At 43.6% G+C, this 60443-nt stretch overlaps 15 protein-coding genes across 15 annotated transcripts; 7 read left to right on the top strand and 8 right to left on the bottom strand.

The window, feature by feature from the left end:
- Positions 1-13163: 13163 nt before the first annotated feature.
- Positions 13164-14324, top strand: PG994_014491 (uncharacterized protein; the record flags this gene model as incomplete). Its single annotated transcript, XM_066865900.1, has 1 exon — positions 13164-14324. One exon carries the CDS (start codon positions 13164-13166, stop codon positions 14322-14324), a length of 1161 nt encoding a protein of 386 aa, XP_066709029.1.
- A 1326-nt stretch (positions 14325-15650) lies between these two features.
- Positions 15651-15929, top strand: PG994_014490 (uncharacterized protein; the record flags this gene model as incomplete). The annotated part of the gene is made up of 1 exon (XM_066865899.1): positions 15651-15929. One exon carries the CDS (start codon positions 15651-15653, stop codon positions 15927-15929), a length of 279 nt encoding a protein of 92 aa, XP_066709028.1.
- A 932-nt stretch (positions 15930-16861) lies between these two features.
- On the top strand, positions 16862-17587 carry PG994_014489 (uncharacterized protein; the record flags this gene model as incomplete). The annotated part of the gene is made up of 1 exon (XM_066865898.1): positions 16862-17587. One exon carries the CDS (start codon positions 16862-16864, stop codon positions 17585-17587), a length of 726 nt encoding a protein of 241 aa, XP_066709027.1.
- A 936-nt stretch (positions 17588-18523) lies between these two features.
- PG994_014488 (uncharacterized protein) lies at positions 18524-18814 on the top strand (the record flags this gene model as incomplete). Its single annotated transcript, XM_066865897.1, has 1 exon — positions 18524-18814. The coding sequence occupies one exon, from the start codon at positions 18524-18526 to the stop codon at positions 18812-18814; it is 291 nt and encodes a 96-aa protein (XP_066709026.1).
- A 2255-nt stretch (positions 18815-21069) lies between these two features.
- PG994_014487 (major facilitator superfamily transporter) lies at positions 21070-23065 on the bottom strand (the record flags this gene model as incomplete). Its single annotated transcript, XM_066865896.1, has 3 exons — positions 21070-21951; positions 22022-22771; positions 22844-23065. 3 exons carry the CDS (start codon positions 23063-23065, stop codon positions 21070-21072), a joined length of 1854 nt encoding a protein of 617 aa, XP_066709025.1.
- A 2782-nt stretch (positions 23066-25847) lies between these two features.
- On the bottom strand, positions 25848-26889 carry PG994_014486 (uncharacterized protein; the record flags this gene model as incomplete). The annotated part of the gene is made up of 3 exons (XM_066865895.1): positions 25848-25932; positions 26147-26174; positions 26511-26889. The coding sequence occupies 3 exons, from the start codon at positions 26887-26889 to the stop codon at positions 25848-25850; spliced, it is 492 nt and encodes a 163-aa protein (XP_066709024.1).
- A 3212-nt stretch (positions 26890-30101) lies between these two features.
- Positions 30102-32413, top strand: PG994_014485 (Vacuolar membrane amino acid uptake transporter fnx2; the record flags this gene model as incomplete). Its single annotated transcript, XM_066865894.1, has 7 exons — positions 30102-30171; positions 30247-30512; positions 30562-30656; positions 30749-31355; positions 31414-31742; positions 31832-32177; positions 32240-32413. The coding sequence occupies 7 exons, from the start codon at positions 30102-30104 to the stop codon at positions 32411-32413; spliced, it is 1887 nt and encodes a 628-aa protein (XP_066709023.1).
- Positions 32414-32537: 124 nt separating this feature from the next.
- On the bottom strand, positions 32538-33508 carry PG994_014484 (uncharacterized protein; the record flags this gene model as incomplete). Its single annotated transcript, XM_066865893.1, has 3 exons — positions 32538-32997; positions 33122-33239; positions 33304-33508. 3 exons carry the CDS (start codon positions 33506-33508, stop codon positions 32538-32540), a joined length of 783 nt encoding a protein of 260 aa, XP_066709022.1.
- Positions 33509-33580: 72 nt separating this feature from the next.
- PG994_014483 (uncharacterized protein) lies at positions 33581-33916 on the bottom strand (the record flags this gene model as incomplete). The annotated part of the gene is made up of 1 exon (XM_066865892.1): positions 33581-33916. One exon carries the CDS (start codon positions 33914-33916, stop codon positions 33581-33583), a length of 336 nt encoding a protein of 111 aa, XP_066709021.1.
- Positions 33917-36831: 2915 nt separating this feature from the next.
- On the bottom strand, positions 36832-39911 carry PG994_014482 (non-ribosomal peptide synthetase; the record flags this gene model as incomplete). The annotated part of the gene is made up of 2 exons (XM_066865891.1): positions 36832-38879; positions 38921-39911. 2 exons carry the CDS (start codon positions 39909-39911, stop codon positions 36832-36834), a joined length of 3039 nt encoding a protein of 1012 aa, XP_066709020.1.
- A 5833-nt stretch (positions 39912-45744) lies between these two features.
- On the top strand, positions 45745-47384 carry PG994_014481 (signal recognition particle protein SRP54; the record flags this gene model as incomplete). The annotated part of the gene is given in 3 exon segments (XM_066865890.1): positions 45745-45822; positions 45913-46357; positions 46369-47384. The coding sequence occupies 3 exon segments, from the start codon at positions 45745-45747 to the stop codon at positions 47382-47384; spliced, it is 1539 nt and encodes a 512-aa protein (XP_066709019.1).
- A 549-nt stretch (positions 47385-47933) lies between these two features.
- On the top strand, positions 47934-48326 carry PG994_014480 (uncharacterized protein; the record flags this gene model as incomplete). Its single annotated transcript, XM_066865889.1, has 1 exon — positions 47934-48326. One exon carries the CDS (start codon positions 47934-47936, stop codon positions 48324-48326), a length of 393 nt encoding a protein of 130 aa, XP_066709018.1.
- A 26-nt stretch (positions 48327-48352) lies between these two features.
- Positions 48353-48715, bottom strand: PG994_014479 (uncharacterized protein; the record flags this gene model as incomplete). Its single annotated transcript, XM_066865888.1, has 1 exon — positions 48353-48715. The coding sequence occupies one exon, from the start codon at positions 48713-48715 to the stop codon at positions 48353-48355; it is 363 nt and encodes a 120-aa protein (XP_066709017.1).
- Positions 48716-48808: 93 nt separating this feature from the next.
- On the bottom strand, positions 48809-49208 carry PG994_014478 (uncharacterized protein; the record flags this gene model as incomplete). Its single annotated transcript, XM_066865887.1, has 2 exons — positions 48809-48981; positions 49199-49208. The coding sequence occupies 2 exons, from the start codon at positions 49206-49208 to the stop codon at positions 48809-48811; spliced, it is 183 nt and encodes a 60-aa protein (XP_066709016.1).
- A 4010-nt stretch (positions 49209-53218) lies between these two features.
- On the bottom strand, positions 53219-53440 carry PG994_014477 (uncharacterized protein; the record flags this gene model as incomplete). Its single annotated transcript, XM_066865886.1, has 1 exon — positions 53219-53440. One exon carries the CDS (start codon positions 53438-53440, stop codon positions 53219-53221), a length of 222 nt encoding a protein of 73 aa, XP_066709015.1.
- Between the last annotated feature and the right edge of the window lie 7003 nt (positions 53441-60443).

The following is a 60443-nucleotide window of genomic DNA, read 5'->3' as shown; positions in this document are numbered from 1 at the left end:
TTAAAACCGGAATTATTATACGTACGAGAGCTTATTTAATATTAATTAATAGTTACCCGTAGCGATTATAAATTAATAAGAGTAAAGAGACGGTTTTACGCCTTTATTAACGTAAAGGCGACCGTATTAAGGAGCCCCGAGAATTTCCGCCCGTTAGAAATTTAAAGGAAGAGCCGAACTAAATTAACCGTACGAAGAGGAACCCCTTTTCCCGAGTATATATTATAAGAAGGAGACCAGGTTCCGAATTATATGCGAAACTAATTAAGCTATATATAATTATATATTTAAATAATTTTATTATACGATTTATAAAATAATAACCCTTATTAAAATAGAATTAATTACGGTTAGCGAATCGAAATCGAGCCCGAATATACCGAACTTAAATAAACCGACGACCTTAAACCCCGAACCGCTTATATACGAAAAAGTATTTTAAAATACGGGAATCTTTTTAATAATTTAAAAAAGAAATATTAACCTCGCTTTTTAAAAACTCGAACTTTTAAATATACTTTTTAAAAAAATAATACCCGAACTACTTATAACGTACTTTATATAATACTTTTTAAAATATTATATATTAAAAATAAAAAAGATTTCCCTTAAAAAGTTATTTATTATAAAATTTAACGAATAAACCGAATATTAGTTTAATTAAATTAATTATATATTTTAAAAAAAGCTCTTTAATTACTTTAAAAAACACGGAATCGATATATTAACGAATAAATCTTTTAAAACTAAACTTATAAGTTTAATATTACCGGCCAATCCTATATATTAATAAAATCGACCGGTAGAACCGACTTCGGAAACCCGAAAAGAGGATATTCCACACTCTTCCCGAGAATAGATAATCGAAGAACCGCCGCCTAAGCGAAAGATACCCGGTTTCCGTACGGAGTAATCGTTCGCGATATTATAGGGTACTTTAAGACCGACGTTTAATCCCGGAGTTTTAAATATTTTAGGCCCGACGTCTAACCCTAGATTCCTAAGCACCTAAACGTCGCAAGATATTATCCTTTTTCCTTCTCCGACTCCGATACCGCCGGACTAGACGGCACGATTATCTGGTTTAGTATATATTACGGAATACGATATCCCTTTAAGCCGAGTTATTTATAACGGTAAAATTAATTAAAATAAAGTCGTTACTTTCTTAAAAGTATAAAAAAAGGAAAAGAATTATACCGGTAAGCCGTACAACATCTTTTACGACAAAGTACGGATATTTATCGGAATATACCGATAGCTAGATATACTAAAAAACTAATACTATACAGTTTTTTTAAATATTTTTTCCGGCCGTACGGAGGTATTCTATTTTAATTATATCAGACTTAAAAAAAATAAGACGAAATATACTATTTAATAAACTCGTACTTTAATATAATAATAAATTACGTATAATACTTTACGGATTAAATAATAACTTTTTTCGCACGAGTAAAAAATAAAAACGCCGAGAAACAACTTATCGAAGCCTTAGAAATCCTATTAAATAAGCTCCAGCTCGCATAACGAGCCCTCGGAAAGGGATTCGAAGAGAGATCGCTCTCTATACCTCCGTTATAAGAGCTTATCGAAAAGTTCCGGAACTTTTATTAACCCTTATTTATTAAAAGCTAATATATAAAGCGCTATTTTCGGACCTTCGCGTATCGTTAAATATAATATCGGATTAAATATTATCGGAACGATATTTAACGAAGGAATTATATCGAAACTTAGCTATAAATATATATTTAATTAATAAACGGTTTATAAATGACCGTACGAAAAAAAACCGACCAGCCTACGGTAATAAATTACCATATAATAGCCAACCGTTAGGATAGGAAAGGATCTAGCGACCCGCCGGCACCTTTTAATTAAAATTACCGCATAAAAACCGGAAGTTTAAATAAAAAACCTACTAAATCTATTATAAACAAAGCTATTAATCGATAAACCACCTAGTCGAAAAATAATTCCAAACAAAGAACTAATATTTTTAAATATATAATAATATTAAACAAGGCCCCTTTTTTAAAATAAGTACGAAACATTTATCCGAGACTAGGAAAAAAATAAAAAAGAGCTAGAAAATAATAAAAAAAAATATAAATACCTCGATTTAAAAAATATATAATAAAGTATTACTTATTTAATAGACGCCGCGTTCTACTACCGGCTTATTAACGAGAATATTTACTTAAAAATTATTATATAAGCCGACTAATTTAACCTTAATAACCCGTATAGCTAGACTTATTAAAAAAAGCTTTAAAATACCGGCGCCGCCTTATTTTTAATAATCGGAAAGCTTTAAGCAAAGGCTTACGTACAAAAAAACCCAAACATACGAATTAATTAAACCCCGAAAAGCGCCGAAATCAAATTCAAAAACTTAAAACGTATTATAATAATATCTTTAATTTTATTATATAAAAAAATAACGAAATATTCCTTATAATTAAAAAATAAGAACACTCGTTTTTTAATACCGGCCGTACAAAAACAACGTTATATTTTATTAAAAAACAACTTTAATACCTTTATTAACGTTTTAAACACCCTTGTATAAAAAAGCTTTATACTCTTTTAAAAAACGCCGGCTACAATAATATTAACCTTATTATTCTTAACAAGATTTAAAAGTTTTATTCTTAATATTAAACATATAATCCAATATTATAAAGATTTAAATTCTTATTATAAATATTATTTATATTAATAGATAAAATATACTCCACGTAATCGATTCAAATATATCCTTTTAAACAGCTATATTCCTATATTCGCTTAGCGTATAAAATACTTAAAATACCCTCTATAAATACTAAATATATATATATTAAAAACCTCTTAATTATATCTCGTATAATCCAGGTACGCATTTTTAAAAAAAATTCGAAATTATATATAAATAATAAGAATTACTTATAAATAAATACTTATTAAAACTTATTAAATAATAAGAATTACTTATAAATAAATACTTATTAAAACTTATTAAATAATAAATAAAATCGAATAAATATATATTCCGCTATATAAAACTTTCGATATTTTATAAAAAAATCTCGGTTATTATATAAATACCGAGATAATACTCTAAATAGTAATTAAAACTTTAAACGATACGGCTAGCCCCAATAGCCTAGTTCCTACCCTGCTCGTATTCGGAACATATCCTCGTATCGACAGGAACTTACCACCGTTACTAAATATTTAAATACGAGGAGAAGCCGTACAGAAAATAATAAAGATACTTCGGAAAATACGTATAAATATTAATATCTATTAAGCTTTAAATACTCGGAATAGATTAGTTATTTATAATATTTTAATACTCCCGTTTCGAAATAAAGTCCTAGTTTAATAAAAAAAAGAAGAATAAACTAAACCATATAAAATAACAGTTATTGAAAATCGTATAATTCGAGTAAATACCTTAAACGGCTTAAAAGCTTTTCGAATAATTTAAATCAAGCCGTATTACTGGGAAGAGGCCGAAGAACCGCGTAATGAGCCGGATATATAACCAGATTCGGAATAGCCGGCAGATATCCTAAATACCGAACCGATAGCCGAGGAAATTACGGTAGCTCCTGTACGACGCGGTTAAAAACGACCTAGAAAATACCTACTCTAGAACGCTCGAGCCGCTATATTCCTTACCTAAAAAGAATAAGAGAATTATAAGTTAGTAGTTAAATTCTAACAAGACAGGGTTATTACCTCGTTCAGATACTCGTTTTAAAAGTCCGACATAGAAGAGATTAATAATCTCGCCGTATAAAAGGTTTTCGAATTTATTCGATTCGACCCGAATAAGTATACCAGCCGAAGAATTTTTAAAATACGGCTCATACGAGAGATCAAGGGTAAAACTATTAAGCCGTATGAGAAGTCTAGGCTTATAATATAGGGCTATAAAGATATAGAAAAGGAGGTTATTTTAACCTAGTTATTAATAATTTAACGAATAAGTTAAAGACTCCTTTTAGCCTTCGAACCGACCCTAATCCGAAACTTTAATATATAAAGCGAGCTATATAATATTATATAAGCGTATACTTAATCGTATAATAAATTAAACCGATTAATTTATATACGTTTATTAATAAAATTAAAAACTTAATACTTCGAAAGAACGCTATTTTAAATCGTATTACCCCTATACAGATTAATAAAATTAAAACTTTATTAATTTAAAACGTATTATAATTATTACGTATAAAATTTAAAAATAATTATATTAATATATAATACTTATTTATTATTTATTATAAAAAAACTAAATATTTTCGGCATTATAATAATATAAATTAACGATACGTTTAGCTTTATTATAGCCCCCTTTTTTAAAAAAGAGGAAAAAAAGTTAATAAAGAAATAATTCCGTATAAAATTAAAAAGTATTTTAATCGAAAATACGCCGATCGAGTTTAATAGAGGCAAGATTCGATTAAAATTATATAATATTTTTTCGAATAAAAAAAATAAACTAATTAATTAAAGCTTATCGACCCAAAAATTATTAATAAAAACTAATAATACGTTTCTTAATATACGAGAGGGGTATATTTCGCATTTATTTATTAATTAGAGGCAGCGTACGACCTATTTGCCGCCGCTTAAGTATAGACCCTAAAGGATAAAGATATCGAAAACCTAAATATACGGATTAATTAATAGATTTAGAATTAGATACGCAGCTTAAAATATATCCCGTTTAACCTTTACTATATAAAGATATATATTTTTATCGACGGCTCGTTTATAAATAATAAAAACCTAACTTCTTAACTCGGATACCTAATTTTATTAAGCTAAGAGATTTATTATACGAAAAATAAATTCTAAATTTAAAATAATATTATTTATTAAAGCTCGATTAAATATAAAAGAGTTATTAAGAGCGTATTAATTAACGAACTATATAATATAACTTCTAATATAAATAGCGGTATTATATTAAATACCACGTTTAAAAGAATCGTATAAATATTAAAATTTTAAAATATTTTAATAACTTTTTATATAAACTCGAAATTATTTTATAACTATTTAATTAAACTAAGTACGATGAATAAAAAAAGGCTTATAATTAATATTATATCCTTTTAAAAATTATATAAAAAAAAGGAGATATTAAAAGTTTATTATATCGATAGTAGAGATAATCCGGTAAATACCTTTACTAAAGTATCCCTAAATAAGGCCCTTAAATAATTAATTTTAATAAATAGCCTTACTGTATATACGAAAGCGTATATCTAGAGGCTAAACTTATACGGCGAGTAATTAAAAAAAAAGAGATATAAAAAAAAGAGATTTCTTTTATTAATCCTTCTTTATATAATTATTACCGATATATTTTATTTATTAAGTATTATATAAAAATTAAAAAAAGAACCGTAATATATTATAATTTAAACGGGTAATACGATAAAAATAACCGTATAAAAACGCTACCTATATATATATAAAAACTATTTATTTTATTTATTACTAACTTATTATTATATAATTATTATTTTAGCTTTATTACTATTTTTATTCTTATTATTATCGGAATGAAGGTTTACGAATTATAAGTTATAATACGAATACCGGTTACCGTATGAAGCTTAAACGTATAAAATATAAACGCCGTCCTAGTATCCGTCGAAATAAACATACTTACAAAACAGAATATAGAACTAAACGTACCGATTATTATAAACGCTATTAATATTATCGCGCGATTAAATAAGAACCGTATAGAAATAACCTTCATAACAAATAATACGAGCGAACAAGCGGCGAATATCGTCGTTTATCGATACGCGTATCTTGATATCGCGGCTCGGTAAGTTATAAACGCGAACTTCCTTATTTTATCATATAAAATTAATAAATATTAAAAACTAAGAAAAAATAAGATATTATACATTAATATAAAATATAAGTATAGCTTACTAATTTTAAACCGAAAAAATCGATAATATTATTTAACGTTAATTACGATTAATTACGTGAATAATAATAACGTCGAAAGGATTAATAATTTATTAATTAAATATTACGTAAATATATATATAAATATATAATTTATTTTCGCATAATATTTTAAAAAAATATATATATATATATAAAAAAAAGGAATTTATATTATATAAATTATTTATATACGAAAAATATTTATTTATAAGACTGCTCTTATTAATCCTTTATAAGGTATGACGTATTAGGATATACGACGGTCCCCCTACCACTATTACTATTTTCGGACGAACGATTAAAATAACTAGTCGAATAAACCTGCCACTTAGCTAAAACGACGTTAAGAAAATACAGCATCACCTATACGGTTTAAGCAGGTACCTAATACCGGATTAGCGTAACCCATCCATACGAGACCCTTGCGGAGGGAAGACTCGTCTTAAAAAGGGGAGCTGCCCAAGTCTATTATTAAAATAAAAACTGCTAGTATTAGAACAGCAGGAACTAAGGTTTTCTATATTACTTTAAAAAAGGGTGCTACATACCTACTCGCATAAACCCCTTTCCTATTTCATTAAGAGGGGCATACGATACCCCTCGTAACTAGTACTAGAGATAAATATAAACAATAGAATAAGAACGATTAAACCTCGATTAAAACCGGAACCACTGTACGTACGAAAGCCTATTTAATAAAAACTTTAATAAGTTATTTCTCGGCGTTTTTATTTTTTACTCGTATAAAAATAGTTATTATTTAATCCGTAAAATATTATACGTAATTTATTATTATATTAAAATACGAGTTTATAAAATAATATATTTTATTTTATCTTTTCTCAGGTCCGGTATAATTAAAATAGAATACCTTCGCAGGCCGGAAAAAATATCCGGAAAGATTATATAATTATTACCGTGTGTGTAGACTAACCACTACGCTACAAAGCAAAAGCTTCGAAAATAACTTTCGGGTCATTTCTATCCAATTCTACGCCTTAAGTGCTACCCGCGGGGGACCAACCCGCCGATCGTAATATTATACCCTTTCTTTAAAGGTATGCCCTTATGCCTAGGGCGATAAACCCTTAATACTATATAATTTATTTAAGCTCGGTATTACGATCGGCGGGTTAGTCCCCCGCGGGTAGCACTTAAGGCGTAGAATTAGACAGAAATGACCCGAAGAGTCATTTCCGAAGCTTTTGCTTTGTGGCGCAGTGGTTAGTCCACACGCACTGTAACACTCGGTATAAAGAAACTCTAAAGCTTTTATACGGGTAATTAGTTCGTACAAGGCTTTGCCTGCTTATTAACGATCTTGCCTAGGTAATTAAAAAGAGCTCTTATTTAATAAATATAAGAATCGAACCTATATCTCTTATTTAATAAGGGCGAAAAGTTATTATATTATAATATATATAGATTAATTATTACGTTATAAAGTAAAAGCTTCGAAAATAACTCTTCGGGTTATTTCTATCTAATTCTACGCTTTAAGTGCTACCCCGCGGGGGACTAACCCGCCGATTGTAATAATAATATTAGTCTTTTAATATATTTAGCTATCGATATATTTTAATAAATATCTATACTTTATTATAAAAAATATCGTACGGTTTATCGGTATAGTTTTTTTCTTTTTTTTATACTTTTAAAAAAGTAATAACTTTATTTAATCGATTTTACCGTTATAAATAACTCGGTTTAGAGAGATATCGTACTTTATAACGTACGTTAAATTAAATAATCCTACGGTCTAGTCTAGCGGTACCGGAATTAAAAAAATATATGTTTTACGACGCTTAAGTACGTATAAATACAAGGTTAAACGTTAAGCTTAAAATATCTCGTAATATCGCGGATAATTATTCCGTATAGAGACCGGGTGTTTCTCGCTAAGGCGGCGGTTGTTCGACTATTTATTTTAAGGAAGAGTGTAGAATATCCTTTTTTCGAGTATCCGAATTCGGTTTTATCGGTTAGTTCTATTAGTATATAAAAGCGGCCGGTAATACTAAGCTTACGAGCTTAGTTTTAAAAGATTCGTTTATTAATATATTAATTTCGTGTTTTTTAAAATATACGATTAATTTAACCGAACTAGTATTCGGTTTATTCGTCGAACTCGGTAATAAACGATTTTTAAAAGGAGGTCCCTTTTATTTTTAATATATAGTATTTTAAAAAGTATCGTACGAAGTACGTTATAAGTTATTCGAGCGATATTTCTTTAAAAAATATCTTTAAAGGTTCGAACTTTTAAAGATAGAGGTTAACGTTCTTTATTTAAATTATTAATAAGATTTAAGTATATTAAAATATTTCCTCCTACGTAATTAGTTCGAGGTCTAGGTTTAGGGCTAAGGTCGTCGGTTTATCTAAGTTCGGTACATTTAAGCTCGGTCTCGATTCCTCGACCGTAATTAACTTTATTTTAATAAAAGTTATCGTCTTATAAATCGTATAATAAGGTTATTTAAATATATAATTATATATAACTTAATTAATTTCGCGTATAATTTAAAACCTAATCACTATTTTATAATAAATACTCGGGAAAAGAGGTTCCTCCTCGTACGGTTAATTTAGTTCGACTCTTCCTTCGAATCTTTAACGGGCGGAAATTCTCGGGGCTCTTTAACACGGTCGCCCTTACGTCGGTAGGGGCGTAAAATCGTCTCTTTACTCTTATTAATTTATAATCGCTACGGGTAATTATTAATTAATTTTAAATAAGTTTTCGTATATACGTATTAATTCCGTGTTTAATCGAGGTTATATTATTATATTTTATTATTTATATTTATCTTTAATACGAGCTACGAGGGGTATCGTATACCCCTCTTTATAAAATAGAAAAGAGTTCGTGCGCGTAGGTACGTAGCACTTTTTTTTAAAATAGTATAGAAAACCTTAGTTCCTGCTGTTCTAATAGTATTATAAATTTAAAATATTACTTATTATAAATAAACGATTATTATAAAGTTTATAAATATAAATAATATTATTTTATTTTATTTAATTAGTTTTAAAGGCGTTTATATATAATAATAATACCTTTTAAACCGCGGCAACGATTTTTATAATTTACGTATAATTTTTTAAAACTAGTTATTAATTTATTTAAAGGGTAAATTAATACCGAGTTAGTAATAATATAATTACGTAATATTTATTTATTACAAATAAAATTAAAATATTCGAAATAAAAGCGGCTATTTATTTTTAATAGTTATAATAATTACGTATAAAAATATTTTATAACGAAATATATAATTAATAATGTTTAATTATTATATTTATTAATACATATTTTTATATATTATTATTTTTAAATTTAAGTATTAAACATTATTATATTTATTAATACATATTTTTATATATTATTATTTTTAAATTTAAGTATTTTTTTAATATTAAAACGAAAATTTTAAAAATATTTAATTTTTTATTATTAATTAACGTTTAATATTATTAAAACAGCTAGAACTAAAGCTACTTATGTTACTTTAAAAAAAGTGCTACGTACTTACGCGCACGAACCCCTTTTTTATTTTATAAAGAGGGGTATATAATGCCCCCTCGTAGCTCGTATTAAAGATAGATATAAATAATAGAATATAATAATATAACACCGCTTAAACCCCCCACTTATACGTACGTACGAAAGCTTATTTAATAAATATAAATATAAATAAAGTTAACTTTATTTAAACGTGGCACTAAGCTTAAGAGTTAGTTTTTAAATTTAAAGTAATAGTTAATAAGTAACGAGCTATTAAAATTAATTTACGAGATATTTTTAAACTTTTAAACTCTTCGTTATATAAATATAAGGAAAGCCGCGGTTAAAAAAAATAATCCTTTTAAGCTTTAAATAATTTAACGATTAATAAATACTTACTAGTTTTTAATATATATATTAAATTAAAGCTTTAATTTATAATTAAAATGTTTAGTTTCATAGTATTTATAAGAGGCTATTATTTTATAAGCTTAAAAAAACCTTGATATATTAAACGTTTAATTAATTAAAATAAAATAAAAGAGAAATAGTTTATAGGTTAAATTAAATAAAGTATATAAGTTAAAACTTTATTAAATAATTAAAAACTTAAATTATACCTTTATATTAATATAAGATATAATAATAATTAAAAATAAAATAATAAGTTAATATTATAATTTTTAAAATAAATTAAAAGAAAATGAAGCGATTTAAACTATTAACTTAAATTCAAAAAGCGATTTTAATATTATTAACTATATTAAAGTTAAAATTCATTAAAGTTATAATTTTCCGATTTCTTTTTAAATAATTCTTCATAAAATAAATTTAGGTTATAATATAGTTTAGTATTAAGTTTAGGTAGCTGCTTATGTGATAAGACGGCTAAGTGGTTAAGATGCTTATCGTGGACTTCCACCTCAGCCCTATGATTAGCCGTGCAATTCCCGGTGAATGGGTCTAGTCCACTCACACACCCACTTCCAATGTGCACGGGCGCACAAGGTATCAGCTTAGTATAGAATGGTAACAAAGGAGGCGAAATGCATGGGCATCCCAAATATCAAAGCCAGAACAAATGAGACATAAGTAAGAGTTGGGCGTTATACGTATGGTTGAGAGAAATCAATCGCTGAAGAATGCCGATGGGGATACATCCTTAGATTATATTTTGGTTTCTATTCTGGCAGCTGTAGCCTGTCTGTAGTGGCTGTGAAATCTGATCTTATGATTGTGGACTTATTTTACGCTGGCGCCGTCGAGAAGATGAGCGTCAATCACAAGGGTTTACAAGATTGACATACACAGTCCTCATCAATATCTACTTGTCAGCGATACTGATTCCTGTATGCATTCTCTAAAGGGTTGATCAAGTCACCTGAATCCTACCACTCATCACTGTTGTAAATATCGCCGGTCAGTGTGGGCAGCTCGTGCAGGTAGCCTGATACCTTATGCACAGCTGCAGCTCCTGCATTTAGATCTGTGTATAAATAGAGATATAATGTTAGAGACCCACCTTTGGGCCCCCCCTGCTTTGGGCCCCCTGTTAACTAGTTTACTTATATTAACCCCTTTAATTTAATACCGTCTTTCTAGCTTATCTTTATTATAATAACTATATAAAAACTAGCTTAATTATTATTACTATCGCTTTTTTTATTAAGACTATTTTTAGTTTTATTAACAGCTAGTTGTATACGCTATATATCTTTAATTTTTATAAACTTTAAATTTAAGTTTAAATTAACCTTCTTTCATTTCTTTAACTTTATAGCTTTTAATTAAGCTTAGAGTGTTTTAACCTACTTTTATAAAATAGTAACCTATACTTCTTTTTTATTAAATGTTTTCTAGAATTTTCGAAATAATTAACGTTATATAGTTATATATGTTTTTAATAAATTAATAAATCGTACTTATTTTTTAAACTCTTTGATTTTTTTAAAATCGATTAAATAATATTCGAATTAAGAGCAGTATTTCGAGGCGTATAAAAAGCTTTATTTTAATAAGATTAGCCGTCGTATAGCTAATATTTTCGAATAAATGCGAGCTTAATAATAGTTTTACTATATTTATTAGTTAAAGACCGGCTATTTTTTAATTACTTCGAATATTTTAACCCGAGAGTATTCTTAAACCTACTTTTTAATAATATTAAAAGAAATATCATTTATTAATTATTATTAAGTTTATTAATTAGTTTAAATTCTCGAGTACTTTTTAATATATCGATTTAAGAGCGTTAAAAACGGTTAAATCGAGAAGCTATAAGATATAAGTTATATAAAGAGGTAAAAAAAGAAGGCGAATATAATAACCGACTTATAAATATATAAAATCGGTCGTTTTATAGCTTCCGTGGCTATTTATAACGAGTAGCCGGTATTTTAAAAGGTTCTCCGGGGCGGTATTCGAGATAAAGATTTTTTCGAGCTATTCGATAGCCGTTTTATTCGTTATTTATTTATTCTTTATTACGGTAAATTACTAGCCTTTAAAAGGACTTAAATTAAAAAGAAATTATTATTATTAAACGGTTTTACCCTTAAAAGTAATTAATAAAGGTAATATATATTTTTAAATAAATACGTATTTAATAAAAGAGGTATAAGCTTTTAAACTAGGCTTTTTTTTAAATAGACCGGTTTTTAATACTTTTAAGTATTAAACCGTTCGATTCGATACCTTTTAAAACCCTTGCTTCGTTTATATTATAACGATTAGCCGGCTTAATTTCTTAGATCTTAGGTTATTCGAGCCGCTAGAACTATAACCGAATTATTTCGATAAAAGCCTTATTAATACGCTTTAAATCGATAAATCGAGCTCTTTAAGCCTTTATAGTAAAGTTCCTACGTAAAAAGGCTTGTAGCTATTTTTTACCGAGTAGTTCAAGGTCTTTTTAAGCTTAGAGAATACGCTCGGCGAATTCTTTTACTTGAGCGTGCGTTAGTAGAAGCCCTAGAGCCTATTAAGCGATAATTTATAACGATAAGTGTTTCTCTTAGTTAAGATTAAGCCTTTATAAATTTATTATACCTTTTAATCGAGAGTTTTAACCTTTAAGCCGATTTTAAAGCGTTAATTTAAAAATACCGTATTTTTAAGCAGCTTACTTAATTAAAATATTATTTATAATATAATCTAAGGCTTTTTAAAGCTCTTTTTTAAAGTATTAGTTTATAATTAAGTAGCAGTATTTTAAAAAAAAAATTTAAAAGAAAACGATAAGGAATTAATGGATGAGTTGCAAAAGTTTAAAGGGGGTGAAAAATCAGGTGGCTGGTTGACGAAAGGCCCGAAGAAGAGGGGGGCCCGAAGGTGGGTCTCCAACGTTATGTCCCTTGTGAACAGCAAGAATCTGGGTTTAGCTACAGAGAGGGTCCAGTCACCCTGGGCCAGGTGAAGATCAAACCATAGGGGCTAAACTCAAGGTTGAGTTATATGGTTGAGGGAAACCTGCTCACTTTGAGTCTTTTGTTGCGGCTAGATTGCCTGAGCAACGAATCGGAGTTAAGAAGATTTAGCATACATAATGGAGAGAGCAGGTTGAACAATTTGGCTCAGAGCTCAGACTTGGAAATAGAAAAAAAAAGCATCGGCAGAATTCTTTGGTCTCGTCACTTGAATTGCTACAGACACCCTTTTCATTATCAGTCTCATCACAATGTCCCTTATTGGAGCCTCGCGCTGTCTCGAATCCCTGCCGGTCGATGCACTGGTGGCGATTTTATCAGCCTCCAACTCTCTCTCCGACCTCCACGCATTCATCCGGGCTTCGCCATGGCTGTACCAGGTGTTCCTATCATCAAAGAGGGCTATCCTGCTAGAGATTGTTGTGAGGGAGACTGGGCCGGCTATTCGAGATTACTTCGCGTTGAGCACGTTGCCACTGCTTTATCGGGATCACCAATACCATGTTGCAGGGGCCCTCGACGCACTCCGGAAATACGAAGAGCTCCTTACCGGCGCCAAGCCAGCAATAGGCATCGCAGTCGAGCAAGTCATCGACATCATCCAGTTTAAGCGCACAGTCGACTTTTTCGTCGACGTGTACGAATACACTCGGCTCCTCCTTCTGAAGTCAATCAATCCGGCGGCAGCGACACCCTTAAGCCGCTCCGAGTACCAGCGTCTCTCTCGAGCATTCGTCCGGCACCAAATCTTTACGCGCCTCTACCCCAGGCAGTGCTTTGCAATGAACCAACTTCCGCTCGGCGAAGGGCTTTTCGGTCTGTTCGAGGCTTGGGAGATGGAGCAGATTTCCGTGGCCCACGCCTTTGTTTTCACCTTCTTTGCCGCCCTCCATCCCCCCCGTTGGGACTCGGTGTGTTTCCAAAGAGACTGTCCGACTTCCCCAGTTTGCGAATCCGTAGGGTGCTACCCCGACGACCTGACCGCGGTGCGACACCAGTTTAGCTCACTCATCTCTACCGATGCCAAGTTCATGGAGAGCTTCAAACGTATTTTCAAACACCGCGACTCCCGGCGCGGCTTAGGAGTTTGGGGCGGGTACGACACCCTCAACGCCAGCCACGGTTATAACGCACGTATTATGAGTGCAGGGGACCACCCACTAAGCCTCGACGCATTCAAAGAGGCGGAATCATTATGGTGGTCCGAGAAGGCCAAGCCGAAACTCTGCGCAGGGCTCGGGGCGGACGAGCCGCCCTTTGCGTGGGTGGATGCGATGCAGGGACTGAACTGCCGCCGTTGGGGAGAAGATTTGGACCTGTGTTTCTGCGAGGACGAATGTGCAAACTATTGCTATGGCCTCCTAGAGGACCTTGCGAAGTGGAGAAAGCTTGGGTTTGTGTTCTGGGGATAAGGACCGCATCGAGCTTCTTCAACTGCACTGCAAATCATTCAGAGCCGGCTGGCAGACCCATGGCGTGAAGAGATAAAACGTCGGGCCGAACTATTTGGCGCCGTTGAGTTGGCTAGATTATGCATCACAGAGCTTGCTCCTTCCGTCTCTCAATCTGGAGGCTCAGGAAGACAAGCCCGCATCCTCCACCATATTTAAGCAGCAGCCTCCAAACTGGAGCAGAGCTACGCTTTAAGAGGATAAGGGATTACAGGAACTGCTCTCTGTTGGGGGTTGGCATGTATCGTATACCCATACAGACTACTTATCTAATGCGACTGTAGTACCTATAGACAACATTAGCAGCTAGCCAGGTAAAATACCGTGGGAGACTTCGTCACATGTACGCACTTGATCAACCCACCTGGCAAGATATTCTGTAGCTGCAGTATGTTTGACACCAGGGTGCCTGTTAGAAAGGTTGAATGCAATGCGACAGCCGTACAGCTGAAGTGACGTATGTTTTGCTGACAAGGGTTCTGTCTTGGGGGTTAACTAAGCAGCATAAACGAAAGACGCATCTCAGGAGGCAAGGGATACATGACAAGAGGATGGAAAGTAGCACCTTTCTTCACTAAAAGAACATTTCTTGCGTCATATCTCATGCGACTCGTTCTTGAGAAACAACCTCTATGAAGAAATGTAGAACACCTCTCGTTCCCTCAACTCTCGTGTCTAGGACTAGCATAAAATGCATAATATCTTACTTCCTTTCATAAAAGGAGGTAACACATATGTCTCAACAAAGGATGCCCCCCAGGTTCAGTCAGTCTCCTAGGCGAGCGTTCGCAGTGTCCCATGTCTTCTACTTGAACTAGGGGGCTATTATGTATCATTTGATTGGTCTGCTCGTTACGTACCTTGTCTACATCCAGATGAAGTCACGTATATTTATATAGAGTAAGACCTAGTACTTCTTTCCGATCCCTGCATGAAGTTTACTCCCACAGACACCTCGGTTGGGCAAGATTTGCGTGTGCTAACATCGGGCGGCATCTAGCTTCAACCATTGGTTGGCATCCAGCCAACTATTACCAACAAACAACGGAAGAGTCTCACTAACTGAAGATGGCATAACAATACCAAAGTTTCTAGAAGATCTAAACTACAGCATTTCCTCATCATTGCTCATTAATTTCTTGAATTGAATTATATAAGATATCCCCAGAACCAAGCATAACTGAACGCATCCGAGTTGCCGTAACCGGAGGCGGCTTAGCCGGTGCCTCCCTCGTCCATCGCGCGGCCTTCCTGCGGGAGCTGCTTTCCGTTGTTCCGCCGGAGCGGATGCACCCCTCCAAGTGGCTCGAGCGTATTGCGCGGGCAGGTACCCGGGGTAGCGGGGGCGGAGATAAGGATAACGGACCCGTCATTCTCCACTTCGCCGACGGATCCACTCGTGAGTGCGACGTCCTCATCGGCGCCGACGGCATCCGCAGTACGATCCGCAAAATCGTCCTGGGCGACGACGGCCCGGCCGCGCACCCCCGGAACGCGGGTGGTGGTGCGTCATGGCCCTCATGCCGTACGAAGAGGCGCGCGCGGTTCTGGGCAGTGAGCTCGTGAATGCGGATAACAATACGTCAACTCAACCACAACTCTCTACCCCACCACAATTCTGCTGCGAACTCGGGTTTTTCTTCATCTTCCTCTCACACAAATTCGTTATCCATACTGGATCATTACTTTAATCACTGGACACAAAGCATCAACACTGCAATTGTCCCTCAACTTTTCTTTGCCATCTTCCCGGGCTCTTGGCTGGATAAATTATCAACGCTGTTGCTGTCCCTACACAACACGTTACCAACTTCGCAGAAAGGTGATTCATACAGACCATCAACTCTGCTGTTGTCCCTAAATATCCTCTACGATCTTCACAGAACCTTGCTTGGTACAAACAATCAGCCCTGTTGCTATCCCTTGACAACCCTTCATCAACTTCGCGGTACCTTGATTGGTATCGTTCAACGACGAAATGGGGAATTCCAGCCAGATAATCCCCCCTCTCCTGAGACTCCCTCGCGAGATTCGCAACCAGATATACAGTTACTTTCTGACTGTTGATCAGGTCTTCGAGGAGGAGGACTCGTCGACGTTCCAAAGTCACAAGGACGTGGCATCTGAAATTGCAAGGTTTCGGGTTAACCACCAGATCTGGGCCGAAGCGTGGGATCACCTTCTGAAGTCTAATGTGTGGGTCGGGGTGAGACCGGGTGACGGCTGGACTTCACCACTCTCATTCTTCATGGACGAGCAAATCCAACGTTGCCCGTATCTTCGGTTCTTCGGTACCCCCTGAGAATCGCTTCCAGGGAGATCCTTGAACGCGTAGATGACAATGTGGCCGTTCTTTTCAACTTGAATGGAAGCCAGCACGCCGAGGGCGTGATGTTTGCGTACCACCCTTGACATACGGCTACTTGGTCGACGCGCTCTCTAGTGCTCACCGCGGCTTCGTTACCCAAGTCTCCCTCAAAACACTAACTTGCGAAAAGATGTTCGCAAAGCTTCTGACGCCGCTGCGCGCCGCGCACGGCCATGGAGGGGCCCAGTTTGCCGTTCCGTTCAGTTTACCGACCCTGTATACCGATGACAAAGACCATCCGGCACTGCCGCTCCTAGAAATTACATCCACCATGAACCGTACCTCCCTCGGTCCCGGGTCCCTTAACGTACGAATGGACAATAAACTTTACTACCAAGCCCAAGGCCGCGCGGCGAAGCTGCAGCACCACTTCTCGGATGTCATGTGCCAGTACTGGCTCGGCATGCACTCCGATTACCTCGATTCAGCCATAGATTTCCCGGAGGGGTCTCCCGGACATAACAGTCTGGCCGCCATCATCACCCAATTGTGTATCGACTTCAGCCGTTACGCGCACCGGTACGTGGCCAGTTTGAAAGCGAGCACCGCCCAGGGGAGCGTGAACGGCGCCCACCTGGCCTGGGTCAATTATAAGGGTTGTATCATGGCCCACGAAGCGATGCAGCGGTTTGTTGGGCTCACCGACGACCAACGGCGTGAGGCACACCTCTGCCTTGCGTATAACTGCTTCTACAAAGGCGATAAGAAGAGCGCGGCGATGGTCCTGTTCTACGCCGAACAGGTCGACCCTTCACACGCCATCCGAGCCGACTTGAATGACGAGACTGACTGTGTTATATACGACGCGATAAAGAAACGGCTGGGAGGCCAGGTTTTCAAGCTAGCGGAATACTAGATTCCCCTCATTGGCACTTGGAAGGGCGACACGTTTATGTCCGAAACATGGAATCCTCATCATCGCATATTAATGCAGCTGTTTCGGCAGCGGCAGGATGAAGGGCCCGATGGCGAAGCTGGTGGTGAGCCTGAGAACCTGAGGATTAAGTACAGAATGAAGGGTATCACGTATGACGACGATGATAATGGATATGTGATGGCGAACGTGCGCCCTGACGCTTCCATGGGGAGGTCTGTGTTCTCTTGACGCAACACACATGCATAGGCCTTGTCGCATCGACTTAGGCGGAAGAGGCCGTTTTGCGACCATCTATATCGATGTCACCGTTCAGTTTTCCCCCGGAAAAAAAAGAAGAAACTGCGAAAACCGAACTTCACTTAACTGGAACTCATAAAAAATCATCCACAAATGAATTCTATTTCTGCAAGAGATAAAGAGAAATACCAGGAGGTTGAACAAGATTTGTTCGTGTTTATTCAGGCGTCCTCACAGCTAAAGCACTATCTGCAATCTCGCCGCCTGGAACTTCGCCGCCAACAGCCTCGACGCTTCCAGTCTCGTCGAGGAACAGATCGGCGACTTTCTCATTATGGGACGATCTTAGAAAGGAGAGGAAGTCGATCATTCACACTAAGCGACCGGCTTCTATACACTGCCAGACGACAAACAAGAACAGATCCGTCAGGAGTGCGAGGAGAGGTGGCGTTAAATCATCGATCACTTTTTCTTTTCCTCTTCGCCACAACAGAGGCCCTTCATGAGCACTGGAACTGTTGCCACCATTACAGGTATTCTTCAGGAGACCTCGAACTGTCTGCTTTGCACATACTGGCAGAAGTCACTGTAGTGGCGCCACCTGTAGGTACGTTAGCAGCGTGTGTCACCACTGTCATTGTGGCGAAACTAATTCAACCCCCCTTACAGCACACCGTCATGGACGACACGGAGAAGCCGACCCATTCCCTCATGTCGCCTGCAGAACTCGAAGAAGAACTGCTCCCTCCGATACTCGAACCGACACTCTTTCTTTCCGTTCTATCCTCTCCGTTCTATCATCTCCGTTACCTCATCCCGCACGGCCGCAACAGAGTATACGTGGCCACTGATGCCAAGTCGACCCGAAAAGACGCCGAGGCCGAGGCCGACACCTTGTCCGGCAAGGCTACGTCACCCAACAGGAAGAGCAACAATAAGATGGCAACACACAGTGTGTCAAATATGTGACAAGAAAAACACACGAGATCATCTTGATCATGGCCCACCACGATACGTGCTTCCCGCATACTCCGAGCATACTCCGAGCGGAGGAGATGTACGATCAACAGTGGTGATGGTAGAGCCGCAGCTTCAAGATATCTGGCAGTAGTAGCAGCTCTTGGATGCCGTGGTGATGCCAGTGGAGAAGGATCTGTACCAACAGTACTTTCAGAGATTTCATATTCTGTTTGTTGGATTACGGATACACGGACATTTTCCCCTCAATAATAGATTTCATGTGCCCCCAATTTCTCACTTTTCTCGGGTATGTGAGGAGCGCTACCACCATGAGCCCGGTGCTTCAAGCCGCTGAAGGACAATTGTGCATGCGGCGTAACCTCTTGCTTTCCATGGCGTTTCGATGCCCTGAGGAAGGAAGCTAAGCACACACCAAGCTGTGGCTTTGCACCTCATGTTTTAAGGCTGACTTTCCTGACCTTCCAAGACACGTTGGAGGATACGATTCGATGTACACAGAGCTGCGTTTCGACTTTGTCAAGAATATGATGCATGGTATGGTAGACTAGAAACTGCCTAGTCACTCTCCCAGTGCAGACTAATATGGGATACCCGCTGCGGTAACACCAACGGCAATCTTTCGTGTGCTGGTTCTCTTCATATCTCGGCCATGTAGGACTCTGTTTTCCTACCGGATTGGCATGGCCTCGATCGGGATGATCGGGTCAGCCGGCCATAGCATAACAGACAGGCGAGCTACGCCACAAGGCATACCTGAGAACCGCCAATAGCACTAGTCAAGAAACCCAGTTTGTTGTTGTTTGTGGCTGTCAGTACGTCGCTGACCTATTCAACTGACCTAGAGGAAATGCTACTTTGTATACCCTTATAACGAGGGAATTACCCCGCGGGCCATCATTGTGTCGTCGCAATATAGACAGGGACCCACCCCGGCAACGGCCATTCGGCTGAATCCTTACTGCCGCCGATCCCTGCCCAGGCGGGCCATTTTAATATCAGTGTCGCGGCTATATAACTGATACAGGCCCGTTTGCTGCCCTCCCTACCCCGATTGCCAAGCAAACACGTATCCGGTAAAGCCCGGAGGAGGAGCAAGCTTTTGCCAAGCAATCATTGGGCTGCCTCGAGATTGACTGGCTAGCTACGGAGCAATAAACTGCCGTATGCAGGTCGTGGGCCTTGCATACACTAGGTGATTCGGCTATGCACTTTCATTTATTTTTCATTAACTCAGGGCACTGTTGGTGCTTGTAAGGCTGGGTTGCTTGGAAGTGCCGTTTCAATGAACCGCACACGGTGACTTTTGTACTACCAACCAATATACCTGTGGCAGAATGGAAACATTCCATTTTCCATGAAGCTCTTTCCTCGTTATAAAGGGTGGGTGTAGTCAAGCTCAGGTGGGTTACTCTAATCCGTTCAACTCTCCCCATTCCCCTTTTCCAGCCACCGACTCCCAAGATGAAGGTAAATATCCCGCTACTAATAGTCGGGATCAACGTCGAACCTACGTGTCTAACCTGTGCCCGAAATTAGGTTACTAATATCGTCGCCAAAGTCGGCATCGCGGCAGTGATAGCCTCTGCTCCCGCATTGGCGCAAACTACACCATCAACTAGTTCAGTTTCAACCTTTACAACCTTCACCACGGCAAACTCTGCCTCTACTTCCTCCACCGCCTCCTCACCCCCGGCCGAGCCTACCCGCTGGACGAAGAAATGCGGGACCGACATCTGTAACAGTAAGTTTCGTACATGATAATACGGTGACCGGAATTTGGGTATCTGACCAGTGGGGCATTTGACCATCTAGCGTACTGTCACTGTGAAAGCGACGGGAAGATCATCTGCAGTTACGACCCGGCGAGGTGTCGGGATGTCGAGTGCGACTGCATCGCGGCTTGATTTAGGAAGACGGGACGTCAATACTCGAGCAAGGTTTCTGTGGGAGAAGAGCTGTGCCATTTGCACTGCTGGACGTTTAGCGAACATTTCCCTGTTGGATTAATGTCTCTGATCTTATTTGGTGAAGGGATGTTTGTACAGCGAGTGATGCAATCTTCTTTTTATCTAGTAATGTCAACTAATGCTACAGGTCGAAAATGTGCTCACCAAACTCCGAATGATACAGGCCACGCCCCCTAAGTTACCATACTCCGTCCCAAATGCAATTATGTGGTATCCTACCCATCAAATCAAGATCTCATTATGTGTTATCCCAAGTATCCCAAGTCAAAGTAGTTTCTATGAAGTCGGAGCAGCAGGATCGGAGTAGTTTGACGACTCTCCCACATCCGTTATCGAACTCTGTGAAGGCGACGACGTCGTGCTCGTCATCGTCCCGGACGTCGTATGCGACTCCTTCCTAGTCGCGACGGGGTGTTGGTGAGGCTCCGCGACCGCCGTAGTATTATTAGTGCGACCACCGACCAACATCCGCGACGCGCGGCTGTCCTGCAGCTTGTGCTCCGTGTCGATGGCCTTGTTCATGTCGTAGTGCCGGATGAACAGGCTGACGAAGAAGGCCAGCCCGGCCGCGGCGACGTAGACGCCCAACACGCCGTGAAAGCCATACACATAAGCACCGAGGATGCGGACCTTGTTCGGGGCGCCGTCGGGCATCTTGCGCAGCGTCCCGACAAAGGCCTCGGCGTTGTCGGCGAGCGTCAGCGGCAAACCTTCCCACTCGAGCTTGCGCGCCATGACGTTCTGGAAGGCGGAGCCGCCGATGCCGACGCCGACGGCGGTGCCGAACTGCCGCACGAAGCCGTACATGCCGGCCGCGGCCCCTTCCTCGCCGGGCTGGCACATGGCCTGGGTGGCGAAGTTCTGGGCGTTGAGGATGGCGCCGTGGCCGAGGCCGACGATGATGAGGGTGACGACCCACTGCCAGATGGGCGTGTCGAGGTTCCACAGCACCATCAGGCCCGACCCCACCGCGCACAGGACCCAGCCGAGCCAGATGGCCCAGCGGTAGTTGTTGAGGCGCGTCACGAGCGCGCCGGTGAGGATCGAGCCCGGGACCAGCGTGAACATGACGGGGAAGAGGGCGAGGCCGGCGTGGGTGGGGCTGTAGCCCTTGACGGCGAGGAAGTACAGGGGGCCATAGTAGAGCTGGCCGTAGATCTGGGATTACGTATGTTCGTTAGCATTGGGATTGAGAGACTGGCAAAATAGAAGCAAGCAGTTAACATACAACTAGACCTTGGATCGCCCCGCAAAAGTAGGTCGCGATGGAACTGAGGCGCCAGAACAGACTTCTGCGCAGGAACGGCTCCTTGGCGAAGTACGCCTCCCAGACATACGTGGCCCCCAATCCCGCCACGCCCAGGCAGAGTGGCACCAACGTGGGGACCGAATCCCAGGCGTGTTGGCTGCCGCCCCATGAGATGGCCATGAGGAAAGACGTAGCCGAGCCGGTGAAGAGCGCCGACCCAATCCAGTCGACGCGGCGGAGCTTCTCCGCAATCGTCGCCGTGCGGGGCGCAAGCGTCAGCAGGGCCGGCACCGCGATAAGCCCGAACGCGCAGAACGGGAACATGATGTAGAAGACCCAGCGCCAGGTAGTGTTCTCGGCGATGAGCCCGCCCATGATGGGACCCAAACAAGTGCCGAGGGACCAGGCGCCTAGGACGGTGCCGTACCACTTGGGCCGGTGGCGCAGCGGCACGATGTCGGTAAAGATGATCAGACTCAATACCACGATGCCGCCGCCGCCGACGCCCTGGATCGAGCGGCCGGCCAGCATGGTGCCGACGTTGTGGGCCAGGCTGCAGACGAGCGTGCCCGCGGTGAAGAAGACGAGCGCGGCGGCCAGGCAGAGGGGGCGGCCGAAGATGTCACTCAGGGACGCGATGAAGGGCATCGTGACCGCGTTCACGAGGAGGTAGGACGTGCCGATCCAGAAGCCCTGCGTTGTATCGCCGCCGAGGTCCGACACCATGGCCTGTTGAAATTTTCAGCATGATGATGCCTCTCTCCCGATAAGGGAATAGAATAGGATAGGATAGTTACTTACACTGAGTGACGTGACGATGATGCAGGCGTCCAGCGCCACCATGAGGGAGATGATGGAGAGCGTGAGCATGATGAGCAGCTCGTGCCGCGTGGGGCTCCATTCCGTCATGGGCTCCGGTGGTTGGGTGGCGGACTCGACATCGCGGTTACTGCCTGTGGTTCCTATCTTCACCAAGAAGTGCCTGCCCTTTTCGTCCCGCCTCAAGAACGATAGAGGAGCCATGGTTTTAGAGCAATGCTGGGTTTTCCTCGCGGCCAGGTTCGGTACAGGTGAGATGGGGGGCGAGCGACGATGCTGGGAGTAACGGTACTCGTTGCGATTATGACGAGAAAGGGACCACCATCAGTAAAAGAGCTGGTTGAATGGACAGGGGATGGTTCTGGGTTTTCGTCTGGGGGGGGGTTTACTCGGCTGTCGTCAGAGGGGTTGATAAATACCATGTAGAAGTAGTCAGCACATCGAAGGCAAAAAGGGTCGACGGGAGGGCGGTCAGGCCAGATATATCACCGGTGGCGTACTCGTACTGCCAGGAGGATTTCAACGTTTTTCGAACCCGTATGCCTCCGTGCCGTGATGGCAGTTAGTGGCACCACCTTCGCACCATCTTGGCAGCACCCACAGACCGACTCATGCCAGTGCTTGGTTCCAAGTCACCAACCGGATGCGGCTCTTAACCGGCAAGATGGAGCCATTGAGTTTAGGTTGGGGCAGCAGGGGCGTGGTTTGCAAACGAGCTAGATACTGCGTTGGAACCCCTGGCTTGTTCGTCCCTTCCCAACGATACGAGAACTGTTTCTTTGCTCAAAGATAGCCCTAAATTTCCCGAGTCCGCTACCTACCCGTTAGTTCTGCCAAAATCCGTTATTCGTGTTTGCGGATTATGCGACGGAATAAGCTCGCGAAGGTTCTTTCTTAGATCGCACTATGCTAAGATCGTACTCGTCCTCGTTCTTGCGACGCCAAGAGATTCTAGAATGCCAGGATAACCCGCAAGGAGGCTGAGTCGATAGTGAGCAAGCAAAGGTAGTAAGTAAGTATGCCGGTCGTCAATAGAGGAAACACATGAATACTGTGATAATACGGGTCCGATGGGGTGCGGCACCCGATAAGGGGATCTTCCGTTGGGCCGTGTGCGATAATAACTGATTCGTAACTAGGAAACGGTTCGGTCCACCTCCCACTGACGTAGTGAGTTCCTGCCAGGATCTGCCTGGCAGCGCTGCACAGACTGCTCAGCTGGCGCCACTGAACGTTCTTTTCAAAACTCCCCCGTTTTGTGTTCAGCCTCCGGGCCGCTAGCCCATGTTTTGGGCCCCCCTTAGCTTGCGCCTCACGGAAATCACGGACGAAGCAAACATCTAGCAAGAACGCCACGGCGTTCCTGGTGTAGGCTCTCAAGCCCGCCGACCTGTAACGGGGCGAACGTTCAAGAACATAAAGGGGCTGGGAAAAGGTCATGGCGGGTGCGTCAAGATTTAGTCTCTGCTGCTTCTGACGCTGCTACAGCGGACGCCTGAATGCGCCGGTTGTGCGTCGTTGCACGCTCTCGGAATGGTGCGAACGGTTGTCCCCACCGACGAAGCCTCTCCCTCACCGAGACTTTTCCTCGGGGACTCGGGGGCAATCCGGAACGGTTTAAATCTTCTGCGGCACGCGCCTGAGTATTTGCCTGCATTTCCCATCGTACGTTTTCCCCACATCGTATGTTGCTGACTCGGTCGGCAACACGGCGATGCTGAATCGTCCCGTCGTCTTGCGGAAACGGGCCGGCCTTTGGAGGGACGAAACCAATCGGCTAGTCCCGAATTAGCATGTGATCATCGCTCGTATCGAGACTATCGAGACGTTTGATGGCTGGCCAGCGAGTGCCTGGCTATTTCCGTCCGAACAATTGGCGATTGACAGTGCCTATCATCACCGCATTCATCGTCCTTGAGTAATTGCCACTTCCCCTGACAAATACCTTCATCGAGGCGAAAATGATATTAACTGCTCGACACCGCCAAGTTATAGATCGATGATCAACTGGCGCGTCCTATTCGACTCGATCCCTTTGGTCTTTCAGCTGCTGGAAGTCCCTGTTTTGTCATCGGAACCTTTGACCCGGTAATTTTGAGCCAAATTGTCTATATCTACTACTACATTCCAGATTCTTGTTAATAGGAGAATAGACCGGAAAGGTCCGTCTACATGACCTCATATTGGTGTCATGTCTGAATTGGCATCATCAGGGGCGGGACTGCCGGCAATTGCATAGCTGGGTCTTCTCGTACACTGAATCAAAGCATGTTATCAATCAAATCGTTCTCATCAAGCGACAACTGCAGCCGCCTCGTCAGTCGTGAATGGATTGCCGAAACACAGGAGAAACCCCTCACGTACAAGTGTCTAAAACCAAGGTAGGGACTGAATTCCCTGACCAAGCGGTTCACGAGATCGGACCAGGCTTTGCGCTCATCGCTATCCAAACGAGCCGCGTATGTGGCGCACAATAGCATCTGGAATGACGGGATAGCCGCTTGGTAGGCGGTGTATATGTGGCTAGACGGCGGCATGCAAAGGACATATGCTTTCCTGAAGTGAACACGGGCTGCGGAAGTCTAAGGAAAGGTAGCTAGAGCAACCGGTCTACTACTACTACCCGGCTATCTCCAGCAACGCCCGCTTCAACCCGCCACGTCCGAAGGCGCCTAATCTTCCGACGATAACATACAAAACACGGCAAGTACTGGCAATAAACTTTATTAGCCCGCTTTTCACATCGAATGACGGAAGCTAACACATCCTCTGCCCAGTGGACACTTTCTCTAGCTACGGATGGGCATCCGGATGACACAAAAGCACCTACTGTGCTTGTAGCCATGTTGTAGTTGCCACCTTTGATCCAGAGCTCCTGTACCTAGCAAAGCAATTCCATAGCTCTGGTATGTTTTCGGTTTGCCGTCGAAGGCTAATACCCCTTCAACCAATGTGTCGAGGTCCTTCGAGTTCCCGTATTATTCCGCTAGTCGACGTCGAGTTCCATGAGCCCGACGACAAGACCAGCAATGCGGCCAGCTGGGTCCCTATTCTCGGCGGGGGTCTCGCAGCTGGCAACATGGCGAAAAGGGAAAAGCTATCAAGAATGCATACCTCGGGAGCAATAGCGGAAGCGATATATAGCAAGGGGGCGCTCGTCGTGCTCAACAAAGCTAGGATAGAGGTTGACCCTTCTGAGTCGAGAGATCTCGGCTGGGTCGCTGCTGTAATCGAGTGTCAGCCTGTGGTCATTTGAACATCGAACAGAACGGCCACTTGACTTACGAGTCGTAAGTCCACTGCCACGTGGACTCTCCCATCATGCCCTTGTCAGCATAGAATAGCGCACGCGTATTCCCAAAAAGTCCGCTGGGTCAGGTCGGTCGGCCGGGTACGTCGAAGCAGATCTCGTGAGTGTGACAACAATCCTGCCCATATTATCCTGTACGATTGCGTTCTCGCGTGCGATCCGATCTTGATCCTGGTCCTCGGCTGAATAGGTTTCCCCAAATTAGTAGTACATGTGAAATGTTATGGTCCTGTGGCTTGGGGAATGGGGAAGGGACGTCTGGCAATGGGACAATTGGCCAGTGGTGTGATAATAGGCCACTGAATGATAGATGAGGGAAGAATAGGGAGCGAGACTTACCAGTCTTGTCGCTGAAAAACTTGAAGGGAGTCAGCTTGATATTTCCCGAGGCCTGATCGGCATAGGCAAGGCCGTTGATGATCTTAATCGTGCTTCCTCGTTTGATGAGGAAGCCGGTAGGGGGTTTGCCGTCGATGCAGATCTCCAGTAGGAGATCGTGGTACATTGTATCCCAATCGTACTCGGGACCGATCTCGATACCGATGGGGAACCGGGCGTCGTCGCGCGATTCGATGTAGCAACTGGTCAAGGGGAACGGACGAGGGCGCGGCATACTCTGCCGCTTCTCCGGATCCTCGTACTCGGTGGCGTTCTCCCCGGCCACCACTACCGTGACCTTGATGGCCCGTGCGAGGTCATCGTGGTCCAGGATAGCCATGGTGGTTGTTCTGGTTGGGGTGGGAAAGGGGTTGGCGATATTGCGAATTTTTCCTTCTCCGGCCGGAGGTTGCGTGTTTGTGGGACGGAATGAATAGCTAAGCTGAAAGAGAATTTTTCATTTATGTACCCTTCCTATAGCAGTCGCCGCAATGTTCTCCGCTCCATATATCGTTGCTATTCTTATTTACAGGAGCGGGTGGGGCAGTTATACTCGCCGCCAAGCAAGGGTCGAGTTCTCGCAGACCCCTTTCTTTCTTTTTATTATTTCCACTAGTCCCTTCTTCATACCCTCTTCGGCTGTTTATGCTTTGGTGCTCTTGCACTGGGTTATTTACTTTTTATGTTAGGGCTTATTATAGGCACGCAAGAACATCTGGCATACATTGCAAAGATGCACCGATATTATCGCCGACCCCTTTTTACTCCCCGTAATCAGGCCCAAAATGCACCTTCCGTCCAATGATCCCACGTATACTATTCTTAGATGACTAGGCAGGTAGATGGATAATTACGTAGTACGTGCCATACCCCTCCAGAAGTTAGCCGCTCCTCAGATGTGAAAACAGCGACAACGACAATAATTAACTTGTGGAAGCACTGAGGCACATCATATTTATCTCGCAAGGAAGCACCGGTGTTGGCATCGACTCAATTCCATTCCTAAAATGGTTGAATGTAGAATTTTAATGTGGTTTCTCATTATTCCAGGTTTCTTTCACCATTTCATGATTATTCTGGCAAGTAAGAAATGAACAAGGAGATATCTTGCAAGGAATAACCAAAATTATCGTAGACACCCTTTCATTTTTGAAATTTTCTAATACGCTGTTGTTCATTGTTGTTTCAATCCTTTTTTAGGATTCATCGTGCAATTATCTCTATTAAGCTAGTCAAAACTAAACACATGCATACAGGCGGAACTTTAGCAGGAGGATTCAAAGTCGTCAACCCCTTTCCACGCTGCTCATTCCGCTGATTCTCGAACTTTACCACCTGCTTCGCATCCTCGCCCTAGAATTCCTGTGAAATGCTGATATATCGTCGCCTTATGAACAATCAAGGCGGATACCACTGTTCTGAGAAAGCCTATAGGTGGCTGACGTTTTGGGGCATTGCGACCTAATTACAGGTCGCGTGGAGAGCACAGTAACAGAGAGCTGCGGCCTGCTCTCACTAACTACAGGTCCTTACTCTAGGTGTTCATGGCTGCAGCACTCCCTCCCCGGAGGATCTTCTGTGTGGCCTACTAAAGCCAGTGTCCCTTATCAGCCCTGATCCAGGGCTTTTCTGAGCACGTTGATTTCTCGATTCAAGTTTGGAAATTATTGTTCTCGCCTTCAGCCGCAAGCTCAACACCCTGACGGTCAGAAGGCACTCCAAGTGTCTGGGTTTGACATCATAATAGTTCAGGGCAGCAACGGTAAGTAGAGCCAAATGGAAGATTGGATGGGCATCATTAATTCTAACAAACGCATAACTTTGACACAGAACCCTATTACTTCCAGCCTCGCCCTTCTTCTCAGTACCGGTCGAATTCGAATAATAGAATAAGCTCGAAAATCCGAATCAACCTGTAAATTCAGATTAACCGAATAGACATCTCATCTTGGTGAACTTTCCTGAACTCCCCATCCATAACACCATGAAGTTACGCCACGCCGAGTAGTCGATAGGTCCCGTTACACCCATGTGTCAGAGCGAAGGGAACATGAGAGCCATACGATATGGTCACAACGTTCCCAGGATTGAGCTTGGATTATCGCCAAACCATTGAAGCCATTTTCGATCATGACGGGCGCCCAGCCGACCACGCCATCAACAGCGGCCAGGTGGCCTTTGAGCCCCTAAAACGTAGGCCTAAATGTTGATGGTGAAACTGCCGAGAGAGTGGTGCCAAGGGAGTGGTGGCAGTTGCTGGAGCGACTTCATGATTACCTTCGCCCCATTTCATGTAGAGGCCTCCGAGGTGCTTATGTATCACAGAACGATATCCTCGCCAGCTCTCATGGCATAACACGCCGCGTACCGTTCCGCCTAAGCGTTAGCAGTAGGGATCCTGGCCAAAGCATCCATCGTCTGTTCGCCTTTGTACGGTGAGCTCTCCATTGCTTGAAGAGGCCAGTGCTAATGTCGAGGCAAAGTTCGCTGTCGTTTCTCTCCATAGTTCGAAGCCAGACCTAGTTCTTGATGATCAGTAGACAGTCCCATAAGCCTACGAATGGCCTCGTATGGATCTTCACACTCTCCTCTTCTGGAACCATCATCACTGCCAGTAGAGAGGATTAGCAGAAGTTCGCCAAGGTCTTCTTCCTCTTTTGGCGATGTTGTAATCTTGATCTGCCTCTACTCCCAAGTTGATGTGCGTAGCCTCAGTGGGAAGCTGTCGCCAAGGCTCGATATCGGTCGGTCGTAGCGTGAGGGATCATCTACTAGCATGGGAGGCAACCCAGTTCGAAAGAAATACGGTACAGTTTACTTCAACCCGGACTGGGAGCAATGGGTGTTATGTTCTACAAGTGCATATCGATTTTCAATGACGTACTTGGCGCTTGAATAATAGCTTTTATGTTGGTCTATGACACTCGGATACGGACACGAAGCGTCGGAAAACCCAAAAGGTTTCGGTACTTGGGGGCTTTCTGGAATCCGTATCATACCATCTAGAGTTATTTGCATTGCATGCCCCCTGCTTCGCCACAGACCAATGCGCATTCTCATCTTATTTCGTTACATTTAACGCCTCAAAACCTATCTGGAGCGGGCAAGTGAGTTTTGCAATTCGCGGGCCGAGGTGCCCGAGTCACGTTCACGCTAATAACTTTGGCGCCCCTCCTCGGAGGACAAGAGGAATCCCGATTGGAAGTTAAAGTTAAGCATATGTAACCCGAACATTGCTGTTTCTCTTGCCGATCACGTAGTGTTCCCCTATACCACCCCTCCCCACGGTTATCCCTCTTTGAAACTCGACGGACACGATCTTTGAGCCCGCGATGACGTAATATATAGCGATATCGCTAGAAGCGGTGCAACGGAAACGGTTCCACCATCCGTTCGGTCCCTCTTAATGAGCCCGAACCAATGCCGCGGGATCTCCGAACCGGAGCCATGCACTCCAGTCAAATAAGAGGAGGCCGTTGATGATATGGAATCGAAAAGTCGGGGAAGTCCCCATCAGCTTCAATAGTTCACATCAGGAGTTGCGTCTTCAAAATGAATGTAAAACCCCTCTTCAAGCCCGATGAAACAACGTCGCTGCTTTCTTGCGAGAGCGGTCACCGTGGTAAAATTACCTCCTATCTTCTTTCATCTGACGCAGCAGCCATTCACTAACAACGACTGTAACCTCTCAATGGAGACTCCGACAACGACGCGCAAACCAATGATGTAATCTCGTCTGATACCGAGTCGAATGTTTCCAAGGCGCAAACACAGCAACGAATACCATCGTTGACGGTCCTCAAGGTCGTCCTGGTCCTCCTCGTAGGGACGTTCACGGCGAATGGCGACGGATCGCTAGTGCTGGCGACGCACCCCACCATCGCGTCCGAGTTTGACTGCCTCTCCGCCTCCAGCTGGCTGTTCGTGTCCTTCAGCCTGGCCGGTGCAGCGACTCAAACTTTGGTGTGTCATGTTCTCTCTCCTCGTTCTGGTGTGCTTGCTTGCTAGACAGACCTCTAACATTGTAATTCCCATTTCTGAAGTACGGCAAACTCAGCGACATATACGGCCGCCGGCTGCTGCTAATCATCGCGTATACCCTATTCGGTGCGGGCTGGTGAGTTCCGTGTCTGGACCGAGCATTACAGAAAGAAGAAAGCCCGAAGAAAACAAAGAGGAGCTAACAAAAGTTACTGCAGCGCATTGGTAGGCACCGGCAACTCCATGGGCATGGTGATATTCGGTCGAGCCATCTCCGGCTGCGGCGGTTCGGCGCTGAACGTCCTTGGGATACTGATCATCACTGGTGAGGGGAAATCTACCTCGACTTCACCACATCATGTTCCCTGTATTTTTCGAATGTGGATTACTGACGAAAAGAGGTACCCAGACCTCGTCCCCCTCCGCGAAGCCGCCACCTGGCAATCCGGCATCAATCTCGCCGCGACCATGGGCCGCAGCCTCGGCGGCCCCGTCGGCGGCTGGCTGGCCGACACGGTCGGCTGGCGCTGGTCGTTCACGGGGCAGGTCCCGCTCTTCCTGATCGCCATCGGCCTCTGCCTGGCTTGGCTGCCCGGAGAGACATCAACATCAACAACAACAACTGCCTCCACTACTTCTGCCTCTACTACGAAGCTCGACACGGAGGAGGCCGATGAAGAAGCAGCCACCAATACTACTACTACTACTACTACTACTACTACTACTGCCGGCAACGATAATGCAGACGCCGATGCAGATGACAAGACCAAACAACGCCCAATCACAACAACACCAACACCAACCCCAGGCCTCGCCCGCATAGACGTCCTAGGCGCCACCCTCCTCGCCCTGTGCATCCTAACCCTCCTCCTCCCCCATCGAGCTAGGTGGCACCGAGCTACCCTGGACCAACCCGCTAATCTTCGCCCTGGCGGCCGCCACCTTGGTACTCGGCGGTCTCTTCCTCGCTACTGAGGCGTGGTGGGCTGCTGACCCCATCTTCCCCGTCGCCCTCCTCAAACACCGCGACGTCCTGCTCGTCTACTTCGTCACAGCCGCGCAGGGCGGCGCCCAGCTCGGCCTCATGTTCGCCGTGCCGCTGTACTTCCAGGTCACGAAGCGCGTCTCGAACGCGGTGGCAGGGACGTACTTGCTGCCCGCCGTCGCTGGGAACGCTGTCGGGGCCATCCTGGCTGGCATCGTGATCAAAAGGTTCGTTTTTTAAATCTATCTGTACTTTACTTGGATCACCCCCTCCTCCGAAATGCTTGCTTGAATTGAGTTGACCTATACATAACCAGAACCGGACGCTACAAGCCCCTCCTAATCTTCGCCACCTCCGCCTCCACCCTCTCCTACCTCCTCCTCCTCCTGCGCTGGCACGGCCGCACCAGCGTGTGGGAGGCCCTGTACATCCTCCCCGGCGGCCTCGGCGCCGGCATCGTGCAGACGGCCACCTTCATCGCCGCCCAGGCCGCCATCGACCCGGCGCACAAGGCCGCGGCCATGTCCGGCAACGTCCTGCTCGTCACCATCGGCGGCATGGCGGGGATGGTCGCCGTCAACGCCGTCACGATCGAGACCATGACCCGGAAGCTGGGAGAGCTCCTGAGTGCTATGGGTATTGGGGAAGTGGCGCGTCAACAGGTGAGCCCGCGTTTCTCTATCCATTTTATTAGGCCAGGAACTGATGATTCGCATGAAACTAGATTATCGAGAAAGCTGCATCCGATATTGGGCACATTGATACGGTAAATACAGACATTTCCGCAGCCATGGTGGAAGCATACGTCGACGGACTATCTGCCAGTCATGTTGTGTCATTGGTTGGTTCAGTATCGGCCATCATTGCCGCTTTGTTGATTCGAGAACATAAGTTATAGATAGAATAGCCATCTTTCTGATTGAACAAATAAGAAACCTAGAGCTCTAGTAATTGCATCTTGCTAAGTACCTACAGAAGAGAGCCAGATATGAGTAGTTGTTTCCATCGGGATATCCTAGCATTTACGAAGGAAGATAGTCCGTTGAGGCATTCGTAATGATATTCGCGTCATCTGTGAGCCATTGATCGACTTGAGCAATCTTGGCGCTGTAGATATTTTCTCCTTCCTGGCCGCTTCGCGCAACAAGGCAGTTTGTTATAGCTTGAAACTGTAATGCATTTGCCAATCTTCCCGCAGCTCTGGTCTTCTTGGTTTCATTGAGGTGTTGAAGCACGTGGATTCTTGATGCGATGGTTTCCGCAGCAGTAGTCGCCTGGTATGTGTCGGGTGTCGATCGTCGCTGTTGCTTGACGTCCGCCACCCGAGGAAGAGACGGGACAGGTAAGATCTTCTCGATATCGAGGCTTTCCACACCGTCGTCGGCAATGGCGGCGAGGAAGTGTCTCCAGGCTTCGGCGTGGTATGTCTGGCGTACGTTGAGCCGAACCTCTGTGTGATGTATGGGATTCATCGGGTGTTGTCTGCGTAGCCACAGTAGCGGTCTTTCTGGGTGGCTGTGTTTTGCGTTGCGGGATCTCTACGTCTCCGATGGCTGTGATCTTCCGCTTTCTCAGTCTGCCAGACCATTTTTGTTCAATCGTTGACTCGTCTTCCCAAGCTGAAGTGTCCAGGCTATCCCGTCTGTTTGGTGGCGTTGAGTTGTTGACTCTGGGCTCAGCGTGAACGACCGTCATCTGGTTCGTGCCCGGACGCAGGATTTGGACTGGCAGTAATTGATATTCGTTAGTAGGAACTCAAGTACCGGGAAGGAGAGATGTTTCGCTTACTGGCAGCCCTAACGAACTTGGGCATCATGGGAGGGTACTTGGAGTAATGTGTTTCGGGAGCGCAGTCACGAGCGAAGATGACCGAATCTTCTCGTTTCTCGTCCCGACCCTGTATGGAGACGTGGTTCTTGTATAGCATCACGATTAGCGGGTAGATTTGGTCAAAGGGAATCGCTAGGCTTGCCGCCCGATGAAGCTCGGTCATGGTCTTGAGACTGATTGATCGTTTGCCGGCTCCAAAGAAGAGACACAGCAGCCGTACGTCGGGTATGCCAATTCATCGAGCCAAATCTTGTGTCACCTCCGGTTCTATTTGATGGTAGATGTTGACTTCATCATTGCCGAACTCGACCTCAAGTGCCATGATCAGGTCATCGGATAAAATACCCTGTTGGAAGGTCCATATTGCGAAGGGTGTTGCAAGCGGATCGTTCTCATCGTCCTCGATCCTACTATCCCACACACTCTGTAGCTCCCGCAGTCCTGCTTGCTTCTGGTAGCTCCTGATGACTCCAGTCCACAACTCTCTGATTGTGCTGTCGTTTTCGAAAGGAGATGCCCCAAGCGCAGTCACTAGCCGGTGGATACTTTGATTTGCCCATTCTTGTGCCATGTTGACGAGGAGGAGATATGTTGCTGAGACTCCTACTATGCCACAAGATGGAGGCGGTATTGTGAAGGTGTATCGGACCAAGAGGCAAGCTTGACATTCACTGGACCCACCTAATGTCGATATGCTCAGAGAAGTAGAAGCGTTTGAAATTAGAACATTGAACACGTTGATGTGCAGTCCAGACTCAGTTACTGGTTCCTCGACCCACCCGGGCCTTTGGGCACTGTCAAGTGATTAGGTACCTGTCTTGCCTCTCTTCGGTCGCGGATGCTCCTTCGCAAAACATTATGATTTGACGAGGTGTATTTGCTGATTGCAGTGATACCCACAAAAGCATCAGGCACGACAAAAGGAGAGGAAGTCACCCACCCTGTGCTCCTTCCGAATCGACACTCCCGTCATGTTACCTCAGCAGCACCTGCAGCCTTGATAAGCCCAGAATGGTCCACCAATTACAACAACTCCGAATGTAATCAATACATCCTACCCAAAGTCGTCTTCTTCCTCGTCGTTCCGCCTGCTCCATTTCTTAACAACTGTGGATTATTTGCACCTATTCCATAAGAAAACAACAGGCATCTAGCAAAGGTCAAGCTTGGGTGCCCAAGGCTATGGTATACTCCTGGTTTGCATTAGTGTTGAATGCAAAGTCTGTATTCGACTCCATGCCAGGGGTTCGTAGAGAGTAAGCCAGCTAACGGTGCTACGGTCACCCCATGCAACGGCGACCCTAAAAACTAATAATAATATTACATAATAATAATACGAATAATTTAATTAAAAATTAATATAAAATCTTAAAAATACTATTTCAATCCCGAAACGCTTCTATAACACTTTTAATCTCAGATTTAAAGTTAGATTTAATTATAACGGCTTCCGGCGCCGACGATAAAAAGTAATAGCCTAGGGTTCCGATATAACGCTATTCATCTCCCTCTTAATTACTATAACATCTCGTATACGCGTAAACTTCTAATTAAAATTAAATATTACTCTTTTCTTTTTTTACCTCTTTTTTTCTTTAAATTACTTTTTAAAACTAACTTCTCGTGCTCTAATTAACCGATCTAGCCGTTTAAAATATTTAAACTCTTTTAAAGCTTCCGGAATAAAACCCGGCGCGTCGCGCTATCGAAAATAATATTATTACTACTAAACGTATCCGCTAACTCTTTAATTTAGCGACTAATCATAAATATTAATAACGCTATAAAAGAGAATTATTTATTAAAAACGTCGGGGGGAAGCTTAAATAATCTTACTTCTACCTAGTTTTCTATCCTCCGGTTCCAGTTATTAAAAAGCTTATTAATATCGTAAAAAAATATACTAATTACGGCCTAACCGCCAATTATTATATACGGCCGAAAAATAAACCTTTTAACTAATTCATAATATCGAAAAAAATCTTTTTTACTTATATTTATATTATTAAACCTTATATAATATAGGGTCACCTTTTAATAATAAATATTTTTTAATATATTAAAAAAATTAAAATCTAAAGGTTATAATAAATACAACGAGTATACCGGAAAAAAAAGCTATATTTTATACTTTAAATATATTATAATAAAGTCCTTACTTATATAACTAGCGTAATTATCTAAAATAATAAGCCGCTATTAATCCTCGTTTTTAAGCTTTATATAAAAAATAAAAACTTTATTTAACTATATTAAAACTAGCTCCTTATTAGTCTAACCTTTAAAGAATACCGTAAAAACTTAATCCTTTATAATATTTATTAGTAAGTCCTCTTTTTTAAAAACTATTATTACTAAACTTATTAACCCTTAAATATAATAAAAAAAAGTAAAACTCGGCCTAAAGCGTTATTATATTCGACCATAAAAACTTATTCTCGATTAAAAGAGTCTATAACTACTATTCTCTTTATTTTAACAAGTCTAATAACTATTATATTCGTTCTATAGCCGAGCTAATTACCGATCTCGTTAACGTTAAACCGAAACTTTAAAGGGATCGATTTTAAATAAAATTATTAAGCCGCTCGAAAAACTCGATAATTTTCTTTACAAAAGTTACGTTAAGCTTTAAGAAATCTATCCTCTTAAAAAAAATAATACTAATAAATGAATAATAAGTAATAAATTTTTTAACTTAATACTTACTAAAGATTATATTAATTCCATTAGTTTAAAAAATCCGTTAAGCAAATATCTAAAAAATAATATACGCCGATAAATAGCTTAAATTATATTATATAAAACACTAAGTCACGATTTAAAACTTTTCCGCTATTATTAAAGCTTAAAAGGACTTATTCCGTTATTTTATAGTTTTACGGCCGTAAATCCGAGCCCTTAGAATTATTCCAGGAATATTATACTTCTCGGCGGCTTATTTTATTAACGAGCTATTTATAACATCTTAAATCGCGCGTTATAGTACTAACTCGTTAAGTTTACGGCCCATCGGAAAGAGGAAAAGAAAAAAAAACGATAGTATTATTTAATTAATTATAAATCAAAAGCTAACTAGTTTATATACTGATTTATATATAATATTATCAGGGGCTATCTAAATTTAGGGGTCGCCGTTGCATGGGGTGACCGTAGCACCGTCAGCTGGCTTAGTACATGTATTTTCGTTTGTCATGAGTTTCGGTATATAATAACTCTCCGCAACAAATATACAAAAAGCGATTGTCTTCCAGTTCCCATATCTCTGTACCACTGTGGTCGCGTATTCCGAGGCCATAAACTTCCATATATACATCCATTTGAGTAAGTTACATTGAGAAAACATCCGATAGGAGAGTTTGAAACATGTAATACAGCCCCTTGAAAAAGAAAAAGAAGAAACCCAAAGAGTGCCAACCAAACCTACCTATCGAGACCCAAATCCATTCATCGCCATTTCGCCAAATCGCCCTAAACCACCCTCCCTCAACTGTCCCAAATCGCCCCATACGCAGGCACCCCGCGCGTCTCCAGCCCGTAAACGACCTTCTTCGTAATCTTCTCATTCGCAATGATAATAACCGCCTCAGCCCCGAAGCTGCGGCAAAGATTATACCCAATGCGCACCAAATCGGGCCTGCCCAGCAGCTTCGTATCGTGAATGACGGCGTCGGGGATCTTCTGGTAAATCGTCTCCAGCAGGGGCGCGCCGAACGTCTTCTCGGGGTTCGGCGTCGACCAGATCAGCTGCGTCGGGCATGACGCCTCCTGGATGTGGCCCAGCAGCGGGCCGATGCCGGACCCCGTCGCGATGACGACGACGCGCCAAAACAGGGTCGCGATGCGCATCACGCCGCACGTCGGCACGCCGCGCACCCAGAGATGCGTCGGCGGGTTCTGGATCGCCTGCTTGGTCCAGTCGCCCGCATTGGACACGACGAGCGAGTAGCCCTTGTTGCGCCCGTTGGCGGGCTTCGGCGCAGGAATGGTGGCGAAAGAGTGCCATTCTACCAGGGGTCGCCGAGAGATGCGCGTGAAGCTGCCGTTGACGGGGACCGTGTAGTCGAAGTGGAGACGCACGGCATGGTCCGACAGCACCTCGGCCTCGACCGGGACCTTGCGCAGGAACAGCCAAGAGGTGGCAATGCAGCCAGTGGCGACGGCAAGAAGCCAGAGGGACGGGACGCGTGCACATGCGGCGCCCAGGCTTTGGCCTGGAGGCTTGTTGTCGTTAGTGGAAAGAACAACCTGGGCCCAAAAGAGCCCGAGCATAGTCCAGCCGACGAAGCGGTGTACCCTCTCGAAGACGTCGTGGTAGCGCTTGCGCATGGTTGGGTAAGCGAAGACGAACATGAAAAGGAAGAGACCGGTGAGTAGCCACGAGACGACGGCAGTAGCCACTGACTGTCGCAGCTTGGTGCCTGCACAGGTGTCGGGGAGGGCCTGGCAGGTAACACTGGCAATATTCGAAGCCAGAAGCCAGATCCCAGCACAAACGGCGGCGCTCGAGTGCATGCCGCCAAAATGGTAGATCTTGGCGCATCGACTGCGAATACACAAGGGCCACGACTTGGGGACTGAGCAACAAATAGTGTAGAGTGCATTGATGATAAAGTCCTGTCGCATCATGACGGCCAAGGCAAGGTTAATAGCGGTCATGGTGCTGAGCCAGTGTCGGTCGACGCCGGTAACGAAAATGGCGATCAGAGCAGCGAGGTTGGAGAGACCAACGAGGAAAAACAAGAAACGGTACACGATAAAGATTCGATAGACGATACCTCGGAACGGCTTCCGGATGTTCTTCTCGGGGATGTCGCCTGTGAGATCCAGCTGTGGCTTTTTCTCCGAGAAGATTGTGCTGCTATGGGTGCTGAGAGATGTAAGTGGTGAGCTGGCGCCTGAAGAATCTTGGGTCGTGGTCTCGGACATTATGCTGCTTGATGCACCAGAACTGAGTACAATCTCATCAGTGGCAAGACTAGGATCGGCAATTCGACGCAGGGCCTTCTTGTCGAGCTTGCCATTTCCAGTCTCTGGCAGAGCTTCGAGCCTGTGGAAGTGAGATGGGACAGCATAATACGGCTGACGAGCTGTGAGGTGCTCACGCAGCGCATCGAGATCGATAGACGCAGGTTCCAGAAAGCCATGGATCTCACCTAAGACCAGTAAGGCTGTGGCTCGGCGAACATTGGGGAAGCTGTTGATAGATGCAGAGATGCCATCGAGCTCTACTCGAAAGCCTTTGACCTTGACTTGGTCGTCGACACGGCCAAGGATGTCGAGTGACCCGTCCGATCTCCACCGGCCCAGGTCGCCAGTGTTGTACATGAGGCTTCCGTCATTGAGAAAGATGTCTGGCTTATACTTGGCGAGAGTAGCGCCAGGCAGACCGACGTAGCCTCGCGAAATGCCACGTCCACCAGCCCACATCACGCCAGGCTCCCCAAAGGGAACAGGATTTAGATCCTCATCAAGGACGTAGACCGAGTTGTTGGGAGTAGGGGCGCCAATAGTCAGGTCGCCCCTGGGTGGTGCTTATGCATCGTGTTCACGATGGTTGTCTCGGTAGGGCCACAGCAATTGTAGTAGGTCCCATGTGTGGCCCAGGTGTCGGCGATTCTTTGGCCACTTGGCTCTCCAGCCGTGGCGACCACCTTGATGGAGGGGTAAGCATCTGAGCTGTACTTGGCTAGAATGCTTGGTGTGCAAATGAGAACATTAATCTGCTCTAGGGCAGGTTCCCATTTTGAACCTCGCATGACAAGCGTTCCTCCATTGCATAAACAACCCAAGATCTCCCATGCCGCCATGTCGAAGCTGATATTCAGGACGGACCCTACACTTGTGCCTGGCTGGATGCCCAGGTTGCCGGGCGCAAGACACACGAGGTTGGTCACGTTTTTGTGACTGATGTTGACGCCTTTGGGCGTTCCGGTGGTGCCACTAGTGTAAATAACATAGCAGCCGGAATCCTCTCTAGCGAGATCAACGAAACCGTCCTCGAAAGGATAGCTTTCGTGCTCATTCGTTAGATCATTGGAGGTGTCGTTGTCGCCTATAATAACAACTTTGCAGGAGACGCCATCAAGCCCGGTAATCCGGTACGCAGTGGAAGAGAGGCAGAGAGCAAGGCCACCGCCGCTCTGCTGCAGCACGACTTTGAGCGTGGAGTCCGGCACAACTCCCCCGTCGAGGGGTACGTATTGTGCACCGCATGCCAATACAGCAAGAATGCCGACTAGCATTTCAATGCTGCGCTTAACAACTAGGGGGACCCGGTCGCCGGGTTTAACGCCCAGATTGCGCAGTTGGAGAGCGAGACGACGGCTTTGGGACGCTAGCTCAGAGTAGGTTATCTCACGTGGAGAAGTCCCGGATAGGTCCCGAGCCGCAGTGTCAGCGGGCCTAGCTTCGGCATGGTGAAAGAACGCCGACGTAACAGTTGGGAAAGCGGAACGTTCATTCGCCCCAAAACTGAAGCAAAGAGGGTCAGAAAGGTCGACATTGGCCACAACGGCTTGCCCAAGGTGGACAGGCCGGAGCAGCTGTTCCGGAACTGACGCCATAGATCTGAGAGGGTTGTGGGAAAAGGGCAAGATAGATTAAGTCGTGCTTAGAGCCGACGGAAAAGTAACTGGTAGTGGTTCGCTAAGAGGATGAATTCCAAACCCCTCTAGACTCCTCGCTTGAGGGTCGAGATGTCCAGCGGTATAAATAGGTCCTTCGGCTCCCCAGTAGGAACCATACCATCAATATTTCTGTTACGAAACACCCTCGAAAGACCGTGCTGGTTGACCAAGGAGGACGATGCGATACCTTCCTAAGTCGTCCATGATGTCCGGCGGCTTGCTTCCGTATCGCCAAACAACAATTTATCCAGAAGATCATTCTCATTCCGTTCGCCTGCAGATGGTGTAGGTCCATCGCCATCGTGGAGTATCCTTTGAAGGAGAGTGGCCGGGCCTACGGAGGAGCCCGATATACTACCATCTTGTTCATCCCGTGAACAATGCTACGACCCGCGCTTCAGACTTGCCTGTCTTGGCAAATCATCTGCAATTGCATTGGAGACAATCCGTATGAGCTCATTCGTATGACGTAATTGTATGAACTGTTATTGTGGAATGAGCGGAGGAATGTTGTATACTCATACAATCATTATCGAATGAGAATTGGAGAAAATTTGATGCACCATCGCTTGAGGCACATTCACGCTTGTGTGGGTGTCTAATGAGGAAAGAAGCGCCGACGAATGTGCCAGGGCAGTCTGGATGAGGTGGACAAAGAGGCTGCCACGCTGTATCTGCAGCAGGCAGTGAGTAAGAGCATCCTCAGTGAGATTTTAGAGACATTTACAAGTCTCTTTGAGCACAGGGGAGGGTTGATCATCGAGATCGACGCATATCAGAAAGATATTCCTCCACTTTCCCTCGTGTTAGATCGCCGCGGCTCGCTACGCCGAAGAAGTGGAGATGAAAGATTGGCTTTGAGATCGATTCTAGTCCAGCGGCTGATGGTAGAACATGCCTGGATCCCAGATACAAGTCCTGCCTCCGTCAGCTAGTGGTGCTTTAGGTTACACTCCGATGGAATGAGCCGTGGTTGAGAGCAAGGCGGTTCGAAACCCAAAGCTCAATCAATCTCGCGGTTGACCGGGTTAGCCACGCGTCCATTCCAGTTAGCCAAATGAGCTTGGAAGGATTCGAGTAGTAGGTTTCAAGACGGAAGAATGTCGACTGCAAACCTGGGCTGATTGCCCAGACGGAATTTGATGTCTAGTGTGGACACTGCTGATGGTTGATTCGAGACACACATGCCGAATCACAGACGACAAGATGAGCCCCATAGGCGGCCGACGCGGCTTTCGCGGGAGGAATGCAACGTACGAGCCGGCAGAATTGAAGGGAACAGATCCTCGGCGGAGTCGATCAAGCTTGTATTGGACGTCGAGCCATGGGCGAACTCTTTGAGGCAAGGCAGAAAGCTGGGCAAATGCTTCGTAAGCACTTGGTAAGCAGAAGTGACTGAATACCCTAGGCATTGGCGCTTCAGCGCCGAACGACGGGCATGGCTCCGCTTCCCCGTCGAGAGATATTTCGCCTCGGCGCAGTTGCTGTCAGATGATAGGAATCTGGAGGCAAGTATCGCTCATGTTGCAAGCCTTAGTTGGACCGGAGCCCGGCCGTTGCACAGGACTGGCGACATTCGGCGCAAGACTGGCGACATGCTTAGAGAGCTGGGACAAATATGGGTCAAAGCTGCGAATGCGAGAAGGGCCGCATCGACATGGACCGTGGCAGACCCAATCCCGACCAGGTAAAGTACAGAAGCATGTGAATGCTGTAGACTGGCTTGTCTAGAAAGCAGGACGATCAATCATCTCGTGATGGTGAAGCTCCCTGTCCTGTCGCACGGAGTAGGAACGCGGCGCTCCAGGGGTCTGCAGTATCACAAGTATGGCGCGGGTTGATATCCACGAATGAATCGAGAGAAAGAGGACAGATGGCCAAGTCGGTGGTGATGGTTTGGGTATCGTGCAGGCGTCTTGAGCTGGCGATCCCGATCCAGAAATGGATCATGAAGAGATAACCTTGGAAGGCCACGAACAGGGCATTGCATATGATGGGGAAATGGAGATGAACGAGGGAAATCCTGGATGGAATGCTGGACATGAGCATCCACAGCGGACGCTACCTCGACCGGGCCCCAGCGATCGTGCCAAACCTAAACTCAGCCTGTTCTCGGAACTGCACTCACCATACTCCATAAGCATTCCTGATGTTGGATTTTGTCAACATCAACTGTTTGAACTGGTAGAGAGCTACTCCAGTCATCGCCCTTTACCGTCTCGGTTCCATGGTGCTGCCTGCTTTGGTTCTCTTGCGTGGCAGAGATAGGCAACAACGTTCCCACTGGGCGCGCCAAACTCAATCTTGTGACTTGAATTGACAGACCCAACTAACATGGAAGGTGCGAGATATTACCTTCTGGAAGCGACAGGTGGAATGGCATAACATATCAAGGACATATCTCAAAATGCCGATCTGATAATGGTGGCAGCTATGTACTGTAACCTCACCCGCACTCAACCGAGGGTGCTATGACGGCCGAGGATGTTTGCTTCCTCATTGGAGACATTTCGACTTCGAAGGGATGTATTGTGATTCTGCAACCCTAAAGAGGAGAGGGTGTCACTGCAGTGGTGTCGCTACCACCTGAAAGCATCGATGCGATGGTCTGCACACGCTCACGCCCGGAAAGAAAACAGGTATGGTCGGTCGTAAGCTCAGGAAGGTTGTTGGTTGGTTGCAACTGCCATTGCAATTCTGCAAATGATTACAGGGATTGACGCCAGGGGTGGTAGCCCCAGACACCCTAGTCGCCTGTCAAAACCACCCCTGTCCAGTGTCTCGGCCGAACGCCTTTTGGGAGGTCGCTTGTCACGAATAGGCAGGTAGACCGACCGTACAGATGCAACCCCCCTCACGCGAGCGTTAGCATGCTAAACTCCGAGTCCAGTGATTTACATCTGCCACAACAGCCAGCATCGAAATAGGATGCTATTGGGTTTTTTGAAATCAGGAACATTGGGATTGGGCTGAGTACACAAAATAGCATGTAGCTTTTATCAGAGTGCGGGGCAAATTCTACCTAGGCCAGCATGTCGCCCCCTTCATGGCATGTACATGTAGATCTGCTAATTTAACCGCAAAAGTCAAGACTGGGCCCAAGACTAGATGTACAATATATTTCTGCAATCAACTATGACATTCCTACAGGGCATCTTTGAGAATATTGCATGTAGATAACAGTTAGATACCTCTCCCGAGGAGTGGTCGCTTTAAGCAATGATGGCTACAATTCGTTGTAGGTGGTTGGAAATATCCATGATCATCGTAACCTCCGGCATCGCTTGAAAGTACATCGAATCATTGAACCACTCAGGATAGGTGGCTTGGGCTATTCCACGTTTCATTGAGTGCCATAGATTACTTTCTTGAACGTTCTGATGTAAGATATAGTGGATGAAAACCGTAGTAGCTGATAAGCACAGCAACCATGTTTGCGCAGTGGATAGTAAATAAAGTTGTGTCAATCATCTCCACAGTGAGTATACACCAGTATAAGATATCAAGCCTCATGTAGAACGTGATCGGCACTTATCCGTAACGGCTTCAAGTACACCTATTGACACACATGCTGGGAGCTGTAAGTGGCATGTTCAGTTGGATGCTGTCTCGCCCTTCTTCCCCTGTTCTTTGAAACAACAGTATATGCCACAATATACTTGCAACCGCACTGACTTAGGACCTTACAACCAGGGGCAAAACTCTCATGGTCGTGATATCAGACTCGATATCATTTCTCTGAGGCTTGCTATCAGACACCATACGTCATGTTTCATCACGGCACTTATCACGACATTACAGGCTACCAACCAGATGACGAAAGGATAGAACCCCAAATACAGCACAGGACATTCCTCCTAGCATCACAAGAACGGACCAACCCCAGAGCCCCAACTGGAGGGACGTTTATTTCCCGAATAGGAAAGTAGTACTCATCTACCGACATGCAGAATGCACGCCTTACCGTCTTGACTCAAGATCAACCCTTCTGCATATTGTCCTTGGCCTCACAGACTTATCTGAATTTCTTGACTGGGAAGGTACTACCTTAAGCAGACGTCCCCCGCTCGTGGGGGGTTATGTTAAGCTTTGGTCATATTCGGTTCTATATCCGATGCATACGGGTAATGCGGATCGCGGATTCCATGCATGGCATTGTGAACACGACACCCCTGCGCTCATCATCTCTAGATAAGCATATAAAACCTTATATGTATTTCATCATTCTGCATGCAACATCGTCCTTGGCATTGCCTAACGACTAACCTCGGAGTCTGATCATGACGTGTGGCGTGTGAGCAGCCTATCGGAGCCACCAATAAGTCAAGCTTCAGGTACACCCACCAGTACCCGACTGTAGGAGGGAACAAGAACATACTGAGCCCCACTCAAGCGTCAAGCTCGGTACCAAAAGCTGTGGCGCTTGGCTAGGATGAACATTGCTGCGAGATAGCAACTTGCATTCACAGAATCGAGGGCGTTGCCTCTCTTAACCAGTTCGAGCCTGGCACCTGGTAAGATTCCAAATTGTCATGCCGTCTAGTTCAAGTCATGATCTTCCTGATATCAACCCCCTAACGATTGTTCAGCGCAAATTGCCACCAGGGATTTGCCAACAAACGATATGGTTCGTCCTTTCCCAGTTCACTGCATGATAAAGATACAATCTACATACTCTACGAGTCCCAACGTACTCGCGTCAAGTCTAATGACCTTTATATTGAGCATAAGATCTATCCTGGTGCAATGTATACATCCTACAGTGAGCCTATGTGGATCTCTAGGCACCACGTACGTTACACGGAGGTCAGTCTCTGGCGCAGTATACTATATCTCAGTGAATCGAAGCCCTATCGAGTCGGACGGGAGAATGACCAAACAGATGTTGCTCTCTCGAGAAACCTGTTTTTTATTTTGATATATGCAAGCCTACCTGAGCACAAAGAGCAGTTGACCTGGTCTTGTACGTTCGTGCGCTAAAAAGGGGGGATTCCCCCTAAGCTGGATGTAGGGCAAATAGATCTATTACACCATATTAGTAGATACTGCTACTTTAACCCACGCGCCAATGCCGACAGGCTTTGATTGAATCGAGTAGGTAACTCATGGCCTGGCCGACTGGGTAAAGGCTTGTTGAGAAGGAGTAGTCGCCATATACCACCTAATAAATGAACTGGCCTACTTATTCAATAAACTGGGCTATAGAGCAACGTGAAGTAGCGGCAGGTGATATTCAGGGACCATGTTTAATTAAGTAAGCAAGTATATAGCAAGAGAAAGGTGAGAGTGATGAATGTGCGAGCGTGGAGAAAAAGCCATGGTCCATGAGCAAGTTGTACTTGACCAGAGTAAGTGTACAGAGTCTTATCCTATAACAAAACCTTTCAAGTCAAGTCTGGCTTCATTATGGTTCTTCTAAATTGACGATTGCGATGTTGACTTCAGTCTTCAATTTGATTGATTGATTGGTGCTGCTGAGGCAGTCAGTCAATTGATGCACGGTGTGTGCGTAGGTTACCTGTATCAACCATCAGTGGGTCTATGTCGGCCATCGGAGAAACGTTCACTCCACAAACCCCACGGAGCATTTGCGCCCATTCGCTTAGGTAAGACAGTTTACCCCACGAGAGCGGAATCAATCATACACGTTTAGCGAAGCAAGCAGCAGCACGAAGAAGTGGCACCTGGTGGTAGACTGACTTCCACAGCGACATCATCAACCAGAAACACCCCCTTCGTCGCAACGGCTGCATAGCCGCCCACACCCATCATGGTTCTTCAAGATCTCGGTCGCCGCATCAGCACGGCCTTGCACGATGTCACTCGTGCGCCAAACCTCGATGAAAAGGTAAGATAGAGCTTCGTCTCGCCGCCCTGCCTCTCCCGTCAGTTCGCCCCCCTCGGATCTAGTCGCTAATGGTCACTTTTTCTCTCCTAGGCCTTCAAGGCAATGCTCAACGAGATCTCCCACGCCCTACTCGAAGCCGACGTCAACGTGAAACTGGTCGGCAAGCTCACCAACTCGATAAAAACCACGGTCAACTTCAAGGACCTACCGCCCGCCGTCAACAAGAAACGCCTCATCCAGAAAGCCGTCTTCGACGAGCTAGTCAAGCTTGTCGATCCCCATGCCGAGCCCTTCAAGCCCAAGAAGGGTAAGTCCAATGTCATCATGTTCGTCGGTCTCCAGGGTGCCGGTAAAACGACGACGTGTACAAAGCTGGCGCGACACTACCAAGCGAGGGGCCTCCGTGCCTGTCTCGTCTGCGCCGATACCTTCCGTGCCGGTGCCTTCGACCAGCTGAAGCAGAATGCCGTCAAGGCCAAGATACCCTACTATGGCTCGCTCACCGAAACCGATCCCTCCGTCGTTGCGAAAGAAGGTGTCGAGAAGTTCAAGAGGAGCGCTTCGACATCATTATCGTCGACACGTCCGGTCGCCATCGGCAAGAATCGGCCCTGTTCCAGGAAATGTCGGACATCCAGACGGCGATCAAGCCCGACGAGACGATCATGGTGCTCGACTCCTCGATTGGTCAACAAGCCGAGTCGCAAGCCAAGGCTTTCAAGGATGCTGCCGATTTCGGTGCGATTATCATCACCAAGACTGACGGTCACGCCAGCGGTGGTGGTGCCATATCCGCTGTCGCGGCAACACATACACCCATCGTTTTCATCGGTACCGGCGAGCACATGTTAGACTTCGAGAAATTTGCCCCGCAACAATTCGTCAACAAACTGCTGGGTATGGGCGATATGGCTGGCTTAGTGGAACACGTACAATCGTTAAAGCTGGATCAAAAGGACACAATCAAGCACATCACCGAGGGAATATTCACAGTACGAGATTTGCGGGACCAGCTGGGTAACATCATGAAGATGGGCCCTCTTTCCAAGATTTCTGGTATGATTCCAGGTATGGCGAACATGCCCGGCATGGATCAGATGGACAATGAAGAGTCGAGCGCGAAACTCAAGCGGATGATCTACATCTGCGACAGCATGACGGAGAAAGAGCTCGACAGTGATGGCAAGATGTTCGTCGACCAGCCGACGCGCGTGATCCGTGTCGCCCGTGGTAGCGGTGCTAGCGTAAGAGAGGTGGAGGATCTATTATCTCAGCAGCGCATGATGGCTGGCATGGCCAAGAAGATGGGCGGAAACATGAAGAACATGCAGCGTGCGCAACAAGCTATGGGCGGCGGCAACAAGGCACAGCAAATGGCAGCCATGCAGAAGCGTCTGCAATCCATGGGCGGAGCGGGAGGCATGCCGGACATGGCAAGCTTAGCGAAGATGTTCGGAGGCGCTGGAGGCGGTGGTATGCCCGGGGGTATGGACATGAACGCCATGATGAAGCAAATGGGTGGCATGATGGGTGGAGGTGGAGGCCGTGGAGGACGGAGGTAATCCCTTCTAGGGTTTTCTTGACCTCATCTCATCTCATCTTCAGTCGGGACTCGAGGCTTTTAATATGTCCCTCGATGTTACCAGCAACGAGAACAAAACCGCTGCAATACCCATCTTTTTTGGGCTCTCCACGGCAGCCTGAAGGAAGAGGTCGGATCGGGCAAACCAATTGTAATGAGAGCTTACCTACGAAGGAAATGAAAAGGGGAGGCATGGCACTGGCGTTCGGGTCACACATTCCCAGCATACCATAATCCGATTATGATTTCCAACGATTTTTCAATGCTGTTGGTGAACAGTCCAGCATTACGCTCGTGCATACATACCCCAAGCTATTAAGACAGCAACCGGCCCGCTGGGTTTGCGAGATTCCATATGTATCTTGCCCCCGTGTCGCACACATGTCCCGCCCAAATAAAGTCTTTCAGTACAATCTCGGCTTCCTCCCAGCTTCGAAGACCAAGTATTCGCGCCAGTCGCCCCACCTTCGCAATCAAATAACGTGACGTGCGCAGGCAATCAGCTGCTGCCTTATCCGCTCCAGGTTTCATGATAATCCCTGGCTTAGGCGCTGATGCGATCGCCCCAAGCATCGCCGCCCAGAACAGGAGCTCGGGCGGTTGGCCCTCTGTGTACCTAGACGCCTGTAACGCATCCACGAGGTTCCCGGCCAGCAGCCGCAGGCAGTCCGGGGCCACGACGTACCCGACGACCCCGTACGCGAAGACGAGGGCGCCCATGGCCGGGTCGGCGCGCGGCGGATGCTCAGCAGCTGGTGCTGGGCGGCCCCGATGTACGTCCGCAGACAGGTATACCACTGTTTGGCCTTGGCCGCGCCCCCAGGACGTCGTCGTCGCGGGCGGCTTCTTCGAAGCTGCTGAGCCGGCAGATGACGCGCAGGCAGCGGACCACGTGCAGGAAGTCTGCTTCTTCGGCGGCTAGTAATAGCGTGTCATCGGTCCCGGTGGCTACGGACGCCCGATGGGCGGCCACGCCTTGCGCGGCGAGGGCGAGTTGCTCGGCGGGAAGGCGTAGCCGGGCGGGAGGAGCTGGTACGAGGCGTACAGCAGCAGCACGTGGGACAGCACCTCGGGCACTTTCGTCGTGGTGCCCTGGGTGCTCCGCCGCTGCGTCAGGCGGCGTACCTGTGCGAAATGGGTGGACTCGAAGAAGGCCTTGAAGCGGCCGCCGCTCCGGTAGCTGTCGGACGCCAAGACGGGATCGCCGAAGAGCCCGGTCCGGCTGGAAAGCTGCACCTCCTCCGCCACCGCCGCCGGCGCGCCCGCGAGCGCGAGCACGTACGCGGTCACGAGGGACGCGTCGGAAAGCATGACCGGGCCGCCGGAGCCCGGGGCGGCGCTGAGGGAGCGGATTTCGCGGCGCAGGCGTGCGATGGAGCGCGTGAGGAAGCCGAGGTAGGCCGTTTAGTCCTCGTGGCTGCGGGTGTCGTCCGAACCCACGAGTAGCTCGTGGCAGATGGCGGCTTCGAGCATGGCGTCGTCTTCCAGGGATCGTTGAAGGTGCCATACTCCCGGCATCTCGTCCGCGGGCGTCATGATCTTGCCGGAAAGCGAGGGGACCCATTTGTAGATCACGACTACACAAACCGTGTTAGTGTCAGTTCATATTAGTTGCTAGTGAGCTTCGGGAGCACACAACCGAAATTGCCTGGGAGTCCGGAAGCGAACTCGGCGGAATGGTGGTCTTGGTGATGAGCTCTTTTCTCTCAAGTGTCAGTGACGTCGCATTCCACTCGTCTCATGGAATCGACACTAACGGGTTAATACCCAAGCTAAAGGAGATGAAGTACTTACTTAGCATCATCTGGCCTGTGCGATGACGTTTTCTTGGCTGCTTGTCGGGTCCGCGCTTTGGTTTCACAGGGGTCTTCGCTCGTCGTCGGGCAGGATAGAAGGATCATGACCGCTGCTGCTGGCAGCGTCATCCGGCCAATCTTGCGAGGTCATTCTGAAATTTGCGACCAAGTTGCACCGCAACAATGATACGGGAGAAAGACCAGATTGACCCCTTTTTCAAGTTCGGTGGATTCGCTTCTGCTGTGCCGCTGGATCAGGTGGCCATCTCTGCTGACATGACAGTGCTACTCGATAATACCTGGTCTAATAATAGCTACATGTACTTGCCTAACCAGCAGCCAGCATCTCAAGCTAAATCATGTTCGGGTGGGTTGCACTTGGAGTAGTTTCCACCAATGCCCATAGCACACACACCGCCGGAATCAATTACCCGATTGGCCATATTGCGCGATTGGTTCAATGAAGGGAGAGGGAGTTCAATGATTGGGGCTCCAATTCGAACCTAGTGCCAGAACTTGAGAAAACAATCACCACCTAGTCGATGTTTGGGGCCAGCGTAGTAAGTCGCAAGACCTGGTCGACCAAGATCCAAATTCAGCATAATTAGTCGAGGCTTAAGATTAGAGGCAGCATGGACCTTGCCACTGGTTGAAACAAACTTGGCAAAGGTGTTTGCTCTATTGTTGTTGGCACCACCTTCTCTGTTTTCTGTCTGTATCGAATCCTAACTTGCTATGCCTGTGAAATGCCCTGTAATTGGGCATATTTTGGCAGATATACCTTGAGACGAGCAGAAGGGCTCATAGGCTACGTTTCCTTTTGACCGCTAGCTGGAGCTTTTCGGGCTATAAGTATATAAGCTAAATCTTTCAGCGAGGTGTTTCATACGCATCGACCGCTGATTTGAAATAAACTTTAGCTGAATTCTCCGATCAGACCTCGTTATTCTGACCAATTAGGTAATAGGACCCTGGCTGATTCGCACCGACGATTTATTAGCCGCTGAATCCGCTGAAATCCGCTGATCGAGGGCCTTTAGGGGGCCTAGGGGTCCTTCCAGGGGGACTTTTAGGGGCCTCGGGGGCCTTCCAGGGGGCCTTCCAGGGGACCTTCTAGGGGCCTCAGGGCTTTTGAGGGAAGGGGCTCGTGCGACGATATTTTGGTGAGTGTGGCATTGCTCGCGCTCTGTCTCGTCCGTTCTTACGTTGGCGTGCGTCAAAATACGTGACTGTGGTATTGCTCGCGCTCGACCCCCGACGCTCCGGATGAACGCTATCTCTATTTCGACAGCAGCACGGAAGAGGCCGTGGTGACGTCGACGATATCACCGAAAGAGATTCAGCACCAGCTGTTATTGGATGCCGGCATCTGCTGAGATAGGGACTAGGCTCAGATAACCCAAGAAAGAGCGCCAGGGAGCATAGTGAAGCACAGGGAGTAAAAGGGGCAAGAAGGCAAAGTGTGCTAGCTATCGGTGGGACTGAGGTGGGAAATTCACGAGACAAAGTCAATCGCAATTATAGGCGGCGTCGCGGGGAGGCATGGTCTGAATTGGCCGTCAAAGCATGAAAGGATGGCGAGATCGTTCAAGGTGCAGTTTTGACCGTCAACAAACTTTGCCCAAGCCGTCTCATCAAGCTGTGAGTATCCTTTTCCCACCCCTTCTTCATCCCGATCTCTACTCCTACACAACCCCCGACATCCCGGGTGCTCTAAGGGCTGACGTCGGGAAAATGCGGAGGGGTTTCCTTCCAGCATTCAAAGGGACATTCCAATAAATAACACGGTGGCTATTGCACAGAGGTGCCCTCTAGAACTTCCGATAACATTGCTCTAAGGTCAGATGGGACAGGCGACGGATCTGCCGGACGCTGCGAAGTTAAAGCAGGCCTCTGCTCGGCTCCTAGACTTGGCCGACGGGTAGTGCCAGTCGACTACACTATGCAGGGGGATTCCTTAGTCATGGAGCTTATCGACTACTGCGCCGGCTTACCTCTATACGTTAGCTAGATAATATATCTTAATGATCGACTCAAGTTTAAATATTTGACTCCTAAGCTATTCGTTCTTATCGTAAAGTTTTTATGCCCGTATAGCCTTACCTTTATAAACGTAGTGGTCTCGGTCTTTATATAATCTATACTTCGGTTAATTACTATTATACCGATAAGGTAAGCAAAACTAGTATATAAAGAAAGTAGCTCGCTTATTATACCTTTATCTTCTTTTTACGGTAAGTATTATAAATAATTTTAATTAAGTTCCTTTTTTATTTCTATATACCCTATACTTTTAACGCAATAAAGCCTATAGATCGAAACTTAATAGGTCTACAAGCCCCCGCCGACATTCTGGGTATAGTGTCTCAACTTAACGCTATATAAAGGTAATTAAAAAATTACACTAAAGTAGCTATATAGAAGGCGTTAAGCTGCTCTTATATTTCTCAGGGTTAGCAAGTCGTTACGTACCAAGTATCAGTAAAGCTGGGGGAAATATTACAACAGCCGTCTGTAGCTGCGACCGGCCTGCCATGAAGAGGCTTAATTAAATAAAGCAACAAGCGCGGTAACCGTATTCATCCCATGCAAAATCCTACTGCAATACATGATGGATATCTGCCACGAAGAGGTGCACTGGATCGTTTAGCAGATAAACGCCGTAGCCACGTAGATGCCATGCCTGGAGAGCACCATCACATTTGCTGGCATCACGGTGGACATATGCATACAGCATACTTTCCGGTTATGAAGCATAACTCTTCTGTATAAAAAACGCGAGCAGAAGGTTCAGTGGTGGTATAGTAACTTGAAGCCTCTAACAACGGCTGTAACTAGACGACCATGTTCAACTATACTATTACGTATCGACGGTGATGTACTTATGTATTTATAGACATCTAAAGACATCTTATAATGGCCATGGTTATATATCAGCGTTATGAACCCTATCCCTCATGAGGCACATGTGTAATCCTTCCTCGGGGACCCTATTAACTGCTAATAATGTTGTTCCCTTTCTATACCTTCCGCCAAGGCCTTAATTCGTATCTGATTTTCCGGTTTATAGACGAGAGGAGCGACGTAACGATGTCGGCTGTGTAATAATAGAACTACTGCCTCGATAGGATGGGTCCTCTGTTTTTTTATCCTCCTCTATAATATCGTTATTATCGCTATCGTTAGCTCGGTTAGAGCCAGGTGTGGGCCGGCTTATCTCGTCCATGATACAGAGACGCTTAGCTTTATAGCGGGATGGTATCTCGAGCGCTTGGTCGCGACGAAGGTGGTAGCCGATAGCGTCGTTAACCGCTTTAACGACCTGGCCGTACCGTAGCTCGATAAGCTGTTTAGGCAAGTCCTCATATAGATCCGATAGGTAGAGATTAATCTTGTCCGCCGGGGTCTGTTGACAAATATCCCTGCAGTGGAAATCGTGTGCTGAACCCTATATATCTTCCTTTTCGACAATTCGTATAATATCGAGACTAATAGGCTCTGTTACAGACGGAACCGGATTATAACTATTATAGCTGAGATTAATATGAAACGCGCTTCGCGGTTAGCTATACCGTTCTATTATAACAGCCTTAATATTTTTAATAGGAGTCGGGTTAAACTAGCTAACTTTTAACTAAAAAGCTAAGATAACCTTATCGGGTTTATTAAATATAATTTCGTTATTAAGAAGTTTATACGATATAGTTTTAATGCCGTTATATTTAACGTAAACTTTATTCGTACCATTACTTAATCGGAGCTAGGCATTAGTAAAAGAGGGCGGGGTTTCGGCTTATACTATTAAAACAACTCTCGAAGCCTCGAAGATAATATCGGTAAAGAGACGGGCGGCTTTGTCATATATAGCCTTCGGAGGACGTATATTAAAAATAAGCCGATAAAGCGAAGGAATATAGTCGTAAGTATGCACTTTCGTATTTAATAATCGTTAGTAAAAGTTATTAGCTATTAAGATATTAAATTCGGCCGGGTGGATAGTAAAGTCCTTGGATTCCTCCTAGCTAGAGTGCGTATTGAAATAGAAGAGGAAATCGGTAACGAGGCGGGCGTTCGGTGGGAGACCTTGATACGTAAAGTGTAATTCGGGAGGGGTGGCAGAATCTTCGGCATCGTGAAGCCCACCAGGCTTGGACTGGCCTTTGAGCTGCTGGTGTTGCGGCTCGGTTTGCGGCTCGTGGTGGTGGGGGGTGCGGCTGATGCGGTTCGTGAATTGCTTCATTGTGATCCGTATCTGGCAGTTGGCCTTGCGGCTAAGAGGATTTTCTCGGCGATATACTGTGATTGGCCTTGCCGGTGGTGCACAGAACGGACGACGACGAGCTTTGTAAGTCTCGGCGAGGATGAAGATAAAATTATAAGGTTAACGATTTAGCCGCCAAGAATAATTATCCTAGCTTTAATTGAAGTGGCGTCGGCAAATCGGATAATTTAGCCCTTACCTGCTTTATTAAGTTAATCCTTATATAATTATTTACGTTACTTAAGTACCCCGTTTTACCCTATAGTATAAAATCTTAGTGTTATAGAACGGTTATTATATATATAAAATCTAAGTTTAGCATCCACTATTCAGATATTAAAGAACAAGCCTGGGGTACTGGAGTGTATACGTAAGCGATCTAGGAGAAGTATCGGTCATCGCTAAGCAAGACTTTCGTAGGGCTGCATGTTTAGCGCTAATATGTACCGCTACTACTAAGCTGTAATACTTATGCTAACTTATGCTAATAACGGATCAGTAGATTACTATACTATATAGTACACCTTAAATACTATATATTATAGATAAGCACGGTAATTTAATTACCGCCATTATATACGGTATTATATAGAATATTTAAATTATTTTAGTACCTATATATATAATTATAGGTATATACCTATATTATAATAAGCGCTAGAAGTACGTCCTAGTAATTTTAAGGCACGCTAACAGGTACGCGCCTTACTAGGTTACACAGTATAAAAAGCCTTGTAAAACTGTATCGTTCTTATAATAAAAATATAGGGCTAGTTAGCCGGCGTTCCTTAAATATTATACATAGCGGGAGTACGGATAGCAGGGCGTATCCCATATAGTATATAGCGGGAAACCATATAATATTTAATATTTGCGGCCTGCCGCCTGAGTTAGAGGAGGAAATCTGGCGTTTGGCCCTTGCTAGCCACGCGGGTTTTATAGATAGTTATAACTAATAGTAACGCGTAGTGGCGGTGGTGCACATCTAGCTAACTGGTCCCCCCCCTTTGCTACACGTATGTCCACGGTCCCGCCTTATTTATTAATAAATATATAATAAAATTATTTATAAAATAATTAATATATATTAATTATAACCGGGATATCGTTATAATATATTTAGTTAATTTTTATCGGACGCAGATCGACGGCCTGAACGCTACATATTTAGTGGGTCTCCACGTGGAGTTCGTTCGGCACCTAGGCGTTCTAGAGTCCGGATAGTACAGCCTCTTATACCGCTTTTTTATAGCTCGATTCGTAGGTTTACAAACTTTGAACAGCTTTCCTAGGCGATTAAACCGACCATGAAGTAGAAATCCTAGAAGTTGACGCCTCCGTAGGGACGTCTTTCGCTCGTTATCCCTATGTTCCGAGCTGTGGCGAGCTGGCGGCCCTGCTTAGAAAGTACTTGGTATACAGGTACGGGACGTGCGGGGCCGGCTATGTTCCAATCTGGGAGGAGCTAGATAGAGTAGCTATTCGGTGTGGAAGGTCACGAGTGGTGTTTTTTAGCATAGGAGAAAATATAGGCTTCGAGTCTTGATATTATACTTAATACTGTGGAGGTTAGGATATTACCGAATCTATAAAGTCTAACTCTTTGTAACGTTTATTATAATATAATGGGTCTTAAGATCCTTTTACGAAGTCACAGTGCAACACTCTAAAGCGTGGAGTTAAATAGTGTGAGGCTTTTAAGTAGAATTAATTATTAAAGGTCCTTATTTATTTAAAGCTTAAGGTTTCTATAACACAATACTTTGCTAGTAATTTTTCTCTTTTTTATTAAGTAAAAATAAATAATAAGTATAAGTTCTTTAATGAGTTTAATATAAGGAGCAATAAAGACTAAATAAGTATAATTAAAACTATAGGAGCGAGACTCATTTAATTCATTTTTCGCTTCCCTCTATAAGGGGTTGCTGTTAACAGCATATAACTGTTTATTGCGCGCTGTGCTAAGAGATAGGCTGAAGTCTACTTCCTCTTCTACGCATGTGGGGTGCTCGCAGAAGATGGGCTTGTCTTGCTCAGAGTCTCTGATCTCCTTATGTTGGAAACCGCACGCGCTCTGTATTAGGTCCTTGGATAGAACGGTTTCGCTACTGGACTCTGTATTGATCTTATCGCTGATGACTCTTCTAAGACGTATATGGGTCAATCTGCATACTAATATACATAGGGACTGTCACGCTACGGACACCCTCATCGGTCGGCCTGCACCATATCCGACCCCTTACTTTAGCGCTAAGTGTAAGCGCCTGGCCAGGTGCTAGTGCCTAGCACAACTGTTTCCGTACGCCTGCCAACACCTTAACGTATATGCGCTAGAAATGATCGTTTATCACTGCTGGCTGACTGTATGTCTTTTGCTCGCGAGGATCACAATAGTAATAAAAGGTCGAAAATTTGAGCCCCTACGCCAGCAGAGAGTTTTGAAAAAGGTAGTTAAAGAAAGATGGTGATAATAATGAGATGATGGCGCGAAACTAAATAATAAAGGCGGCATTTTTATATTAGCAATAATTATATTACGAAGCTATTTAAACTAACTTTATAATAAGCTTTATTTTTATTAAATTAGTTTATCTTATATATACCTCTTTTTCTTCTACTTTTAAAACTTATATCTTTAATAATACGGTTAAAATTATATAAAAAACACGGCTTAGCGCGTACTTAAAGCCGTAAATAATTTATTAAAAACGAGATACCTCGTTTTTATTTATATAAAAGCTAGGATAAAATATCTGCGTTTTATTTAATAGCTTTCTTATAATTACTATTAATTTAAGTGTTATACTTATTAAGGTTATTATAATTTAAAACTTATTAATCGCGACTTTTAATATTATACGCTTTTATAATACCGGTAATTCTTTTAAGTTTAAACGTATTATAAATTCTTATTATAATTATAAATTATTATTTAATAATTAAAAATAAAGAAGTATATAATTAATTTATATATTAAATTACGTAAAAGGGAGATTTACCGGCTAAGTCCTCGAAAATCTTACCCTAAATTTAGTTTTTAAATTTAAAACAATTCTAGACGTAGCGCTCGTAAGTATTAATAATATTAAACTAGCTATTAGTACGGTCTTGGCCCTCGCGCCGAATAAAGCTAGAAAGCGGAGGGCCGCTTTTAAAAGCCGAGAGATAGAATAGAGGGTTAAGTCTAGAATAGAAAGACCGGAAAATAGGTGCGAGAGTCTCGGAAATTAATAAAACCCGAGTTAAGTCGAAGCCCTAATCTTTAAAAATAAAGAGAGCCTTTTAAATATCCTCCTTTAAGGGATCTCTAAGCTCTTTATTTAATTAAAGCTAAAAGTATAAAGAGCTAGCAGCTTTTCGAGAGTAGCTAGAGTTTATATAAACCGCTATATTTCTAAAGGGGTGTTACGACCTGACCCGACGACGCAGCTAGTACTCACCCTCGGGACGGAACTAAGATAACCTAAAGCGCCTACGAACTAATAAACGGTTATTAACTCCGCTAGTTAGCGCTTATAGCCCCACTTATAATAGTAAGAGTTTATTATATTAACTACGACGATAAACGTACACGGCTAACTTAAGATAGTACCTAGAGGATAATATAAGATAAATAAATAAGAATAAACGAGAAGAAATAACTAATATAAATTAAATAAATAAAATAGAGTTACGTGCCGATAAAATAAAGAGTTATAAGGTTATAACGTTCCTAGTGATCCCGGAGTTACAAGATTACGACGCTCTTAATAATCCCGGGGCTATAGGATTACGACGCTTTTAGTGATCCCGGAGCTATAAGATCACGACGCCCTTAATAACCCGGCGTAAATTAGTAAAGAAAGGATTAAATATATAATAATAAACGATTCCTTATATATTTTATATAAATACTTTTTATTTTAATAATTAATTTAAATATTAATTTTAACTTATTAGTAAAATAAATAGCTTTAACGAAATTATTATAAACCCCTTTAAATCTATATATTTTAATTACTTTTATTCCTATTACTATTATATATTATATTAATAAAAGTAAACTTTTATTATATATTTAAATACTTTTTTATATTATTAATATAAACTTTAATACGTTTTATTAGGTTTTTTTTAAAACTTAAATAGCGTTCGTTATATTTTAATTATTTTTATTTTTACGAATTATTACTTCAACTTTTAAATAATAATACTTAACGTATCTTATAAGCGAATATTCTACATAAGCGAATGTCTTATTCTTTTACACCCTTTCTAATAAAATATAAATTAATTTCAACACAACGCATTTAATATATTAAAATTAATCGGAATCTTTATTTTTAAATACTTTTATATTATTTTAATAAGTAAGCATATTATACCTAGGCTCTCTATAAATTCTATAGCGTTATAAGCGTGTCTCAAATATCTTTATATAACTACTCTTCCGACGCGATTCGTTTTATAACTATTTATTAATATTTTTTTAAAATTATAAGTCTTTTTTAGCTTATATATAAAATAATCCTTTATTTTATAGCCGTTTTTTTATACGGCGGCGCCGGCTAAGTATTTTATTTATTTTTTAAAATGTCGCGTTCTTATTTTTTAAAAAAGTAACTCGGTATATAATATACGTTATAATTTTTACGATCTAATTAAAACTAATTAAAATAAACGTTAAAAAGCTATTTTAATACCGTACGATACGGTTTTAAACGTATTCGGTTTAGAATTAAGCTTTAATCGAATTATTTAAAGTTTTTAATTCTTAAAGAATAAATAGGCCGAAAAACGTCCTTAAAGGTGTTAAAATATATAGCTTTATATTTAATTATAAAATAATATATTTTAAATTATACGGGATAAGTCCTATTTTTTAAAAGCCTCCTTATATATTCGAAACGGTAAAAATCGCTTAGAACGCTTTTAAAAACGCTAATAGGAAGTCTTCTTTTAAAATGTGGATAATATGCTCCCGTATAAAATATTTAATTTCTTTCCTATACGCCTTTTTTAATATATAAAAATAGTTAATATTAAGAAGTTAGAGCTTATATAACCAATAAAAAAATATATAAAGTATAATAATCGAGTTCTTTTTATAATAAAGCTTAAAAATTATTAAATAATAGCTCTTATAATTATTAAAAATTAATAAACGGTAAATACTTTTCGTATAAAATTTCGTATATTTATTAAATATTAAATCAAGTTTCCGCCTTTTTTATTCGTAATTTAGTTACTTTTAATAGTTATAATTATTTAGTTTTTTAATAATAGGCTATTTTCGTATTAAAAAAAGAGGTACGTTTTCTTAATAAAGATAATATATAGATGGATAGTATAACCGTGTAATCCGACGCTTTAAATAATTATAACCTATTCTTAGTTCCTTTATTATATTATTTTAAGCTTTTCGTATCGATCGGAAGTAGTTACGATTATTTCGGACGAGATTTAACTTATAAAAAAGCCGGTTTCGTCGAAATTATAAATATCCTCCTTTTAAATCCCGTATTTATAAATTATATTTTATACGAGGGTAAACTATACGCGATACGCGCCTAGATCTGTATAAAGAATTTTTTAAGAATCGATTCTTCAGTTAAAATGCGTCCGGAGGTTTAGTTATTATCGTACGAAATTAGAGGCTTAATTAACGACGACGCGTCCCGCTTTATGTAAGCTAAATAATTAATTCGCTATATCTATTATACTACTTAGCCGGGGAGGAAATAATCGCGTATTTAAATTAATAATATATCGAATAATCGCATCTTTTTTAAAATTTAAAAGCTTTCGAAAATTTGTAAATATTTCGCGTCGTATAGGTTAATTATTTCGTCTATACTACAAAGTTTTTAATAAAACGTAATAAATTAATATAGCTTTTTATACGTTTAAAATTAAATCTTTTTAAAGCGTTTAAAGCGCTAGAATTATATCACTCTGTTTTTAAAGTTGTAGTATTTTCGGACGTAAAAGAATATAAAAAAAGGTTAAAGCTATAAGGAAATTTATAAAAGTGAGATATTCGCTTGTATGAGACATTCGCTTATGGGATACGTTATAAGAATTATATTTATACCTAGACTTAATAACGGCTCTCGTTACGAGAAGGCCCCCGTTATTATTATAAATACCTTTTAATAAAACCCTATTATAAAGGTAGATAGCGACGATAATGATAATAGCCTTACTCGATAAGCGTTAATTAAACGAATTAAGAAATTTAAGTAAAAAAGCGCTAATTATTAATATTATTACGTTAAATTTAAAAAAAAGCGTAACGAGCTCTTAATTAAAAACACTTTAGGGTAGATATTAGATATTAACGAGCTACGCGAGGAAGTACGCCTCCTTCGTACCGCCGCTAATATTATTTAAACCCTTATTATTTTTAAAAGAGGAATGAAGATTAATACTTTAATAGTTTTTAACGAGATAAGCGGGAATTTTTACGGGTTCTTTATTTAAGTTAAAGTTTATTAAGGGTTTTATAAAGGAATATTTTAATATGCTATTTAAAGAGTTATTCACGCTGCCTCGTTTTTTAAAAATAAAGTATTCGTTTAGTCTAAACCTTATTTAAACGAACTTATAAAAAACGATTAATAAATCGAGCTCTATCGCGTAAAAGTATAACGAATTTTCGAAAGCTACAATAATTTTAAGCAAGTTCTTAAGTTGTTTTTTTAGACCCCGACGAGAAGCGATAGGTAAAAAAGAATTAGAAATTCTTAAATAGAAAGGATTAGCCGCTTTTTATACCGCCAAATTCTAATATATTATAGATCCACTAAATTATATTAAAGCTACGAAAATTATAATATATTATTAAGGATTAAAGGAAAATATTAAGCATAAACTTAACCGGCTTAATACCCTTAATAACTTTCTTTCGTATATAGAGCTTATTATTAAAATCGATACTCGTATATACGAACGCCGCCGCGAGAAATAAGGCGGGTAATAACGGTAAACCGGTTAAATCTAA

The sequence above is a fragment of the Apiospora phragmitis genome (genome assembly GCF_038363925.1).
Source record: "Apiospora phragmitis strain CBS 135458 chromosome Unknown utg000013l:1.0-2965645.0:1.0-2969333.0, whole genome shotgun sequence".
Lineage (NCBI taxonomy): Eukaryota > Fungi > Ascomycota > Sordariomycetes > Amphisphaeriales > Apiosporaceae > Apiospora > Apiospora phragmitis.
Note: the sequence above shows the minus strand (reverse complement) of the source record. Positions and strands in the feature narration are given on the sequence as shown.